The following is a 67,396-nucleotide window of genomic DNA, read 5'->3' as shown; positions in this document are numbered from 1 at the left end:
TGCCAGGGTCACCTCCCACAGCCCAGCGTGCTCCAGTGACATTCGCGTTAATTCCCCTGGAGGTTTCTGACAGAGAAAAGACGCAGAAAAGCCGAGTTAAATCATCCTCCTGTCACAAACCTGCCCGGGGGGAGCAGGAACATCCTGTTTGCACTGCTGTGAGATAATCATGGCATTAAACAGGACATCGTTATGGCCTCGTTAATTACGGCCCTACACGTTTATTTGGGGGAATTAAATCTCTCTGTGCAGACCACAGACTCGGCCTGGCCTAGAAAAAACCCACTGAAATGAAAAAGTTTTCCCTTTAGGTAATGTCTAAGAGTGAATAAAAGCCCCTGGTAACCAAATAAACACAATTCCTGCCGGGATTTCAGGATTCCTGCGGCCCCGTGGGCACGGCTGGGACGAGGTGACACTTTTGCTCGTGTGACACAAACTCGGGGGGTGGTTTGGGTGGCAGGGACATCTCACAGGTCCCCCTGCAGTCCCTCCCTTGCCTTGGCATCTCTCAAAGGTATTTATGTCCTGCTCTGGCTTTTTTTTTGTAATAAAAGAGGAAAACTTCCCTCCCTTCCTCCTCATTTATTACAGGCATTAAGTTAAACATGGTTTCCTCTTAAACTCGACCTAATCCAATTAATATTAATGTTGCCCCGAGCCAGGCTGATCTCATTAGTGCCCACAGTTAATCTCTTTTCTGCGAGTTGGGCTGAAAATGAGATTTTTGCTTTTCAGTGAGAAGGAGAGAAGGAAGAGAAGAGTTTTCATCAAAATGGACCCAAAATGGTCACAAAATGGACCCAAAATGTTCACAAAATGGGCACAAAATGGACACAAAATGGTCACAAAATGGGCACAAAATGGACCCAAAATGGGCACAAAATGGACACAAAATGGGCACAAAATGGACCCAAAATGGGCACAAAATGGACACAAAATGGGCACAAAATGGACCCAAAATGGGCACAAAATGGACCCAAAATGGACACAAAATGGACAACTGGTCACCAGGTCTCACACTTTGATAAGTTTTGGTCCATTTGCACCTTGGGGTTGAATTGTCCAGTCCCAGCTCCAGGCTGTGAGGTCCCATCCTTCGTGTCCCTCCCTCCAGCCCACCCTTGTTTGTGCTGTTGGGGCTGAGAGTTGTCCTCGGTGTGCAGCAGGAGAAGGATTTGTTTTGTGTCCCTGCTGTGTGCAGAGCTGAGTGACACTGACTGTGAGCTCGGAGCTGCACCCCTGGGCACCACACAACCTGAGATACAGGAGAGATAAAACTGGAGGCACCAGATCCAGCGGCTCCTCCGCACCCAGAGCTCCGGGGCAGGAACATTTCTTGGAAAGTACCGGCGCCCCGGGGGCTCAGCCAGGGAGGGAACTGGGAGGGACCGCCGGGATAAAGAGAATCCTCCCGGGGGCATTCCCAAGCCTCCATCCCGCGGCGGGAGGAGCCGGCTGAGGACACCATCCAAACCGGCCCATAACTCACAGAGAATCTCCTCTCATGCGCGGAGCCCGCGGGGACGAGGCACTGGAAACCAGCCCGGCTCCGGCCCCAGCGCTGCGTGTAAAGCGTGTTGTTCCTCCCCCCAAACCACAGGACGAACCTTTCCTCGCCGTGACCTCCCGCTCCGAGGCCAGGCTGCTCTCGTTCCCCTCTGCTCGCCCCCACCACATCCTGCCGGGGGCCCTGCGGCTCCTCAGGCCGGCAGCGGCTCCCCCCTTGGCCCTGGTGCCTACAAACGCATTTCTAGGTAATTAATTGGTGTCCCAGCCCCCCACAACAGTCACCAGTGGGGGAATAATCGGGGTCTGTTTGTGGTTTCTCATAAAATGGTTTGGGTTGGATTGGGAGGGAGCTTAAATCCCACCCAGCGCCACCCGTGACCTGGCAGGGACACCTTCCACTGTCCCAGGCTGCTCCGAGCCCCATCCAGCCTGGCCTTGGGCACTGCCAGGGATCCAGGGGCAGCCACAGCTGCTCTGGGAATTCCATTCCAGGGCCTGCCCACCCTGCCAGGGAACAATTCCTGCCCAAAACCCCAAAGGCCATCCCGACGGGCTCGGATGGATCCCTGCCCTGCCGCAGGGGCAGCCCCACCCCTGATCGCGTCCTGACATTCCCGGGAGATCTCCCAGGTCCCGGAGGCGCTAAAACAGAGCTGGCAGCGGTGGGATTCGAACCCACGCCCCCGCAGGGACTGGAGCCTTAATCCAGCGCCTTAGACCGCTCGGCCACACTACCCTGCCTTAGGCACCCCGGGAATGGGATTGGGGCCGGGATCCCGACCCGGACACGGCGGGGGGCAGATCCTTTGGGATTTGTGTCCCTCAGGCACCCGGAGCCACCGGTCCCTGCAGAGCCAGCGGGACACAGTGCCAGCCAGGGGAGGTGTCCCTGCCTGGGCCACCCCTGGGCCACCCCCTGTGCCACCTCCAGGGACACCCCCGTGTCACCCCAGTGCCACCCCTGTGCCACCCCCAGGGCCACCCCTGGGCCACCCCAGTGTCACCCCCTGTGTCACCCCTGTGCCACCCCCAGGGCCACCCCTGTGCCACCCCTGTGTCACCCCCTGTGTCACCCCTGTGCCACCCCCAGGGCCACCCCTGTGCCACCCCTGTGTCACCCCCTGTGTCACCCCTGTGCCACCCCCAGGGCCACCCCTGTGCCACCCCTGTGCCACCCCTGTGTCACCCCTGTGCCACCCCCAGGGCCACCCCTGTGCCACCCCTGTGTTACCCCTGTGCCACCCCCAGGGCCACCCCTGTGCCACCCCTGTGTTACCCCTGTGCCACCCCCAGGGCCACCCCTGTGCCACCCGCAGTGCCACGCCGGTGTCACCCCTGTGTCACCCCTGTGTCATCCCTGTGCCACCCCCTGTGCCACCCCCGTGTCACCCCTGTGCCACCCCCAAGGCCACCCCTGTGCCACCCCTGTGTCACCCCTGTGCCACCCCTGTGTCACCCTGTGTCACCCCTGTGTCACCCCCTGTGCCACCCCCTGTGCCATCCCTGTGTCACCCCTGTGTCACCCCTGTGCCACCCCAGTGCCACCCCAGTGCCACCCCCAGGGCCACCCCGGTGTCACCCCCAGGGCCACCCGTGTGTCACCCCCTGTGCCACCCCCTGTGCCATCCCTGTGTCACCCCTGTGTCACCCCTGTGCCACCCCTGTGTCACCCTGTGTCACCCCTGTGTCACCCCCTGTGCCACCCCCTGTGTCACCCCTGTGTCACCCCTGTGCCACCCCAGTGCCACCCCAGTGCCACCCCCAGGGCCACCCGTGTGTCACCCCTGTGCCACCCCCAGGGTCACCCCTGTGTCACCCCCTGTGTCACCCCTGTGCCACCTCCAGGGACACCCCTGTGTCACCCCTGTGTCACTCCTGTGCCACCCCAGGTGTTTCTCAGGAAAGCTCCTTCCCAAAGCAATCCCGGCACACAGCTCTCCTTTCTCAGAGCGGTACTCGGAGTCTGCCACCTTCCATTCGCGTCCCGCCAGGACACAGAGGGACCGGGGGCCGAGGCGACAGCGCCAGGCCGCTGGGAGCGCGCAGAGATCCCGCTCTGGGATCAGGGAAGGCGCCAGAATTCCCAGGAGAGCTCCTGCCAGGCGCTGGGAGCCAGAGCCAGGGCCGTTCTGTAAATATTTTCCTTCCCCGCTTAAACAAAAGCACTTTCTCCTTCCTCGGCACGGCGATAAAAGCTCCTTTCACTAAACAAGGCTCCAAAGGGATGTTTGCTTCTGGCTCCTCTTCCAGCCGGTTTCATTCACCGGGACAGCTCCAGCTCCCGGCTGCAGGGACCCCCCAGCTCCCTCTGGGAGCCCGGCACCTTCTCCCAAACCCTTCCCAGCCTGTTCTGACTCCAGCTGTAAAAATAACCATTGAGAAAAAAAAGGAGGTGTCTGTCTGTAATTAAAAAAAAAAAAAAAAAAAAAAAAAAAAAAAAAGGAGATATCCATCTGTAATTTAAAAAAAAAAAAAAAAAAGGAGATTTCCGCCTGTAATTCCTTGCTCCGTGGGGTTTTTTTTTTCCATCCACGTTGCTCCAATCCTAGAAGTCCCCAGACCCAAACCCTGGGCTGGATCGCTGTCAGGGATCCCCTGCAGAGACCGTGAGATTCCAGGAGTAAAGGGGGTGATTTGAGGGCAACAACTGGATTTTTCATTACTGAAAGTCGGTTTTTTTCCAGCCAGCAGCTGCCAAAATTGAATTCATTCCCAAATCCATCCCGGCCCCACGGAAGTTTCGCAGCTGCCTTTGGGATCCCGTGGGTCTGGGGACCCTGATGTGCTCCAGGAGGGCTGGGAAAGTGCAGGATTTCAGGAATTTCTCACCCCAGTGTGCGGAAACCTTCCCAGTGAACATCCTGCGGGGCCGGGGAGGTTTGGAATTAAACCCCAAACCACTTCAACAAATCCATTGGGATTATTTCAATTAAAAAGAACTGATTACAACAGCCCTCATTTTCTTATTAGGGCATTTAAGCAATCCCTATTAAAAGATTAGAAGATAGTGAGCCTTTGTGGGGCTCTCCAAAACACAGTTTAGGATATTCCCGGTTGAAATTATCGCTGTTTAAATACTTCTGCATTAACAAAAGTGGACATCCCTGTCCAAATCTGGGACTGCAGCTTTGACAAGGCCCGAGGCCTCCCCAGGGATCACCCACGGCCACAAAAAAACCCCACCTGGGTTTGTAGAAAATGTTTTTATTCCCCTGAAACAGGAGAAAAAAAATCCCTTCAGTGTTCCCTGCTCTGCTCATTCTCGTGTTCTCCAGCTCCAGGGCCAGGAGCTGCCAAGAGCAAATAATTCCCATTTCCATGGCTCAGGAGATGAATCATTCCCGGTATTTTTAGCAGGTCATTAAGGGCTGCCGGGGGATGTTTGCAAACTGACTCGTGAGGGTTGGTGTGAGCGCAGCCTCGGGGAGAAAACATCAACAGAGGGAACGGGAGGAAACTGGGAACTGCACCTCCAAGTCTGGGAGGGACGGGGATAAATGGGGTTTGTGGGAGCCTGGGCCTCACTCCATGGAAACGTGGGAGTAAAGATGATGGATAAGGGTTTGGGGATGTTTCCACACCCTGGGGAGGGATGCTGCAGGCGCGGGGAACAGCGGGACCCCTGGGGTTGGGTGGGAAGGGAGTTTTCCTGCGGGTTTGTGAGCAGGGAAGTTCCTGGGGAGTTCAGAGGAGCCATGGAATGGGCTGGGAGGGACCTCAAATCCCCCCCAGTGCCACCCCTGCCATGGCAGGGACACCTCCCACTGTCCCAGGGACACCTGCCACCGTCCCAGGCTGCTCCAGCCTGGCCTGGGACATTCCAGGGATCCAGGGGCAGCCACAGCTGCTCTGGGAATTCCATCCCAGGGCCTGCCCACCCTCCCAGCCAGGAATTCCTTCCCAGTCTCCCATCTCGATCTCTCCTCTTTAGCTCAAAGCCGCATCCCCATCTGCCCGTGTAGAATTCCCTCTGCTGGCACAGGGGAGGAGCTGCTCACCCAGGGCAGAGCTCCCCAAAATGGGAATTTAATAAAGAAAAAATAGGCGCCATTATTAATAGTAAAATCCACGGAAGGATCCCAGGGAGCCTCTGGCCAGTTCACAAGGTTAGACAGGCATTAGCAGCACTGTGTGGCAAAAGCTGATAGGGAAAAGCATTTGTAAGGTACTGTAAACAAGAACTAGCTTGGCTTCTGACAGAATGGCGTGCAGCTTTCCATCTCTTGTGTCTCAGCCTTCTGTGAGATTGATAATGGAATAAAATCTTTAAAACACCCCTCAGCTGCCCCGTCTCTGGAGAGCTGGGGTTTTCCAACAGGCACGCAGGGCTTCTCACCGTGGAGGGGAACAATGGATCACAGCGGACAGCAAAGGCCAGCCTGGGGTGTGAGCAGCTCCAAGGAGAAGGACCCTCAGTCGCAGCCCGGGCTGGGCTCTGGCAGCAGCCCTGCAAGGGGAAATCTGGCTCCGTCTTCATCAGCTCCCTCAGCACCTGTCGAATTACGGGCTCTGGTCGGAGCCTCAAAGGCAGAGAGGCTCTGCAGCAGGCAGGGAAGGGAGCACAGGGAATTGCAGGAGCTGGGATTGAGTTAACGTCTCCCGGGAGAGGGAAACTCGGCCTCAGAGAGGAACAAGGGGACAAAACACGACTCGGGGCGCCTGAACCCCTGAGAGGGCAGAGCCGGAGCCTCCTCATCTGCCACTGAGCACAATCCCCAGGGCCTTCATCCCCAGAAAACAGAGCTCAGTCCTCACCAGGGGCTGAAACAGCCACCCACTGAGAGAAAACCAGGGCACGGTGGGATCAGCTCCTGGCCCTCCGCACGCCCCTGCAGAGCCCAGAGCTTTGGTTTGGAGTTTGCTTTGAGGATTGGATTTAACGTGGAGTAAATTGAGTGGAACCTTTGCTGCAAGTGCAGGCATCTGTTTCTTGGAGCCTCAGGGGAGATTCCATGAATTTCCATTAATTATCCTGAGCTCATTTGTATCCAAGGGAAGAGGAGCAGGTCACAGGGAGACGCAGGGTGGGTTCCAGACACAACAGCAGGAAGGGCCTTGATGGAGGATTTGGGATGAGAAGGGGTCAGGGCTTTGCCAGCTGGAAAGCGTCTCTGAACCCTTCAGGCCGCCCGGGCAGGCTGGGCCGGGCCAGGCTGCTCCTGCAGGACGGCAGCGCCCGCCCTGGGCTCATCATCCCAAACCCACCGTGGCCCCTCCTGCTGCTGCCAGGTGTCCTGGAGCTCCCCTGCAGCCCGGCCCAGAGCCTGCGCCACCAAAACTCCTGGTCCTCTTTTCTCCCGAGCAGTGCTGAGCTGGAGCTGAGCCCCACCAGTGCTCCGTGCTCCCTCACCTTCTGCTTTGCTCCAGCAGGGGCTGGAGGTGGAAGGAGGGCTCTGCTGGCCCTGGACTGCTGCCAGAGGGTGCCTGGAGCTCCTGGGAGCAGCTCCCAGAGAATCCCGGCTGCATGCAGCTCTGGGAAGGCAGAGCTCTGGCTGCTGGCAAAGGCACGGCTCCAGCTGAAGCTCCTGGGAACTGCTGCCTGTGCCTCACGTGAGATTCGGCGTCAGGAACCAGAGCGAGTCCAAAATAAACCTCTGGAGAAGGCAACAGCGTGGATGGAAAGCTGGAAAAGCAGGAGAGCAGCACAGTTCTCCTGGCTCAGATGTTTCTGGGAGAAAGGCAGGGAGCAGAGGCTGGGGGAGCTGTGGCTGCCCCTGGACCCCTGGCAGTGCCCAAGGCCAGGCTGGACGGGGCTTGGAGCAGCCTGGGACAGCGGGAGGTGTCCCTGGCCACGGCAGGGGTGGCACTGGGTGGGATTTCAGGTCCCCTGTTATTCCTGTTCCCTCAGGGAAGGGGGGAAGGACAAGGGCAGCTCTCCCCCACCACTGGCAGGACACGGCCCCGAGGGAAACACACCCCGAGCCCAAAAGCAACCACAGAAACGCGAGGCCAAGGAGCCAAAGGCCTGGGAAGGAGCAGGAGCAGCTCCATGTGACACCCTGGGGCACTTCCCTCTCCACACGAGTGTTCCTTGTGCAATCCCAAACGGGGGCCTCCCAAAATTCCAAATCCAAACTTATTCCCCTTCCCTGGTCCAAGATGCCGCAGAAATGAGCTGAGAGCGGCCTGCTGGGATGAAATCCCTCCCCAAAAGCTGCCCGTGGCTCTGCCAGGGGGCCTGGGAACAGAGCACACGGCCTGTGCCTGGAATGGCTCTGGCTCTGCTCTTCCCTGCACGTCCAAGTGAGAAAACTCCTTTTACGTTCATCTGTCCTCGCGGAAGCCTGGAAGAGGAGAAGAGATAAATGATTATAAATGATGAGCATCATCTAAATATAATCCCTTGACTCTCAGAGCCTTGGTGACACGCTCCCTTGGGAAACACTCCCGGCTGAAATGGAATTCTGCCCCGTTCCTCACAGATCTCCCATTGCTCTGGTGAAACGCACCAGGCATTCAAAGGCAGCAGTGACAGTGTTGGTGTCCCGGTGGGAACACAACAGGCAGACGGGGAAACACTGGGAAAAACCCAGCCTAAGGGTTGAACTGTCCTCCCCAAGCCCTGCAGCTGCCCTGGATCAAGATCCATCAGGGTGGGATGTGTGGGAAATACGGGCTTTGCAAGAGAAGGAAAAGGAATTTTCAGGGGTGTTTAAAGAGTCAGAAATGATGGCTGAAAACTCGGGAGGGAAAACCTTTCAATTCCTGCCCTGAAAACTCGGAGGGAACACCTTTGAATCCCTGCCCTGAAAACTCGGGAGGGAACACCTTTCAATCCCTGCCCTCCTCCAGCATTCCAGCTGGTGGGACACAGGGTGGGATTGCTGGGGTGCACTGGATGATCCCCGTGGGTCCCTCCAACTCTGGATATTCCAGGATTCTCTCAGGCTGCTAGGGTGGGAGCCACGGCTCCAACTCCGCTTCCCAACATCCTTTAGAGCAAGACCGGAGAAAAATCAATATTTTCCTACTGATTAGACAATAAGAGGGAGGAATAAAACCTCCATTTGTCAGTCAGCTCCTGCACAGGGCAGCAGATAAAATAATTACAGAGCACTTCTGGGGCTCAGGCTCATCCCAGTGGTTCGTGGGGATGTTGGGAAGCTGTGCCGGGACCGAAAGGCATCTGGAGTTTGTGCCTTGGAGCCCACTCAAGCCATAAAAATGTGGGGTGGAGCTGTGGCTCCCGGCCCTGCAGCAGCCCCACATTCCCGCGGGGTGGGACGGCGAGGGGCAGTGCCAGAGCTCCCAGGGTTTGCCCCGGAGTGGGAACGGGGAGCTTGGCATTCCTGGGTGTTCCTGTCCCGGTGACAAGGCGAGTGCAGTGACAGACCTTTCCTGTAAATGCAAGCCCGAGTTTCTAAGAACTCCTCTGACTAATGTGGCTCAGCCTTGGCTGGAGGACACAAGCCCTTCATCAAACGCAGCGAGGAATGCCAGAGAAAGCTCAAATCCAGGGAATGTGAGGCTGGCAGGGAGCAGGCTGACCCCAGCACTCGGAGCGCTGGGGCGCGCAGCCAGGCCCTGCCTCGGGCTTAGCTGGGCCGGACTCAAGGCTTAGTGCTGGTTCTTTGTTTCCCAGGGAATCCTCGGCCAACACGAGGGATCCGGGCCTCAGCATGGAAAAGGAGCTCCCCTGGAGGTGCAGTGGATCTGAATCCAAGCTGCAGCATCAAATCCAAGGAAAACCGCACCCTCTGGGCTTCAGAGCCACGGAATGTGGGAAATACAGCCCAGAGCAGGGGCACAGGGCTGGCTCCGGGGAAGTCATGAGCCAGGAGATACTGAAAGACCGCCCAAGATTGCTGCCTGCTCCGAGGGATGGAATCATGGAATAGCCTGAGCTGGATCCCACAGACACCCCAAGGGTGCCACCCTGTGCCTGAGCATTGTCCAAGCAGTCCCTGAGCTCGGGCAGGGCTGGGAGTGTTGAGATAAACTTTGGACAATCAGTGTCTGAGGAGCTCACCGTGTTCTCCCACAACCTCCCTGAAGAGAGACAGGTCCAAGCTCAGAGCCGGCCCCAGGCTGAGATTCCACACATCAAGAAAATCATGGAAGAGTTCACTGAGAAGTTCCCTGCTGGCAGAGCTCTCTGTCCTTCCCCCAGATAGAGGGGAGAAGGGGAATCCAGGGCAGCGGGAGGCTGAGGAAGCACAGCAGCTTTTCAGCCCATGGGAGATGTTCCTGTGACAGCCAGCAGACCCTGCACGGGCTGGGCTCCCTGGAAAATCCCCTGGATCTGAGGGACTTCCCATGGAGGGGCTTGAGGAGCTGCCCTGGTGTCACCAGGAACAGGGGGAAAGGGGGAATGGATCCCAGTGCCACAGGGCAGGGCTGGATGGGATTTTGGGAAGGAAGTGTTCCCTGGGAGGGTGGGGATGTGCTGGGATGGAATTCCCAGAGCAGCTGTGGCTGCCCCTGGATCCCTGGAAGTGTCCAAGGCCAGGCTGGACACTGGGCCTGGGACAGTGGGAGGTGTCCCTGCCAGGGCAGGGGTGGCACTGGAGGGGATTTACGGTCCTTTCCCACCCAAACCAGTCTGGGATGCTGTGGAATGAGGAGGGTTGGGTGGGACACCTTCACTTCGGTTTTGTCAGGATTTAATCCCTCTCCGCAATGAAGGTTATTCTGGGTGTGGCCAGTACAGAATTGTCCTCAGCTCCATCCCCTCTCCTCAGCTCCAGCTCTCCTGCCTTCCCACAGGAAGATTCCAACAGCTCCACGGTCACTCCATGCCCCGATTCAGAACGATTTTGAACACAAGGAGCACGTGCACATGGGGATATAAGCAAGGAAAGGAAAAGTGTGTTTTAATTAAAATTATTCCAATTGTTCCCACAGCCCACGGTTGTTTTGTTGTTTTTTTTTTTTTTCTTGAAAGAGACAAAGATTCCCCTTTAGAAAGTTACTAGTTCCCAGGTGTTGGATTTTCACTTCGTCTTCAATGTTGGATAAAACATCAAGAGAAGAAAAGCTTTTTTTTTAAAAAAAAAGAAAAAGCTCTTAAGCAAATCTCCAACCTAACTAAAATAAAGCTGAGCTCAGTCAAGATTCTGAGCTGAGCTGATGGGTGAGAAGAGAAAGAAAGACAGACCTGAGAGCAGTGCCAGGAACCAGCCCTCGTGCCCGATCCCTGCAGCAGCAGCAGCACAAACACTGAGCTGTGCTGGGAGAACCGGGATCCCGTTCCCGGGGTGCCCAGGGCTGCTCCCACACAGCTCCCGGCTCCAGGGAGAGCCCGGGCCGTGCCCAGCACACCCTGCACAGCCAGCGACGCTCCCAGGAGCCCAGGCTGCAATTCCCAAAGGCAAAGCAAGAGTGGTTTGGTTCTCCATGTCCTCGTCCGCAGCCACGTCCAGTTCCGAGGTCCTTTTTCACCCTCAAGGTTCATGCAAACTGCGGGGAGGAAAGGGAGGGGTCATTGTGCTCTGCCCCTCTAACAGCCGCACGTTTTTGTTTTCCTTTTCATAAATAAAAGCCACCTTTTAGCATTTGATCGGCTTCATGCTGGCAAAGAGAAATATGTGGAGTTGCTGATGACAATTTTCCTTCTCATTAAAAAAAAAACCAAAAACCAACATTCCCCTCAATAAAAAACAACCACACACAGAGAAAAACACAGGAACAAACCTCTCCTGCCCTCTCTGAAAATCTGCCCTGACAAACATGAAGGTTTGTCAAACCCTCAGCCTGACCTGAGCAGGGCCATTCCCATCCCTGCAACCCCAGGGACATCCCAACTGCTCCTGAATCCATGGGGAGCTGTGCCTGGGACGTCCCAACTGTGCCTGGGACATCCCAGCTGCTCCTGAATCCATGGGGAGCTGTGCCTGGGACGTCCCAACTGTGCCTGGGACATCCCAGCTGCTCCTGAATCCATGGGGAGCTGTGCCTGGGACGTCCCAACTGTGCCTGGGACATCCCAGCTGCTCCTGAATCCATGGGGAGCTGTGCCTGGGACATCCCAACTGTGCCTGGGATATCCCAGCTGCTCCTGAATCCATGGGGAACTGTGCCTGGGACATCCCAACTGTGCCTGGGACATCCCAACTGTGCCTGGGACATCCCAACTGTGCCTGGGACGTCCCAACTGTGCCTGGGACGTCCCAACTGCTCCTGAATCCACATGGAACAGCCTGGGACAACCCAACTGCTCCTGAATCCACAGGGAACAGCCTGGGACATCCCAACTGCTCCTGAATCCACAGGGAACTGTGCCTGGGACATCCCAACTGTGCCTGGGACATCCCAACTGTGCCTGGGACATCCCAGCTGCTCCTGAATCCACATGGAACAGCCCGGGACATCCCAACTGCTCCTGAATCCACAGGGAACAGCCTGGGACATCCCAGCTGCTCCTGAATCCACAGGGAACAGCCTGGGACATCCCAGCTGCTCCTGAATCCACAGGGAACAGCCTGGGACATCCCAACTGCTCCTGAATCCACAGGGAACAGCCTGGGACATCCCAACTGCTCCTGAATCCACAGGGAACAGCCTGGGACATCCCAGCTGCTCCTGAATCCATGGGGAACTGTGCCTGAGCGGGGCTGCAAACAGGGAAACCCTAAATCCACACCCAGGGTCCGTCTGGGAGCTGAGGGCTCAGTCCACGGGAAAGCCTGGGATTATTTTTGGGGGGAACACCCCACTACTCACCGCAGCCTCCAGGGCCTGTTTCAGGTCTGCCAGCAGATCCACCTCATCCTCCAGCCCCACCGAGAGGCGGATCAAGGTGTCAGTGATTCCCAGTTTTTCCCTCACGTCCACAGGCACCGACTTGTGGGTCATGGTGGCCCTGCAGGGATACAAAATGTCCTTTATCTCAAGAGTTTGGGACTTTCCTGGCTCCCTGCCAGCAGCCCCGAAATGGCAGCAGCATCTGACCCCTCCCCTGTGCCACCCCTGCGACCCCGCAGAGGCAAAGAGCTCCTGGCAGCAGTTCCTGGAAATGATGGGAATGCTGACAAGGCAGGGAATTGCAGCTCCAGGTTGTATTTCCAAGATACAAAATGATGAATAAGAAGTGGATACTTCAAACTCTGGACCTGGAAAAGGAGAGAATTCTTTTCCTATTTTTTTATTCTACAGAAGCGCTGCAAGCTCTGCATGTGGGGAACGTGCAACCTCCAGTATCAAATCCCTGGTTTCATTGCTGGTTTCTCAGATCCCTTCTCAAACTGTCCCACGTCACTCTGGAGGGTTTATTCTCTCCAGCTAGAGAGGAGATAGGCAAGAAGGGATTTCCCTTGTGCTCAGTCACTCAGCAGCTCCTTTCAGCTGCTGCAGGGGTTCAAGACTTGTGTTAATCTGAAATCAGCAAGTGCAATTGTTCAAAAAGGAAACTGGCTTTGAGTAAAAGCATGCAATTCCATGAAAACCCTGTTCTGAGCAGTTTAAAACACCCCAGGAGCTCCTGCCAGGGAGGCAGTGGCAGCTGGGTGCACAGTGACCCCGTGTGAGCAGGGAGCAGGGCACTCCTCACTCCAAGCTGCTCCTTGTCCCAACGCTCAGCAGCTTCTGGGATTGTCCTCACGGACAGGAGCTGTGCCTCAGCCCTCCAGGCAAACTCCCTCCATCTCTGCCCCCCCACTGAATTCCCTCCCTCTGGAATCTCCCCTGGCCTCCTGCTACACAGCAGTCCCTGAGTTTTGCCGAAGAGAAACCAGCTTTGGGGGCTGGAAAACTGTGGGGATTGTGAGGTGCTCTGCAGGTTCTGAGGCTCTGAAGATGGAAGGATGAACTTACGGGTGCTCTGCCAGGCTCTCGTAGCCACCCAGACTCAGACCCACAGTGAACACCTGTGGGAGAGAGGGAAGGAGGTTATGGATGCATGGAAAGAGAGCTGATGGAATCAGGGAATGTCCTGAGCTGGAATTGCCCCCAGGGATCATTGATCCAGCCCCTGGCCCTGCTCAGACACCCCAAAAATCCCCCTGAGCCCCCTGGCAGTGCTGCCCAAACCCTCCTGGAGCTCTGGCAGCCTCGGGGCTGGGACCTCCTCAAGGACATTCAGGAAAAGGGAAAGTTCAGGGACTTTTCTCGCCCGAGCTTTTCTTGGTCCTTGGCGGGACCCAACCAAGCATTCCCAGAGCCAGGGGCTCCCTCTGAGGAGCCTTTCCCTGCTGAGGACACTTTGCAGCACCCGGCAGAGCTCAGCCCCAGCTCCCCAGCCCTGCAGAAACCCTTTGTTAGCAGCAGCTCTGGGCTGAGCCTCACCCTGGGAGCAAACAAACACTTCCAGGGGGCTGAGGAGTCCCTTTGTTCCCTCTCCTTAACCTCAGGGACAAATTATCCAGTTTAGAGTGGGGCACACCCAAAGGACTGCCAAGAGAAGCCACTTCCACCCTCCCCTGAGCAGGGCAGTTTCTGCTCCCTCTGAGCGTGATTTTATTGCCCTTTACCTTCAGGTTCTTGAGGAAGGCCAGGGCATTTTTTTTCCCCCCTTTGATGTAGAAGCTCAGGACCCCTGAAACACCCGAATTCTGCCTCTTTGTCACCTCGTACTGCGGGTGGGAGGGCAGCCCTGGAATGGGAAGAGTTGGGAGAATTCCCGGTGAATTCCAGCGCAGAGCTGGGGCAGCTCAGCCTCACCTGAGTGACCCCAATCCCTCCCTGGGATGTTCCCAGTCCCTGCCCACTCACCTGGGTAAATGACTCTCTCCACCCGGGGATGGGATTCCAGGAACTTGGCCACAGCCAGGCCGTTCTGGAAGTGCAGCTTCATCCGGACGTGCAGAGTCTTCAGCCCCCGGTTGCACATGTAACAGTCAAAGGGGGAGGGAACAGCTCCCAGGGCTGTGGGAACAGAATTCCACAGATTTCCACAGAATTCCCCAGCAGTGCTGGTGTTTTGCATTCAGCAAAGGCAAACACGCTCCTCATCTCCAGCATCTCTGAGGTCACAACAAGTGGGAAGACACCGCAGGCAATCTCTGCTCCTCATCTCCCACACCGGGGAGCCAATTAACGAGGCCAATTACATTTCCTGGGATTACATTTACTGGGCACAAGGCACCTTCACTGCTGTAGGCAGAGGGCACAGCCCTGGACAGGGATTTATTCCTGACAGTGAAGAGGCTGGAAAATCGTTGGAATCATCAGAGACAGGAAGATTCTGCACTGGGCACGTCCTGATGGGGAGTGAGTTTCAAAGTGCAGGTGCTGGGCACCTCAGTGGATTCAGGATGTGCCCCAGCACCTGCTGAAGTGCCGGGGGAGTGCAGACCAATGTCTCTCGTTTCATTGGAGTTTTTATTGGAGATTTTATTGGAGTAGTTATTGGAAGATTTTGTAATTGAACTTTACTCAGTTCTGCCCATTAAAGTCACATTCCCAGGCAGATTTCCCACTTGTGTGCATGCCCAGCAGGAGCTGTGGATATGAGCAGGATTCCTGCCAGGAATTCCCTGCCTGGACTTACCAGACTGCAGGAATTTGAGTTGATTGTAGAGCTCTTCATTGTTTACAGAGATCACACCCATGAGAACATCACTGTGCCCTACGGACGACAGGGGACAAGAATGGGATCAGCCACTCCAGGGTCCTGCCACAACCCCCCAGTGTTAATAAAACCCCTGGGACACCTCCCACCACCCCAGGCTGCTCCAAGCCCCAGTGTCCAACCTGCCCTTGGGCCCTGCCAGGGATCCGGGGCCTCCCCACCCTCCCAGCCAGGAATTCCTTCCCGATCTCCCATCCAACCCTGCCCGAAGGATGTGCTGAGCCCTCACACCCACCATTGATGTATTTGGTTGCAGAAGTCATACAAATATCAGCCCCCAGGGACAAAGGACGCTGAAACAAAAGGAAAACAACATCACAAATCAAGTTTGGGTTCATTCCCAGCCCTTCCAAAGGGCTGTGAGCTTACACAGGAAAAAAGAGTGGAGAAGCAAACACAGAACCCTGAGGATGACAAGAGCACAAGTGCTAACAGCAGCAGGGCAGGGAGGCACTCTGGATTCAAGGTAAGCACAAGAGGAAGGGATTTAAAAGCACTGCTCCAACTCCCACAGGCTCCAGGGAGAGGAGATTGAGCACACCCAACACCCAGAGCACAGCTGGGGCAGGGACACATCATGGCACTGACCCCAAAGAGGGCGTTTCCATGGCAAATGAAGGACCCAAACTGCCAAGGAAAAGAATTGCTCTGTTTGCCAGGCGCTGGAGATCCTGCCCTGCAGGAGCTGAGGGCAGGAGGAAAGGAGGTTCCTTTCCATGGGCAAGAGGTGGTGAGCAGTGCCAGATTTTTAATCAGCCACTAATTAAGGGACTTTGCACGTGCTATCAACATTCTAAAGAGTGAGAGGCACCACTGTTAAAAATGGAACAAAGCAGGCAGATTCTAGCCCATGGAGAGATCAACAGCGCTCGGAAGTTCATTGTTCTGAAGTATTTGCAAAACTTCAATCTCTTCTCTTCATGTCTTCCAGTCATCAATGCAGCAGAGTTCTGGCAGTTGTTATAAATGAAGTTTTAGATTTCTAAGCCAGATATTCACCAGAATACTGAAGAAAAACGGCAGAAACCCCTTAAACTGGATGTCTCAAAGACAGATTGGACAAGGGTTGCTTGTATTGTTTTTCTTCCACTGCCTCCTGGATTTTACCTTTGTGGCTCAGAACAGCTCAGGAACGGCATCTACAGAAGAACTGCTACAAAAAGGCCAAAGTCAGGGAACATTTCAACGGTTCTGATTTCCATCAGGAAGAACAGAATTCCGTGATTTCTGAGGGACAGACACTGGTGCACCAGCAGCAGCACCGGGGCTGGGGCTGGAACCAGAGCGGGTGATTCCACAACGCAGAGACCAAAACTGCAATTCTTTGGTGGTGGTCTCCTATCCAAGAGGGGTCTCCAGCTCCACTGAGACAGGTGACAGTCCTGTCCTTTTTCCACACACCTGGAAATATGGAGACATCAAGCTGTTGTCCACTGCCACCAGCACCCCTGGGTGATTGTGCGCCACGTCTGCGCAGGCTTCGATGTCAATCACCTTCAGCGTGGGGTTCGTGGGGGTCTCCAGCCAAACCAGCTGCACAAACCCAAAAAAACTCCAGGTCAGAGAGTTCCCAGGACTGGGCTGAGCCCCGGGGCTCTGGGTGCTCAGGGGGGCAGCTCCCCGTGGGGTTGGTGCACTGGGCACGGGCAGGGGCCCTGCCACAGCCAGGGGAGGCTTCAGCGGCTCCCTCCAGGCTCAGGGAGGCTTCCCTTCAGCTGGGCTGGTGCCATCCAGAGCATCCCAGCTGGAGAAGGGCTCACACAGCCAGGACACAGCCTCTTCCCAAAGCCTTCCCAGCTGAGCTGCCTTCCCCTGAGCAGGGATCACCCACGCAGTGCCCCGGAGCAGCCCCGAGCCCGGCGTTCCCTCTGCTCCTTCTCCCCCTCTCCCTTTGCCCTCCTCTCTCTCCCGGGGTTTTGGCCCTTCTGAGGATGGATCCAGCTGTGCCCCAAGCTTCCCCCCTCACCCCAACACATCCCCTGAACCCAACAGGAGCAAGGATCAAACAGTTTAACATCCCTTTAAACTCCATTTCCCCCTCCCCTACCTTGGTCTTTGGTGTAATTGCAGCTTCCAGGCACTTTGGTTTTGTGCAGTCAACATATTCCACTTCCCAGTTATAATCCTTTTTTAGTTTCTCAAATAATTCTCTCGTGCCTAAAACAAAAACAAAAATCACAAAATGAAACAACTTCCTTAACTTTCATTCCCTGCTCTCCAGCCTCTTGCCTCATGCAGGCACAGTCAGGAGGGCACAGCTTTGTGCTGCACACCACAAATGGCACTTCTATATTTCCTTTATTCACAAAGTTTCAAGATTGCTGCAGTTTTAATGCTCATTGAATAGTTATAATGTGAATATGGGATCAGAGTGATTTAGGAAGCACTTGAGATCAATGTGGGGTTTATGATCAGGAAATGAATCAGAGAAGAATCATTCCATTAGAAAGGATTCCTTCCTGTCTTTGAAGCCTTTCCCTGGAAGACCAGAAGAATCCAGCAGCAACAGCTGATCCCTGGATGAGCAGCACTCACTGCCAGGAAACTCAGCCTGGATCAAACATTCATTGCTCCCCAGGGACTCAGTTTTCCACCTGAGCACGGATGGAACACGGAGCTGGGTTCTGTGAGCTGAAGGAAACATCTGAGTGATGTTTGGGTGGTTCTTTGGGAGAAGCCCTTTCTTTGTAACAAACCAAAGCAGACGAGGAGCAATGAAATTCCCCCCTGCAGAAACCAGCCCAGGCTGAGGCTTCAATGGGAACGGGCTCTGCCCGCCAGAGCCACCCCGAGCCCCCTGAATGAGGAGCTGAGCCCCTGCCCTGCCTTCATGACTCTGATAATTCACTGAGTGCTGCGGGAGGGCTGGGAGGGAGAGCAGCAGAGGTTCCTGCTGTCCCCAGGGTGCAGCCGCGCTCTGGAGAAGGTCACCCGGCAGGGCAGAGCTGAGAGAGGAAAAGCAAATGTGTTTGTGTTGGATGTGCCCAAGCCCAGGGACTCACTGGCCCACAGTCACCGTTCCCAGGGAGGGCAAACGGGATTCCTTCCATTTCCCAGCTATTGCTGGGAAAAGCCACCAGCGGCTCTGTGACCTGCCCTGGACAACAGCCAGGCTGGGGCTGTGCCAGGCCCTGAGCAGGGACAGCTCTGCTGCCCAGGTCACCCAGGCAGGACACCAGTGTCACCCCAGGGACAGCCAGGCTGGCCTGGGGCTGCAGTGAGCTCACCCGACTGAGGACTCGGGCACAGCTGGGGGCACTCTGCCACTGAGGAGTGACAAAAACAGCCTCAGAGAACAGCGAGGTCCTGGCTGGGAAATTCAGAGTTCCCGAGAGACACAGACAGGTTGGATCCCCTGCACAGTGCAGACTGAAAGCACAGGGTGCTGTACTCACCTGAATAGACATCATCTGTGCAGACAATTTTATCCCCTGCCTTCAGCAGATGACAGACATTCATAATTGCTCCCATGCCAGAGGAATAAGCCAAGCCTGGAAGAGAGAGGACTCAATGTTTGCTGTGACACAACGAGTCAGGTTTGCCTTGGCCTCCCTCACTTTGTCTCGGAAGAGAACCTGATCTGTCACTGCCTCACTGGGAACGTGGAGCCAGCGAAAGCAGGAGCTTGATGTGCACAGCACAGAACCAGCACGGACACTGGGACAGACTGGGAAGGGACTGGGAACAGGGGCTGCCTGCTCCCACTGCCTCCAGGGCTGCTGCACAAGGCCGGATCCAGCTCAGCCCAGGATCCATCAGCCACAGAGAGGAAGCAGGAGAGAAACCCTGGGATGGAGCTGGACTTTCCTGCACAGGAAATGTTGGGCTCTTCCCCACCTTGGAGCTGCTCCTGCCCACAACAGCCAACAGCCAGAGCCGTGGTCACAAAACCATGGGATGGACCCCAAAGCCCACCCAGTGCCACCCCCTGCCATGGGCAGGGACACCTCCCACTGTCCCAGGCTGCTCCAAGCCCTGCCCAGCCCATGAGGTGCTCACAGAACTTGGCTCCATCAGCAGCAGCCAGGCTTGACCAATCCATGAGCTGCCCTTGGCTTTTGGCTCCATCCAGGGTGCCCACGACCTCCTCCAGGATGTGCCTGCTGGGGTTCCCAAAGCGGGTGTACACATAATGCTGGCGTGGGAATAAGAAACAAACATCAGAGAGAGCACTGGGAAAGGCTGGGATAATAACAGCAGCTCTGGGTTCCTCCGAGAGCCCCGGCTGAGGGCATCCAGCTCCTCCCAGAGCAGCAGGAGGGTGTCCTGGCACAACGTCCAGCTGGGCATCCCCAGCGGAGAAAGGGGCCTGGGGAGCACTGGGGCAAGGAGCCACATCTCCTGCCCCTCCCCAGACATCCCTCTGTGGGCTCCGGGGGAGGAAGGACCTGGGCTGCACAGCGCAGCCACCCCCAGGACGCCGGGCTGGCTCAGGCTGGAGGGGACCATGAGGGTGCCCTGGTCCCACTCCCCGCTCAGCAGGGCCAGCCCAGAGCACCGGGCACGGGGTCGTGTCCAGGCAGTTCTGGGCATCTCCAGCGAGGGAGACGCCACGCTCTGTTTGGAGGGAATTCTCAGGAAAAACGCGTGTCCATCTCCACCACACCGCGTTTGACAGGCGCCACAGGGCACTGGACAACTCCTCCCCATCAGTCCTTGAAAGCCCAAACCCTCCTCTGGCAATAGCTCATTAAACCACAGCTTTAATGCAAATTCTGGGAACATTGTGATGAGGAAAAACAAAGTCACGCATGTGTCCCATTCTCCCGGGGGACAGAAGGACGGGGAGAGCCTCCCAGATCGCCGAGCAGCCCCTGGAGCAGCGGGAACATCGGCACGGGCAGCCGCCTCCCGTTCCCCCTGCCGGGCCACGCTCCGTGTCCCCCCGGGTCACTCGGTGTCCCCGTGCTGGCCGCACTCACCTGCTTCTTCCAGCGTTCCTCCTGCTTGTTCCTCCAGCGATCCTCCTGCTTTTTCTCCCCGAGATCCTCCTGCTTGAAGCTGACGGTGAGCGTGACGGGCGGCACCACGGCCCTGGAGTTCCACTGCTCGGGCTCCTGAGCGAAGTGGATGGCGTTGGTGGCGAAGTGAGGGAAGGGCTGCAGGAAGCCGCTCTCGCACGGGCAGCGGCACTCGCCGGCCATGGTGACGGCTCTGCGGGCGGCCCTCAGCGCGCCGGCATTTACACACCGCGCGGGCTCGGCGGGGCGGGGCTTTCGCGCCTCCTCATTGGCTGCGCCGCCGGTGGGGCGGGGCATCCGCGCCCTCCCATTGGCTGCCGCAGGGGGCGGGACCCCCGCGCCCTCCCATTGGCTGCCGGCGGGGCGGGGCGGGGCGGGGCCCGCCCGCTGAGGGGCGCTGTGCGCTGAGGGGTCGCTGCCGGCGCCCCTTTCCCTGGGAATTACCGGGAATAAACCGGGAATAACCGGGAATAATCCCGCAGCGCGCCGCTGATCCACTAGCGAATGGGCAAGGGGCCAGCGTGTTCTGAGCTCCTGGTGTCATTTTATCTCCCCTACCCCCAGGGGATTGCCACTCGGTAAGCAGCCGGGGTGGCGCCCTGGGCTGGTGGAGCAGGGCTGAGGGGGAGAGGAGAGCCCCTGCCCACAGCCATTAAAGCTGGGAACGCGCTCTTCCTGCCGTTCATCACTGCCGGGCGATGATCTGCCATCACAGCTCCTGTAAACACGCCGAAGGCACCAATTAGTGGCGCACCGCCGTACCCAAACCCGGCCTCTTCACGGAGGTGATGCCACCAGCGATGCCCTCAGCGCACCTGAGTCAGAGCTTGGGCAGCAGCCTCAAACCCCGAGGAACCCCCCTAATGCACAGCCCCAGAAATCATACCCGAGGCATGAGCGTCAGCCTGTTAGTGCTCTTCAGAGCCCAATTGATGCGGCTTTCAGAGACAACAGCAATCAGGGAGAAATTCCTCCAAACGCACAAACAACAACAACAACAACAACAACAACAAGCTCGCAGGAGGAACAGCAACCCCTTTTCCTTCCCAAAAGCAGGAGTCGAAAAGTGAATAAAATCCAGGTGGTGTGTTGGCCTGCCAGTGCAGCAGGTAGAAGCTCACCAGCCTTGTGCCGCACTCGCGGGGGAAGCTGCTGCCAGGGTGGGATAAAACACAAAATCAGTGCCCAGTGGGTTTGTCCTTCCTTTCAGCGGGGTAACCTGTGCAGGCAATCCTCCCCCCAGATGGGTTTTGTTTCTCCTTTTCAGAAACTAATGCTGGGGACAATGCCAGCACATCTCCACTGTAGGTGAAGGTCTTCTCCTCAGCAGCAGCACGAACCAGACTGGACACGAGCATCGCCAAGCCTGACCCACGGGAGGGAGACCCTCCCTTCTCCTGTCTGTTTCCCTTCCTTTTCATTCTGCTAACAGCTGTGCACTATAAATTCCTTAGGGAAAAAAAACCCAACCCTTCACATTCATGCTAAACCACCACATCTTTCCACCTCTCCACTCTGGAGGGCACAGGCTGAAAATCATGGTCAAAATTGCATTCAACATACAACACACAACTCTTATCTACTTAAACAATAAACTATTCCACCCCTGGATATTTTGCTGCCATTATACTTATTACTGATACTTGCTTTGCCTTTAAACTCTCCTACCTTATCTCATTCTACAGTTCGCATAAAATTTCATTTGTTTCCTGGCCAATGCACCAATTAATGTTGTGGCTTTGGTTTGTTCATCCCGGGTTTCAGCACTATTTATGTGGTGGTTTCACATTTACCGAATTTTGTTTGCTCACTGAGAGATAGGATTTTGGGAGAAAAAGGCAAAACAGGCCTCTACTTAAGATAAACAGATTGATATTATTAACACACACTAAGAGAAGCAAAGGAAAAGGGAAAAAAACCCCACAAATGGATCTTTAAATTAACCTCTTCTCTCACTACAAATCTGTTTCTTTTTTACAAACAACGTAAAGAGGCAAAACTCAGAACCTTAAGTCAGTATTACTTATAAAATTTCCATTGAGCCTTTGAGAGAGAGAGGTCTCTTTTGTTGTTTGGTAACTTTCCACGAGAGAAATAGTCTACTTGTGGTTTCCAGCTTACACAAATGCAGCCTGCCCGGGGAACTTTTGCAATTGTGGAACTTCTTCTATCATGTAGCTTTTCTTATGAAAAGCTTTTCATGTGAAAAATGTCACATTCATGCTAAACCACCACACTAACGAAGGCAGCAATAATTGTACGAATTTAGGAATCCCACCCAATGAGGAGAATTTGGCAGAGAATTTGGAACGTTCACTGCAATATGTGAAATAACCTCCAAGCCCTGAGTTCACTCCCTCGGGTTCCAGCAGACCTCCTTGGAGGAACAGGGCAGGTGCTGGGAGAAGCTGCTCTGTGAGCATCACACTGAAACCACTGCCAGGACATGAAATGAAGGACACACACCCAGTCAGTCGTCAGGGCAAAAAGAGGGAAGTTCATTTTCCTGCTTTGATTTATACAGATTTTGGACTAGGACCGTGGGTTGGATGATGAGGTTGCCACCTCTCCAGCCACACGGGTCAAACTAGAAGTCCATCAACTGTCCCTCCTCCAGAGAGGAACGATAAACAGGAAGAACAGTTTATGATCACATCACTTTTGTTCACATGAAAACCTGTGAGAAACTCCACCTCAAAAACACAAACGTCGGAAGGCTGAAAAAGACCAGAGCAACAAGGGGATGCTCTGGGTGCAGCCCAAGCCAGCACCTCTCACTCCCAGCTGCGGATACACCCCAGTGCAGCAGCAGTTCTAGGGGAGGGCTGTGAAGGTGCACTGCCCACTGAAATCCCAGGGGAAATCCAGCATGAGCGGCAAACTGTTTCTGCGTGCATCGTGTGGGAATAACTGGGATTTGTTGGTGAAAGCAGCACTATCGAGGCCCAAAACGTTTGCCTCGACACCGAGCAGAACGTTGATCATTTTGAAATCCGTCTGCTGAAACTCCTGAAACTGTGCTTATATATGGCGGAAAGGGCCGTGTTTGTACGAGGACTCTTCGTGATCCCACACTCATGGAATAGGCAATCACTCAAAAAGCTGTGTTTGTAATAAATAGGGGATACAACTTGAACAATTCCACTCCTGTCACAGCCCCGGGATTACTGCAATCTACGTACACATCCCATCAAGGCTTACTCCTCGCTCCCGTTGGAATAAACAATTTTATTATTAAATAAATAATTTTCCTTGGCAATGCGGAAAAAATTCCTGCAGCATGACCAGTGTCAACTACTGGAATGTGTCTGAAGCAATGGAAACAGAGCTCTAATCATTGTTCATCAGGAAGCAGGAGAAACACACCCTGTCTTGCAAAATGAGAGGAGATGGAGAGCATCAGTGGTGGGACCTTTTGTTCAGGTGGTCACCAACCACGAGAGGAATTCCACATCTGACACTGCATCCCCTTTTAACTTTGTCTTATTCTTCTCTGTGTTAAATGTTGCCCTGACTGTTGGAGGGTGGGTGTCAGCAGACCTGATATCCACCTATCACGTTGTTCCATCACATGTAACATTGCACACGAAACATTGTTCCATCGCAACGGAACCTGATCAAAAATGTCCCTCCCTTTATAACGGGATCATAATCAAATCTCCACCTGTAGGCAGAGAGGCCAGAGGTGACCCCACAGCCACTCAGTGGGGCAGGGGAAGTTGGCTTTAGTCACCGGGTGGGTTGTGGGGCGGCATCCCCCTTTTCCAGGCAGCACCACCACCTCAGAAATGCTCGTTGGGCCTCGCTGAGCAGCCCCTGGGCCCAGCCCCTCTGGAGCTGGTCACAAGCCCGGTCCAACGAGCTCCTGGTTTCTTTAGGAGCAGCCCTGGGAACTGATTTTCTTGCCCACACAGCACGACATCCCTGTTCTCACCCTGTCAATGGAAGTGTGGCCAGGAGGAAACATTGGTGTGACCAAAGCCCCTCTCTTGGGGCCCCACAAACAGAGCTCCAAAAGGAGCCCCTGGAGCTCTCCTGGGCCCTCTCCCAGCCAGGAACTCTCCTGTTTGCTGCCCTCAGGGGAGCCCCAAAAAAACAACGAGTCCTGGGCTGAGCCCCTCCCTGCTGGAGGGCTGAGCCGCCGGGGAGACACCGAAGCATCCCAAAGCGAGCATTTCCCTGCCTTGCAGGGGAATTCCTCACGGGCTTCTCCCACGGCCTGCCTGTGCCCACATGGAGCCTGTGCCGGGGCCAGGCTGGCAGAAGCGCTGCTCTCGGAGGGGTTTGGGCAGCTCAGGCACCTCGCCGAGTTCAGCCCGTGAGTGAGGTTTCGTGGTGAGTTATCAGCTGAGTGAAAAGCTGCCACGTGTTGCTCTCTGCACAGTTGCTCAGTTCGACTTTGATTTCCCAAGTTGCGTCGAGAGCTGTTGAGTGTCACTCTTCCGTTCCATTATTAAGCTGTTAAGTTAAGTGAGCTGTAAGTCAAGTGTGGTTCCTTTGTTAAATTGTTGGGTTTAAGGTAGAACTTAAGCACTATTAAGTGTGAGTGCTATGAAGCTTCCGGGCCTTCCTTGTTATCTTCCCGGTTATCTTCTCTCTGCCCTCACTGCCCCTTTTGCCACAGACAAACACATCACCATTAATTCTATCCAGGCTCTTCCTGCTAGTCCAGATTTGTGGCCAAGCCCTGCAGGAGCCACCAGCCTGGCAATGTTCCCGTCGCAGCTCCTGTAAAACACGTCACAGCACCAATTACTGCCAAAGCCACCAACTGGGACAGTGCCATACCCAAACCAGACCTGTTCACAGAGTGAGCTGAAGCCACCGGAGATGTGGCCTCAATCAAGATTTTGAGCTGAGCTGATGGGTGAGGAAAGAGATGGAAAGAGATGGAAGGAAAGGAAAGAGATGGAAAGAGATGGAAAGAGATGGAAAGAGATGGAAAGAGATGGAAAGAGATGGAAAGAAAGGAAGGAAAGAAAGGAAGGAAAGAAAGGAAGGAAAGAAAGGAAGGAAAGAAAGGAAGGAAAGAAAGGAAGGAAAGAAAGGAAGGAAAGAAAGGAAGGAAAGAAAGGAAGGAAAGAAAGGAAGGAAAGAAAGGAAGGAAAGAAAGGAAGGAAAGAAAGGAAGGAAAGAAAGGAAGGAAAGAAAGGAAGGAAAGAAAGGAAGGAAAGAAAGGAAGGAAAGAAAGGAAGGAAAGAAAGGAAGGAAAGAAAGGAAGGAAAGAAAGGAAGGAAAGAAAGGAAGGAAAGAAAAGAAGGAAAGAAAGGAAGGAAAGAAAGGAAGGAAAGAAAAGAAGGAAAGAAAAGAAGGAAAGAAAAGAAGGAAAGAGAGAAAGGAAAGAGAGAAAGGAAAGAGAGAAAGGAAAGAGAGAAAGAAAGGAAAGACCTGAGAGTAGTGACAGGAACCAGCCCTTGTGCCCAAACCCTGCAGCAGCAGCACAAACACTGAGCTGTGCTGGGAGAACTGGGATCCCATTCCCAGGGTGCCCAGGGCTGCTCCCACACAGATCCTGGCTCCAAAAATGCTTTATTTCACCTTAATTCAGCCATCCACAGCTCAGACACTTCAGCCACACCACTGACACTTCCTTCATAGCCAATAAAGTCACTCAAATATGTCAAGCTTGGTCCTAAGGAAAGCCAAGCCCTTCCTGCAGGGAGAAAATACAACAGCATCATCACAGGGGAAGTGGAGCAATGGGTGGCTGCAGCCAGGGAAAAAAAAATAGAAATAAAAAGCCAAAATCAGCAAAATGCACAAACCTGGCTTGAGAGCAGCTTCCTCAGTAAATAACCAACGTTTGGGAGGGATGGCTCTGCTGCTTTTATGTCTTTGCAAAAAGTATTTGTAGGTGCCAAGCAGAGCTGGCCCTGGTAACTCCTCTCAGGTGTGGGAGCTGCAGCACCTGCTGGGAACAAGTCACGATTCCAGAATTAATGATTAGAATAAGAACAATGTATATCAGATTAAAAACTTGAGGCTTTAATTTAGATTGAAATCCTTCCCATCACTGAGACTTTACAGCATCTCCCCTCCTGTTTTCCTTTCTAACCACACTGAGTTGAAAGTGGGATTGATTTTTTTTTTTTCCCCCCTGACCCAGACTGTGCACCTGGGCAGGAGTTTGGATCGATTTGTTGATTATCCCAGGGAAACCTCTCCGGGTAAAGCCTGCAGAAAGTGATGACTGCGACTGTTTCACTCTGGAGCAGTTCCCAGACTCCTCTCCGGTCGTTCAAAAACGTGACTCTGGGTGTGCTTCCATCCAACCTGCTGCTCCCAAAGGATGTCACCCAACTCCTTCTGCTGGAACAAGTGAGGAGGTGGCAGGGACAGGGAGAACTGCAGGGCTCTGGGGGATGTCACCAGGGAGGTTTGGCTTGGATATTGGGGAAATTTCCTCATGGGAACAGCAGTACAGGAGTCCCCAACCCCGGAGGATTTAAAAGCCACGTGGATGTGGTGCTTGGGGACACGGGGCAGTGCTGGGAATGGTTGGGCTCCGTGGGCTCAGAGGGTTTTTCCAACCCAAACATTCCTTCTCCTCGGTCTCCGGTAAGCAGCATCGTCCCAGTGCAGCCTCGAGTGTTTCCATGTCCTTCCTGGAGGGCAAGAACTGGAATTCTCGAATTTCAACTCTCCTCCTGCTCTTTCCCTGCTTTAAGGAAATAACTCCACAGGGACAGGAGCTGTGGATTTTTATCCCAGTACAGCCATGAGGAGATGCAGCCAACTGGAAGCACAGGCAGCCTTAAAAATGATTGAGAGCACCCTCAGGTCCCCAAAAATACTCTTCGATCCAGTTTATCTGGCTGTACAATGAGTTTTCCTTGTGCTCCGGGCTTGCTTTCCTTTGCTCCCGACGTACAAACAGCAGCCCAGGCATCCACCCACGGTGGGGCACTGTTCACAAAGTTCCTTCGCGCTCACCTCTTTAAATTTTGATTTTTTTTTTGGGCAACAGCTTCTCCACTCGCAGGTAAAGCCCGGTTGGGAGTGAAATGAAACGAGCCAAACAACAAATCAAAAGTGTGCAGCAGCTGAAGGATGAGAGTCCTCAACTCCCGGCTCTCCTCGTGGCGCTGAGGGAAGGAGGGAAGAGCTCAGCTGTGCATTTCAATCCCTTCTCCCCCCCAAAAAAACATTGTGCGTCGTTTTTTCAGAGTGCCGAAGAGCGAGGGCTGGATTTTAATTTTGTTGTTTTTTTTTTTTTTTTTAAATGCGTGGTACAGACTTCAGAAGTGCAACATCCTGTAGACAAGGAGCCCGGTCCGGGCTGGATGCGCCTGGGGGGAAACGCACACTGGAGCCAAACCGCGGCAGTCACCAGCGTTTCTTTACAAGAAAGAGCGGGGGGGTTTTATCTCTTAGAAAAACAGTTCTGTGGAATTTACCAGCTCCCAGCATTTCAGCTGATTTGGTGCTTTTTTCGAGCCGTGCTTGGACAGTGACGGAGTTTCAGGAGGGTCGGTGTGGGAGGGACAGCTGAGGACACCTCCCAGGCTGAGGAATTCCGCACTCCTGTCCCCTCTCCAGCTGAGCACGGCGTTATTCCCTTTCCCCGGAGTGGGGATGGATCAGCTCCTTGTCCCACCTGACTCCTTTTCCCACTGAATTTTCCTGTGAAGGGCATTCCCAGCCCCTCCTGCTGCGCCGATGGGATGAGGAGAGACCCCTGAGCTGCCCCTCCATCCCCACCCTCTGCTCGGTGTTTATCCACCTGCCCCGGGCTGCTGGGGCATAGAAACAACCCCCGAGGAGAAAAAGGGAATTGTCTGTCCCAGCTCCCTGTGGGTGCTCCTGGCAGAGCCCTCCAAGGAGTGACCCCCACGCTGCAAATCCGCTGTGATTCCCGGCAGGAAAATATTCTTTAATTCGCTCACTGCTCTTGGTTCTGTTCCTCTCATACGAATTTCTGAGTAGCTCTTCTAGGGTGCTTTGTAAAACCACACAAATGTGCAGCTGGTTCGTAAAATCATAAAGAAAAACCTTGAAGTCGTGAATAATACGACAATTTTTACCACTGTAAATCCCTTAACCTTGTGGGCGTTGGATTTATCTGCCTTTTCCGACTCGAAGGGTGTAAATACCCATTAGAGTGTGAATTTTGGGCTGAATAAATACGTCGAGGAGGAACGTTGGGGACATTCAGTGTGGAAATAACAATCAGCTCACAGCCTGCTATTTATTGTTGTTATTATTATTATTATTGTTATTATTATTGTTATTATTAATGTTATTATTATTATTATTATCGAAGATAAGAGACAAACAATCCTGTCAAGGGGACGAGAGGATTGTGTGTAACAACATGTGGAGCTGCTGTAGTGTGACACAAACATTAATTTATTATAGGGTGATGTGCACAAAGAGCATTTTTTGCAAGAGAAAGTTCACGAGGTGTTCGGTCCATCCCAACAATTCAAGCGTGTGTGATCTTTGGGTGCTCAGGAATCCTGAGCTTGGTTTGCTCGGGCTGGTTTCAAAGCCTTGCAGGAACGTCTAATCTATAATTAACAACCCCCTGCTTTGCAGCCATCCTGCTGGCCGGAGGTTTGATGGAAACCTGGCTGGTTTTTCGTGGGGTTCAAAGGCGCTGAGCACAAAAAAAATGTCAGAAAAATATGGATTTGAGCTGCTCCACCTGAGGTTAATATTGATCTGGGCTAAGTGTCTGCATCCCTGGCTGGAGGGATGTGAGCAGCCCTGGCTTCAGACACTCCTAATTAATCCAGGTCCTTGAGCCAGTCCTAAACCCTTCTGCTTCGCCTTTGGTTTATTATTGATGCCCCTGTGCCAGGGTTTTTATGTTTTGTGTCATGATGTGTTAATTAACTTGTGCTTCCCCCCCCCAGTCATTTGGCTTAAGATTTAATTAAACAGTGGCTCTTCAGTGTGGTGAAGAGATTCAGCTGAGGTTTGCTTTTTGCCGGCTTGGAGGGATGTTAAAGCTGAATATTCCCCGTACCGGGAGCACTTCCTTCTGTGCTGTGGGATCCTAAACCCTCGGATCTGCCTGGACCAAACAGGAGGAAATTCCGTGGATATTCATTTACATTTATGGATCGTCTTTGTTGCAAGTTTTAGATTTTGAAAGCTGTTGTTTGGATATTTTATGGACTTCTCAGTGCCTCTGCTGAGGTTGGTTTTGTTTTGTTTTTTTTGTTTGTTTTTTTTTTTTGCCTTGGAAAGTTCAGGATGGAATGAAAAGCTGGAAATGCCTCCGTTATCCATCCGGGAAGTCTGAGGCATCTTTTGACTTTCCAAGGAAAAAGAAATAGAGGGAGACCAGCCAACTCCATGGGGATTAATCAGATTTTTTTTTTTTTCCTGGGAGCTGGGATAAATAGGGTGCGACTCTCTTGGAGTGACAACCACTCTAGAGATAATTTTTAGAAGGGAAGGTGCAAATTGTGGTAACAACAAGTGAATTTTGCTCTGATTATTTGATAGCTAGACTTTGGACGCAGAGAGTTTTGATCTCTGGCACTTCTTTAGAAAATTTGCCTTTAAGGTGCCGGTTTGACATGGTTTTATGGGATTCAATGGGATTACTCCTGTATTTTTAGGAAAAAAAATGGGGTTTTTTTAGGAAAAAAAAAAAAAAAAAAAAAAAAGGCAGTTCCTTCAGATGGAGAAGTTTCCTCCCTGTCCCCCAAAGTAAGTTAATGAAAAATAAAACCCCAAAAGACCCCCCCCCCCAAGGCCAGCTCTGAGCAATTTAGGGCTCTGGGCTGGAGAAGGAGCCTTTTGTGCCTTTGTTTTCCCCGGGAGCTGCAGCTGTGCCCGGTTCCCTCACAAAGGAGTTCATCAGCTCCATTATTCCCCAAAAGTGGAGCAGCTGCTGCTCCGCTCCAGCCTCATTTCCCCTCGCCCTCCTCTCAATCGGTTCACTCCAAACAGTTTTTGTCACTAAATCGTCGGTTTGTGGCGCCCACGTGGCCAGAATCCATAGAAAAATTCCAGAGGGCAGCGATGGGGAGCCCCTCGCTCGAAGGATGGGATCGCGTTGGAATGCGGAGCTGTGCGCTCTCAATTCCCGCTCTCAGGACGGGCCAGGAAAAATGGGAATGCTGCGAGGGCTCGGATTGTGCCGCTGTTTGGGAGGAAATGGGAATATCGTCCCTCTTTCCCGGCCTTTTACCTCCGTGGCTTCCCTTGTTCCCTGGGATGCAGGTGTTCCTGGGGTGGGAGGAATGTTGAACGCCAGGAATGCTGGCAGGGAGAGGACGCCTGGCTCAGATTTTACTGAAGTTACTGAGATTTGTTTTTTGTTTTTCCTAGGATTTTCCTAGATTTCCTGCAGTGCCTAAAGGAGTCCAGCTGGGGTGAGCAGGTTTTGCAGTCACACAACCTCTTTGCTGGCTCGGAGGGATATTAAAGCTGGACATTTCCTGTACCGGGGCACTTCCTTCTGTGCTGTGGGATCCTAAACCCCTGGGATCTACCTGGACCAAACAGGAGGAAATTCCATGGATGTTTGTTTACGTTCACGAATCGTTTTAGTTGCAAATTTTAGATTTCAAAAGCTGTTATTTGGATATTTTATGGATTTCTCAGTGCCTGTTGCTGTCCTTGCCCGTGCTGAGGTTTTTGGCCTTAGACAGTTCAGGATGGAAGGAACTGCTGCTGTTTCCGCGGCTGTTCCGTGGCTGAGGCTGCACTGTTGGGGGAAAAAATGGAAATCCAGTTTTCTCTTGAGCTACTCGAAAGGAAGATCCAAAGAACTTGGAAAAGCAGGAGGAGAATGCAGACACGAAGCACTTTGTCCTTGGGAATAGTCTGTGGTCTTTTCAAATGCTGCAGATCCCTGCAGGTGTCTGGGAAGTTTGATTTTCTAACCGCTTCCCTTCTTGCTGTGCATCCCATCCCGTCCATGGGACGCAATTTGAGGGAAAGCTTTGGAAATATTCTGGATTTTACCTGGAAAAGGGGGACCAAAATCCAAACCAGCTGAGGCTTTAAAAAGGAGGGAGAGGGCAGAGAGTGCCAGGACGCTGGAATGTGTCCCAGGAATGGCTGCCCAGTGCCAGAGGGCAGGGATGGATGGGATGTGGGGAAGGAATTCCTGGCTGTGAGGGTGGAGAGGGGCTGGGATGGAATTCCCGGAGCAGCTGTAGCTTCTGGAACTTCCCTGGAAGTGTCCAAGGCCAGGTTGGGCATTGGGGTTGGAGCAGCCTGGGACAGCGGGGGGTGTCCCTGCCAGGGCCGGGGTGGCACTGGGTGGGATTTAAGTTCCCTCTGAACCAATTCCAAGGTTCCATGATCTTCCTGGCACACTCGTGGTTCTTGTGTAGCTGCAGCCTGGATGGAGTTGGAGCATCCTGGGATGGTGGGAGGTGTCCCTGCCCATGGAATGGGATTTCAGGTCCCTCCCAACCCAACCCAGTCTGGAATTCTGCATCCCCGGGGGCACAGCCCATCCCTGCTGCCGCCTCACAGCCCCCCTGGGGTTTGTTTAGGAGCGTAGGGGTTTGTTTTCCCCCTTTTCCCCAAAGCCGCAGGCGGACTCTGCGGGTGTGTGTCCCGTTAAAAAACCAGCAGGTTCCTGCAGGCTGAAATCCTTGAGGAGTGACCTCTGCCAGCTTGAAGCTGTCCGTGTCACCGCGTTAAAATCCCATTGCTTACAGGTTAATGCTAAAAAAAAATAGGGGAAAAAAAGAAAAGAGAGAGAAGAATGCTGTGCGGATCAATTGCCGGCAGTTGTAGCTGCAAATCCCTGCAACCGACACCTTCGTTATCTATTCCACCATCTCAAAATGAGGAAAAGAGCAATGCAGCTTTCCACGTTAGGAGCTTTTGTGGTTATTAGATGATATTCTTTACACGACGCACATTTACTTTATTAATGCTAAAACCCTCTGGTGAGAAAAAAAATAAGCTTAAAAATGACCAAGCCAGAATCCACCTTGCTTTTAGTGCTCTGGGAATACAAACACCAGCTAATGGAAGCTCAGATTCCGCATAATTCTTGGAAAAAAAGTTCAGCCCGTTTGAACTCGTATCTGTCCTGAAGTCCACAGGTTTTCATCCTTTGGAGGATTTATTCCCAGCAACCTCGGCAATTCTGAGGGTTCAAGATTCGCCTTTGCAGGATATCCATGGGTTTGAATCCAGCTGGAAAAGGAGGGTTGGGAACAGCTCCAGGGCAACCCAGAGAGCGAGAGCAGAATCCATGGCCCCGGGTTTGGGGTGGGACGGGAGCGAAGGGCGGCCCTCGGCATTTATCCTCGCGTTCCACAGGTGGATTCGGGAATCCGCAGCAGGATTTGTGACTGAGGGATGGGATGCAGCGCTCCTTCCCTGCCTTCTGTCCTCGGGATTTATCCTGTTTCCACAAGCGGATTCGGGAATCCGCAGCAGGATTTGTGACTGAGGGAAGGGATCCAGCGCTCCTTCCCTGCCTTCTGTCCTCGGTGCCGGCCGCACGGTGGTGGTGTTGTTTCCCTAATCCCCAGAAGTTCGTTCCCGGGAGCAGCTGGAGGAGTGGGCAGGGCTGTGTCTGTGGGATGCGGCTGACTGACAGCGGGATGATGGTGGGGAGCGTTCGCGCAGTTTTCCTGTCAGGGCATCAGCACCGCGGCATCCAGATTTGCGTGGAGCAGCAGCGCTGCTTCTCCAGCTTCCCAGGCTTTGGGAATCTAAAATTTCCCAGGATTTGGTGCTTTAGTGCTGCTTTGTCCCCATGGGGTAATGTGAGGTGAGGCCCTTTTTTTTTCCCCAGGAGAACTTAGGAACTCTCTGAGTCCTCGGGTGTCATTTCAGAAAATTAAAGCTGCTGTTTGTGAAAAGGTGGTTTGGGCTCTGCTGTGAGGAATGGATCATCCCAGATTCCCCTCGGCAGAGGTTTGAATCCCAAAAATATCTCGCCTGGGGAGGCTGCCTGCTCAGGGAGAGGGCTGGTGCAGTGGTGCTCAGGAGCAGACAGAGGCTGGAGCTGCTGTGTGTGACCCCTGGCCAAACGCCCTGCAGGCTCTGGAGTGCTGTGGAATCCTTCCTGGAAGTCTGGGAAGAAGCCAGAGGCTGTGGGGAAAGGTAATTGAAACGTCCTTGAGATCCAGGAGTCCTGGGCAGGCTGGGATTGGAGCAGGAGCTCGAGTAGGAACGAAACAAAAACCAACCCCAAACTGAACCGAAACCCTAGAGAAAACCCAGCCGGGCTCAGAACAAACAGGATGAGGGCTGTGGGAGGGGCTCCTCCATCCCTGTTTTTCTGCCTCTGGAAGCTGAGCTGTGCCCTGGACGAGTTTTAGGGCAGGTGCCACTTCCACGGGTAAAGGCTGACCTTGGAATGGCCTGGGCTCTGTCCTGAGCTCACCTGGGGCAGCAGGGATGGCAGAGGAGGTGAAGCCACCCTGGGGTCCCTCCTTGGTCCCCAGCAAGGAGAAGGGTGAGGGAGGCCGGGGCCAGGAGGGAACGAGGGGTTTGGTGCTTCCTCTTCCTCACCCCGTGGCCCCGGGGAAGGAAATCGCGAACTCTTTAATTACATTTAATTAACGTTGCCTGATGATTCTGCTCCCCGGCACAGGAAGGATGTGGAGCTGCTTGGTCAGAGGGATGGAGAGGCTGGGAGAGAGAGCTGGGGGCGCTCACCTGGAGAGGAGAAGCTCCAGGGAGAGCTCCGAGCCCCTGGCAGGGCCTGAAGGGGCTCCAGGAGAGCTGCACAGGGACTGGGGACAAGGGAGGGAGGGACAGGACACGGGGAATGGCTTTAAGCTGAAAGTGGGGAGATTCAGACGGGATTTTGGGCCGGAATTGTTCCCTGGGAGGGGCTGGGCTGGAATCCCCAGAGCAGCTGTGGCTGCCCCTGGATCCCTGGCGGTGCCCAAGGCCAGGCTGGACATTGGGGCTGGAGCAGCCTGGGACAGTGGGAGATGTCCCTGGACAGTGGGAGGTGTCCCTGCCATGGCAGGGCTGGCACAGGGTGGGATTTAAGTTCCCTCCGAACCCGTTCCAAGGTTCCACGACCTTCCTGGCACATTCCTGGTCCTTGTGCAGCTGCAGTGGGGCCCTGTGCACTTGGAGCTACGTAATCTCTTCGATCCTCTGGAATTTCATTTCGAAACGAGCTGCGTTTTAAATGCATTAAAAATTAAATGGCATTTTTAAGAAGGAGGGGTTCTGGGGAGGTGTTCAGTGTTTTGGGGGCAGAGCAGGCTCGGAGAGCTCCTCTCCACCAGCCACCTCAGTGCAGCTCCAGCACCCTCAGTGCCCTTTACTCCGAGCAGCCCTCGAATCCATTGTGTGCGCTTCAACTTGGGCAAGGTTTTGTACTTCATCTGCTTGTGGACAAAAATGGCAGTAATTTGAATTTTTTTTTTCTAGGTCACTGTACACCATTATCAGCTGGTCTCCGTCCTACCAATTTCAGCCAGTCAGTTTTTAGCCAACGGATTTTTTAAAATAAAGATTCCCTGGCTAGAAAAGGAGGAGATGCTGTTCTAAAATCGTCGGAGCTCGTTGTTAAAAATGACCTTCGTGCCAGAGGAGGTTATTTGATTTAAATAGACTCGGAAAAAAAAAGTTCTTCATTTCAGCAGAGCAGATCTGGATAGACTGGGAGAGACTTGCCTGACCCTTCAGTGAGAACAGGAAGGAGTTCCAGCTTTAGTGGCAGCTGATGAGGGGGAGAAAGGGCTGATGGGAGGGAAAAGAGAATTTTCCCCTTTGTGTGAAAAATTGGGATGGGGAGAGTGTTGGAATAATGAGAGGGCCTTGGGAGGAGGAGAAACCATCATCCGTGGTGTGGTGAAGATGGCCCAGAGGACAGCGCCGGCTCATGTATTTTCCAATAAATTTGGAAAAAAAAATTATTGGAAAAATAATTTTTTAATTTTTTTTTTCAAAATAAATTTCTTTTCCTCAATAAATTTATGCTTCCAATAAATCGGTGTCACCCCTGGAGCCTGGCTGCTCTCCCCTCTCCCACATCCATAATTCTGCCGCCGCAGCCTGTGCTCAGCCAGGCTGAGAGATCCGTGCCCTGGCTCTTCTTCAGCTCCGGAATGAATATTTACGAGCAGGAAAAGCTCCTGTCCACGCCGGTGAGAGGCACGGGGATCGTGCTGGGTGGAGGTCGCGTCCTGGGGTTAAACGCTGCTGCAGGAGGGCCCGGGAGGCCTTTCCTGCTGGGCTGCTGGTGAAGGATCCGAGGCAATCTCTGCTCCACCTGAGGTGGAACAGGAAGAGAAATGAAAACACCAAATGTTTTCTCAGGAGAGGCTCCTCCAGCAGAGCCAGTGCTCGGTGCTGAGCAATCTCCCTGACAGGAAACACAACCAGCCCCAGCCAGAATTAGCTCAGATCCATTCTTTTCAGCCAATTTCTTTCTTTCCCCCTCCCCGATAACGCACTCGCAACACCTCTAATTTTAGCCTGGCTCCACGTTCTGGGAGCGAGCGGTGCCAGGAGGGTGGGGAAACGCTCCGATGGGAACGTGACTGAGCTGAGGGAAACGTGCCCAGCTCCCAGGGGACGGGGCCCTGCTGTGCATTTGGGGAACACGTCCCTGCCCACCACCCCCAGCAGGGTTTGCCCGAGGTCTGGGTCAGAGGGTGGATCTGGCCAGGTGGCGTCCAGGGGTCAACAGCGGCTCCTGCATTTGGGTGACGACAACCCCTGGGATGCTCCAGGCTGGGAAAGATGAGCTGGAAAGCTGGGAAAGGTCCTGGGGGTGCTGGGGACAGCAGCTGGACATGAGTCCAGGTGGGCAAGACCCCATCCATGGTGGACCCTGGATTGGGTCACCCTTCATGGTGAGACCCTGAGGGGCTGGAGTGAGACCAGGGCAGGGAATGGAGCTGGGAAGGGGCTGGAGAATCCCTGAGGGAGCTGGGAAGGGGCTGGAGCCCCGGGAGAGGCTGAGGGGGCTGGGAAAGGGGCTGAGCCTGGAGAAAAGGAGGCTCAGGGGGGACCTGGTGGCTCTGCACAACTCCCTGCCAGGAGGGGACAGCCAGGGGGATTTGGGATCTGCTCCCAGGGAACAGGGACAGGAGGACAGGGAACGGCCCCAGGCTGGGCCAGGGGAGGCTTAGGGTGGGCAGCAGCAGGAATTTCCCCATGGAAAGGGGGCTCAGGGATAGGAAGTGCCCAGGGGGGTTTGGATCCCCGTCCCTGGAGGTGGCACTCAGAGCTCTGGGGACAAGGTGGGCATCGGGCACGGCTGGGACTCCGCGGTCTGGGAAGGTTTCCCAAGCTCAGAATTCCCGGGATTCTGTGACGTTTGCAGGGCGTGGCTACTGCTGCGAACGGGGCTGTGCGAAGCTGAGAAATTCTCCGGGAATCCCGGCTGGACGAGGCTGCCCGGGGGTTAAACTGCTCCCCTACTTAGGGCTGGGCTGATCTTCGCTTCGTCTTGATCCCAGCGCCAGTGACACGCTGGGCAAAGCTCTGAACTTTCCTTCCTCGCAGAAATTCCGGCCGTTCAGGTTCTGAAGCCTTTGGATCAGGACTCCGTGTCCTGCTAGGGAGGGAACGGGTCCCCAGGGATGGACTCCCCGTGCCCCTGGCGCTGCCCAGGGCCACCTTGGAGCTCAAACCTGCATTTTGAACCCTGGAAGTTTCAGCTCCTGAGCAGGTCCGGGCCTTACTGCTGTGTGTTATAAAACGGGCTCAGAGACGGTTCAGTCCAGGCTCAGAACTGGAATTTTTCAGGATTTCAGCAATGCTTCGGTTCAAACTTGGCGTTGGGCTCAAATCCAGCCCGTTTAAACGCATTAAAAACAAACTAAAACAAATGCCACCGGGAGCTTCTGATGGCGCAGCAACGATGATAATGATAAATGCAATTAATATCATTTGCTTTCTTAAATAAGGGCTCCTTGAGAGTTCTGGCAGGGGCTGAGACAAGCGGGCCCGTGACCAATGATGTCCCAGCTCTCCAACCTCCCCTTTATCATCTGTGCTGCTGAAAATCATCAGGGACTTGCTTTGATAAGAGTTTGGAGCTTGTGAGGTTTAAATTGCCAAGGAAACTTTAGAGGAGCACGCGGTCCTTTAACAGCAAACGGGGCTGAGATCTGATTGAAAGTGAGATTTTAATTAGGGGCTGAGCCTCAGCCACAGCTTTGGGGGTGTCACAGTCAAAGCTCTGCTTTTACAAAACGGCAAAAAAACTTTGTGCAGTTCAGTGAAATTCCTGCTGTGGTGATCCCTGCTGCCTTTGGGGTAATCTGCATCCCCAGGGTGGGGAACCGTCACACAGCACGAACTCTGCTCACAGAAACCTGCCTCGTTGTGTGATGATGCTCAGGGGCTGCCAGGGCTCTGTCCTGCAAGACACGGGACAGTTTTAGCCTGGGAAATACCAGAAGCTGATTCGGAGCGAGCTGCCTGGCTTTGCTGAGGCCGGGTTTGGAGGACGGTGCTCGGCCACTCTTCCCTCGACTGCTCTGAAGCCATGGGGTGGTTGTTTGTGGAATTAAACCTGCCACAGAAGTACGAATTAAAAGGGAAAAGAACATTTCGTTAGGTTTTGATCGCTTTAAATAAGTTATTTCTTTTTCTTTCCTGGCTGAAATCCTCCCTGGGTTCCAAGGGCTCACCTGTGTGAGTTGTAGCTCCGGTGATCGCACAGATTTGTTACCTGATCCCACTAAAGCCCTCACAAATTCTCCCGGACCAGCACAGATGTTGCCAGGTTTAAAAATAAAATTAAGCCACCAGCAGCAGCAGCAGCAGCAGCTCTTGAGAATTCCTCAGCCATCGGGGCTTAATTCCATGGCGCTGTGCTGTTGTCTGTCAACCATTCGCGCAATTAAGAGGGAAAAAAAAAAAATCTCTCCCAACGTTTCCATGGTGCCGGAGCACTCCAGGAGAGCAGGCAGCCCACACAGGAGGCAGCAGCGATGAAATATTAATTGAGCACCAGCACATGGCCGATAATCCCCACAGTTAATCCAGGCCCGGCGGATGAGGAGCGCAGCCGGGCTCTTCCCTCCGTGCGAGGGGGGAAAGCGGCAGGTTGTGGGGTGGGATGTGGGGTCCTGTGGGGCCGGGGGCTGGCCCAGGTGGGTGTGGGAAGCTCGGGGCGCAGGGTGTGCATCCAGAGAAGCCCGGGGGGGAAGGGATTTGGGAAAGGTGCATCGAGCAGGGGGTGAGGAGTTTACTGCGGGGCGCTGTGATGGTGGAATCCTGGAATGGTTTGGGTGGGAAGGGACCTTAAATCCCAATCCCCATCCCAATCCCATTCCATCCCACCTCCCACCATCCCAGGCTGCTCCAGCCTGGCCTTGGGCACTGCCAGGGATCCAGGGGCAGCCACAGCTGCTCTGGGAATTCCATTCCAGGCCCTCCCACCCTCCCAGGGCACAATTCCTGCCCCAATCCCCCATCCAGCCCTGCCCTGGGGCAGTGGGATCCATTCCCTGTGTCCTGTCCCTCCAGCTGAAGGAGGGCGGGCGGATCCCTGTTGGAATTCTGGAAACTTAGATTTGAGGTTTTAGTAGATAGTAATGTATGGGGCAAGATGGGGGACCTGGGGAGTTCTCCAAGTCTTCCTTCTTCACCTTCTTCTTCCTTCTTCACCTTCTTCTTCCCTCTTCACCTTCTTCTTCCTTCTTCTTCATGGGTTTGGGTGGCTTTCTGTGACTGGTTGATAAAGTCCACATTGAGGACTTCAGGTGGTTCATTATTGGGTTTAAAGTAAAACTGATTTAGGTGGCATTTCACAGCTGGACTGACTGTCCTTGAAAAGACCTTGTGGAGAGACACAGACTCCGTTCTGCACCGTGTTAACTCCGGGTACTGCAGAGCTCATGCTTTGTGAGGCTGTGATAGAAATATATGTTAAAAGATTAATATAAATATTGATTATAAAGGATGAATAAACATCTGAGTCCATAAATGTGAAATTCGTCTCTCGTGCTGTCAATCCCGACCTTGGCAGAAAAAGAAGGCAGAACGTCACAGATCCCAAATGGAATTGTTCTCCTGCAGCAGCACCGGCGCTCGTGCACACATCCCAACCCTCTCCTCACGGCTATTCCACCTCTGGAACGTGCTCAAGCCGTGCCTGCAGCCCAAAGAGACATTCCCAGACTCCGGGAGTGCCCAGTGGGTGGGGAGAACACCTTGGAAGTGCGGATTGAGCGCTCCCGTAGGCCTGGGGAGTCATCAGCTGTTCCCACGTGGACAGGGATCCCCAGAGGCCCCTCCAGCCCCGGGGACGACCCAAAATCAAATTCCAAACCCCCGGTGTGGTGTGATCCGTGCGGGAGTGAATCCTGGTCCAGCCACGCCTGTGCTGCTCCTTCCTGCCCAGCTGGCTCTCTGCCATTCCCTGGGAGCTGGGATGAGTCGGGATAAGCTGGAATTAATCACACCAGAGCAACCTCATCATCCCTGGAAAAGAAATCCTGTCCTGATGGAGCTTTCCAGGAGAAAACTTTCCCTGGGAAAGCTCCAAGGGGGGGAGGCAGCACCTTCCCAGCTCCGGGTCTCTGCTGCTGCTCTTGTTTCCAACCTGGAGCTGCTCAGGGATTTCGGGGAGGAGCCAGAATTTTTTTTGCCCTGCAGATATTTTGGGGTCGTGCAGATGAAAAGGGCCCTGTCAGCCTTTCCTTTGGGACACAATCCTGGTTCCTCTTGTTCCCGTTGCTGCTGGGAAGCCCCACGGTGAGGTTTTAGGTTGAATAAGGTTGTTAAGTTGTTAAGTTGTCCTGTCCCCAAAAAGGGCGGATCACAGCCTGGAAAGGCCAGAATTCCAAGGTGAGTTTCCCAAGAATTGACGGTGCCGTTCCAAGCAAGAGGCCGGGACAGTGGACGGCCACGGAGGGAAAACCATGGGAAAACTGAGGATTGTGTTCCCTGGCTGATTTAATTTCTAAATATCTCCAGAAAAGGGTCCGGTCAGCTCCCTCAAATGAGAGCAGATAACGGGGGAGATGCTGATATCTGAAAAGAGACTTGCAGGGGCTGAACTGTATTTATTTTAAACCTCTGAGGTGTTTGATCTACAAAGAAAAACCCGGAGAAGAACGTGTGCAGATAAAGTTTCAAGAAGAAAAGGAGCGAAAACTCTGAGCTTGAAAGGGAAGTTGGGAGGGAAATATCAAGGTTTGCTGCTTTTTTTTGCCTTTTTTCCCCTAATTTCTCCACTTCAGATGCTAATTAACATTTCAGAGGAAGGAGGGCTTTGCTAAAAACCCAGCATCCCTCCTTAAGGCTCGGCTTAAAAAGAATTCAAGGCTTGTGTTGAAAAACCGGGCTAATATTGGCATTCCTGATATTTTAAGGATAAAAGGAGGAACAAATGCAGCAAAGCCATCCTAGACAGTCTCTCAAGCCCACATAAAGAAACCAGCTCAGGCAAAAAGAGGGTTTTAAACACTTGGCAGCTCCTCTTTCACGTGAATTCCAGTTCTTTTTGCCTTGGTTTGCCGAGTGATGCATCCCAGGTAATCGTTCCCTTCAGTGAATTCCCTGTTCCTGCTCGGATAAATTACCGGGGACAGCGGTGGCACCTCAAAATTCTGATTTTTTTTTTTTTTTAATGCTCCAATTCTGGCAGTTGGGAGCCATTCCCTGTGTCCTGTCCCTCCATGCCTTGGAATGAGATTTCCTGGAGCCCCTTTAGGCCCTGGAGAGGCTCTGAGCTCTCCCTGGAGCTTCTCCTCTCTCAGCTCTCCCAGCCCCAGGAACGTCTCCGTGGCCCTAAAATGCTTTTCAGCAGAAAAATCAGCTCCTCTGTTGTCCAAATCTCCTTTTTTTCCTCGATTTAATCATTTTAGGTAAGAAAATCTTATTAGACAATATATCAGTCACGAGGAAGAAGCAGAAGTAATTCTGGACATGAAGAACGAGAGGAATTGTCTCCAGTCGGATAAGCCAATCCAGGGTTCCCATTTTCCTGGCTGCGGTGGGATAACTTGGTTGGGTTGGGCATTGCAATCCTTCCAAGAGGGAATTTGCCAACCCAAATCCCAGCTGGAAACCCTCCAGAAGGTAAATCCCACCTCCACGGGCGTTCCCTGGTGTGGGGCTGGCAGAGCTGCTGGAAGATGCACCCTGGAGCCTTCTGGCTGTGGGAATTTCGGGATCTCTTCGTCACCTCTTATCTGTGGGATTTTTTTTTTTTCCCGGGATGGAAAAGAATTCTACCCCTTTATAGGAAATAATAAATAAATTCCATGTATTTCCAATAAATGTTTCGACCCCTCAGACCTTCAGGCCTGTGTTTCTGTGGCAGCTGAAGCCCTGAGGAGACAGGGGTGAAACACGAATTGACAAAATCGTAACAAGAATTAAAAAATAAAATTATTTTGAAATAATTTTATTATAAATAAATGATAAAAAATTTCTTTTATTATAAATAAATAATTATAGAAAATTCTTTTGAATTATTATAAATAAATAATTAAATTGTTATTAAAATCTGTGATGCAAATGAAATAATTAAACGAAATAGAAATTAACTTTGCTTGTTAGAGGGATCCATAAATGATGTCCTGGTTTTCCATCTTCTCCTCAGAACTTCATCCCTTATCGTAGCCCCTGATTTTTATTTTCTTTTTTTCCCCCCTCAGATAAAAAATGTTCTGCTGACGAAAAAAACTGGATTTTCCCAGTACAATATATAATATACGACATATAATCTATTATATACTATATCATATAGTATCTATATTTGTATATTAATATAATATAATATAATATAATATAATATAATATAATATAATATAATATAATATAATATAATATAATATAATATAATATAATATAATATAATATAATATAATATATCACATTATATTACATTATATTATATTATATCACATCCTATTATATCATATTAATAATGTGTTAATAAAATATAGAATAATAAATAATTATACACTTATATAAATATAATGTGTATATACATGTATGATATAAAACATATATATAATAGTATATAATTATATATATTAATACCACGCAATTAGAATATATAATCATAGTATAGAATTACGTTGATCTATAATTGATATCTATTATTAATGGGGACTATTGCCACTGGTTGGGCCGCTGAAATCCCTGATCCGTGCAGGAATTTTGGGATGAAGCCGGGTGTGCTCGTGGCACCTCACCCGTGGGAGTGAATTTTGGTTTTCTCCTTCCTGAGGCAAACTGCTGCCCCAGTTCCCCCAGGCTCAGAGTTGTGTTTTTCACTCCCAAGGCAGAGGAGGAGCAAAATCTCGATTTTCCTGCCTCTCCTGGCCCCCTTAATTCCACAATTAGCGCTGGGCCTCGGTCACCTCGCTAACGAGGAAAGCCCAGTGGGAGACACCAATAATGGTTCTTACAGCCCAGCTTTAGCTAAAGCTCTTTTGTGCTGGGATTTAAACAACAACCGCCAAGAATAATAATAAAAAAAAGCTGCTTTTATCATTTTTTGCGAGTTTTATCTCCTCAGCTGGTCTGGAGACGGCGTATTAGTCAGATGTGTGGGTAGTGCATCACCCAGGATGTCAAACTCGCTGTTTTAATTAAGAACACACGGCTTTGACATATTAAGCATCCATTAAAAAGCCCCACTGCTTGTCTGGGGATGGCTCCGAGGGCACAACCGAGCCGATTAAATGGAAAGAGTGGAAGTGTTGCTTTGGATTATTGTTATTATTTCGCTTGTCTCCCATGGAGGAGATCTGGAGGGGTTTATCTGGCTGGGGGACAACCAGCAGGTGAAAAACACATAAAAATAAAATACCCCAAAACAGCAACAACAACAACAACAACAACAAAATCTTTTTTTCCCCCTGTTGAAGCTGAGTGTTTTTATTTGCTGAGCACGGAGCAGAGCGGCGGGAGCTGGGTGCTGTGGCCTGGGGGCTGCTGGGCTTTGCAGGGAGAGGAGAAATTGCGGGTTTTTTAACTCCCTGTGACACTTTGAACAAGGAGGATTTCTTCCCCCCACGGGCTCTGTGTTCAGGTGAGATTGGATAAAGACGTGCGGGGCTCCGGGCTTTCCTCACGATGGAAAGGTTCCGTCCTCTCAGGAGCGGGTATTAAGTGTAATCACGCCCAATAGATCAATTAATGTCATTAATTATCACAAAAAAAGTGATCCCATCCCTGGTTCGGGCCACCCTGCACGCCTCAAAGCCTCTCCCGGCTCTGGTGGGTGCCTGGGCATGAGGAATTTGCATCCTGGCAGTGCTGGCTCAGCCTCCCAAGCTGGATTTGGGGATATTTTGGGCTCCCCCAGCAGGGATCCTGTCCCCAGGATTCACTGCTGACCGGGGGGGGCTTCGTTTCCTTCGTGTTCACACAAAATTCAGGAGATAAAGAGGAAAATTTAAGATTAAACCGCAACCCATGAAGGACTGAATTGTTCCTTTTGTCCCCCGTGAAACCTGTGATGCCTTGGGAAGGCTGAGCTGGAACAGAGACTGGGCAGAGCTGGAGAATAAAGCAGAGATTTATTGAAAGGCCTTTAGGGTACACCTTGGGCAGGACAAGAGCCTGGCCAGGGCTGCACCCGAGGTGGACCCAAAATGGGCACAGAATGGACACGAAATGGGCAAAAAATGGGAACAAAATGGGAACAAAATGGTCACAAAATGGTCACAAAATGGTCACAAAATGGGCACAAAATGGGCACAAAATGGACAGACGGTCACGAGGTCTCACACTTTTCTAAATTTTGGTCCATTTGCAGGTTGGGGTTGCATTGTCCAGTCCCAGCTCCAGGCTGGGAGGTCCCATCCTTCCTGTCCCTCCCTCCAGCCCACCCTTGTTTGTGCTGTTGGGGCTGAGAGTTGTCCTCGGTGTGCAGCAGGAGAAGGATTTGTTTTGTGTCCCTGCTGTGTGCAGAGCTGAGTGACACTGACTGTGAGCTCGGAGCTGCACCCCTGGGCACCGCAGAATGTGAAATATATGACAGCTCAAACTTAAGGCATCACCTGAGCCCTGATTACAGGGGCTTCTCAATGCCCAGCAGGAATTGTTCTCTGGAGGAGCTGGAGTTGAATTCCCAGATTTGCTGTGGCTGCCCCTGGATCCCTGGCAGTGTCCCAGGCCGGGTTTTGAGCCCCCTGGGACAGTGGAAGGTGTCCCTGCCCCTGACAGGATGGAATAAATGAGCTTTAAGCTCCTTCCTAACCCCAAACCAATCTGGGACCCCGTGATGGCACCAAGAAAATCGGGCAAACGAGAGGCTGCTGCACAGCTGCCTTTTCCGGGGTTATTTTAGGCAACCACGGTTTCCTTTAATTTCGAAACAGAGAACTGAGCGAAGAATTTGATTAATCTGGGTGAATTTGAGTGGGTTGTGGCAGTTTGGTTGAAATCTGATTTCGGCTGAATGGGAAGGGGAAGGTGCCGAGCCCCGAGGGGGTGCAGAGCCCTGCATTGGTATTCAGGAGCTGCGGGGCTGCGTTCCTGCCAGGCTATTTAAAAACCCGCACAAAAAAAGGGAAAAAAACAAAAAACCCTCCTGAAACAAGGTTGTGCTCTTCATTTGCCGTTCCAGGGCTGAGAAACTGCCACCTCCGGAGAGGCAACACGAACCTCAACACATTCGGAGCTCGTCCAGAGCGATCCTGAACCAAAATCGGGGTCCTTTCAATGGGTTGTGTGGATGAATTGGGGAGGTTTAATGACCGTGAGTGATTCGATTCCAAATGGAAGATGGCTCTGCACCGGAACTCTGCCGTGTTGGAGGGATGTGGCCGCTCCTGGAGGGGTTTGGGAAGGAATTTTGGGAAGGGATGGGGTTTTGAATTGCACAACTTTGTCTCACTTGAACAGACACCCTTGTCCGTGGGAGCTCTGGGAATTTAGTCGCAGCTCTCCCTGAATATGTTGAAATTAGGGGTTTGTGGGGGGGTTTTTTGTAGTTTTAAAGCAAAATAACTGGGGGTCAGCAGTGGTGACATCCTGGGTGTGGGGAAGCCTCAGGGATCGTGCCATAGTCACAGATTTTAGGGAATGCTCCCAAAAATAGCATTAAAGTGGGGCAGCTTGGTTCCCTGCTCTGCCCCCACTGCAGGCGCTGCTGGAGCGGGGTGAGGAGCGGCCCTGGAGGGGTTTGGGATCACCCTGGTGATCCCAGGGATGCCCCCACAGCCCTGGAGCCTGGGACAGGAGCAGCCAGGCCCCTGCTGGGTGCTCCCTCCTGGGACCAGACCAGGAAATCCGGGTTTCTGGAAAGAATTCCGTGACTTTGGCTGCTCTCCTGGGAATCACCTGGGCTGAAACAGTTCTGGGCTGGGCGTCGAGGCAGGATTTCAGCTTCGGGTGAAAGGCAGGGAGGGGGAGCAGCGCCCAGGGGCTCTCCCAGCCCTGCAGGGACGTGGAGCTCTCTGGGAAGAGCTGGAACACTGAGGGTGTTTGCCACGGCTGGGGCGTGCTTGGAGTTCCCTAAAACCACAGGGAATTCGGGATCCTAAAAGGGTCACGTGGGGCCTGGCCTGGCCTTGGGGCACTCCTGGCCCTTCCCTGCTCGTCCATGTGCGTCCCTGGCCCCAAACCCAGCGACAGCAGATGGATCCAGCTCCACAAAAACACCCAGCCACCCCCCGAGGGAGCCAAAAATGCCAGGAGGACACCAGGTGGTGCTGGAAGGAGAAGCTGTGGAGGTTTGGTGCAGTGGGAAGGCAAACAGGGGGTTGGAGGGAGCCTGGAGAATCCCAGGGGATGGAGCAGGAATTGTTGGACAGAGCCTGCAGATCCCAGCGATGGAGGAGGTTCAGGACAGAGCCTGCAGATCCCAGGGATGGAGGAAATGTTGGACAGAGCCTGCAGATCCCAGGGATGGAGGAGGTTCAGGACAGAGCCTGCAGATCCCAGGGATGGAGGAAATGTTGGACAGAGCCTGCAGATCCCAGCGATGGAGGAATTGTTGGACAGAACCTACAGATCCCAGGGATGGAGGAATTGTTGGACAGAACCTGCAGATCCCAGGGATGGAGGAATTGTTGGACAGAGCCTGCAGATCCCAGGGATGGAGGAAATGTTGGACAGAGCCTGCAGATCCCAGGGATGGAGGAAATGTTGGACAGAGCCTGCAGATCCCAGGGATGGAGCAGGGAGGAGCTGCTGAGTAAGTCTCAGCCATCATCAGCCCATTTGAAGCGTCCTTTGGTTATTTGTGGGGTGGAAGGCAGGAGCTGTGGAGCGTCTGAACCTGGGGCCGTTTAGAAACGCCCAAATCCGTGTTTGACATCCCACTCCTCCGGCGTTCCGTGGATTGTGGGGAAGGGGAATTGCTGTTTGGAGCTCCTCTGTTCTCACTGTGGAACGATGTCACGATCTCGTGTCACGGCAGAGACTGGAATGGGCCCCCCAGCGTCCCTGGAGCTGCGGAAAATCTAATTAAAGCAAAAACCACTTCGCCGTGCCTGTACAAGATCCCCAAGTTTTCTGCCGTGGTGTTTGGGTTTTCCTTTCCTGCTGTCTGGCGGAGCTGTGGGAGGTCCTTTTCCCCATCCCGAGGGCAGGGTGGGCTGAGAGGCAGAGCCCCAGTTCCTGCCCCTGAATTTCCCTGCCAGCGCCTCTCCCTGCCTGCGGAACGGGAATTTTTAGGAAAACGTAATTAAAAACCTCCAGTGCTGCTGATGTGCCTGAATCCCGGCGGTGACGAGGGGTTATCAGAGCTGCCCCGCGCTCCCAGGTGTTATAAATGATAAGCCGAATCAGTGAATTAAAAATATTAACAACAAAATTCATCGGTACGAACCAAAACTCAAGAATTTGAGAAAAGCCCCGGTAAAACCACAGCCGAAGCGCAGCTCCGATCCCGGGAATCGGCGCTGGGAGAACCGCAGATCCTGCCCCCTGTGGCACAGAATCCCCCTCTGGGTCACAAATTCGGAGTGTGCAGGGTCTGTTTTTATGCAGCTTTTGGGCTTGTGCGACCGATTACTTCATCGGTTCTTTGTGTAATATGGTGCTTGTGATAAATATTGTGGGGTTAATTCGTGTTTTCTTTTTTATAACTTGCTATAAAACCCATATGACTGTAGTCTGAGAGTTAGTTTGTGCGTTACTGTACAACGGTTTACGCCTGAGGAATCCGGGAAGACGTTCCTCTGCCGAGAAGCAAAGAATCACCCACCACCAAAAGAAAGGAGGGTGCCACCCATGGGAGACGGAGCTGAGCACCGACGAACACTCAGCACCCCGTATCCATCATCCCGATCCCATCAGGGACATTCATCTCAATGCCTGGTCCCTGCAAACCCAGACACAGCTTTATGTCTCCCCGGAAAAACCGTTCACCAAAATCACATCCAGAAAAGAAACCAGACGAATACGAATCCAAGACCATACACACAAAAGGATCAATGAAGTAATCGGTCGCACAAGGAACTGCATAAAAACAGACCCTGCACTCCCCGAATTGGTGACCCAGAGGGGGATTCTGTGCCACAGGGGGCAGGGTCTGCGGCTCACCCAGCGCCGATTCCCGGGATCGGAGCTGCGCTTCGGCTGTGGTTTTACCGGAGCTTTTCTATATCTGAAATTCTTGATTTTTTTGTTTATGTTAATAAATTTATTATTAATATTTTTAATTCACGGATTCGGCTTATCATTTATAACACTCCTCGACTCGTATTCGTCTGGTTTCCTTTTTGGATGTGAGTTCGGTGAAGAGTTTTTTCCGGGGAGACATAAAGCTGTGTCTGGGTTTGCAGGAACCAGGCATTGAGATGAATGTCCCTGATGGGATTGGGATGATGGATACGGGGTGCTGAGTGTTCGTCGGTGCTCAGCTCCATCTCCCATGGGTGGCACCCTCCTTTCTTTTGGTGGTGGGTGATTCTCTGCTTCTCAGCAGAGGAACATCTTCCCGGAACCCCGCAGTCCTCAGGCTTAAAACGTTGTACAGTAACACACGAGCTAACTCTATATGAAACATTAATTTTGAGGAAATAAAGACTTCAGTTAAACCAGATATTGCTGAAGTAAGACAGATAGACTTCCCTTTCGATAAGCAGAAGCCGGATTTAAGGAACTGATAAATCACGAGGCCTGTCAACTTATGTTTTTGTATTCTGACTAATCAATAGGCTTCAAGAAGGACAATGAGTTCATAAATCAAATACTCCTGGGAAAACAGGATTCAGTCGTCACGCAACACTAAAAGGTTAAAAAGTCAAAGCGAAGAAGACTCACTTACTTCATCATTTTGAGACCCCGCCCCATAAAAAAGACCCCCGACCCATTTCAAAGAACAAACCACGCATGCTTAATAGCTTTTGGCTAATTACCATAGGGAGCGGGGAATGGGAGGTACTAAAGTCATGAATATACATTTGTGTTTTGGGTATTCGATCCTTCTGTACATAAAAAGACCCTGTGATCTTCTGTAGGGGCGCGTGTGTTCGGGAGCTATCCCGCACGCTGCCCGGCGTCGTCATTAAACATACACTGTCTAAACTGTTGGAGAGTCTTTGTCCGTCATAGTTGGATATCGGCATTGGATCGATATCCATGTTTTCTTTAATAATTCATATATAGGTTTATTAAGCACCATAAAAAGAAAGCGCGAATTAATCCCGCAATATCTATCACACACAGGGGAGCCCCCGGAACCCTCCAACCTGTGGGAAAACCCCAGGGAAAGGCCCGAGCTGGCCGAGGAGGGGCTGAGAGCGAGGCAAGGGAAGTTTTTGGCCGCCTGTGGGTGATGAGCGAGCTGATAAAAAAAGGTGAAGCGGCGATAACAAACCCTCCAGGCCGGGGCAGCACCTTCCCGTCTCCCAGACGAGCAGATTTTGGGGGGGACAAATCCATCCCGAGGGTCTGATCAGTGAAATCTGAACACGCATCACATCCCCCGCTGCGCTCAGCCTGCCCTTGGCTGCGGGTCGTGCCTGGAATATTCTCCTGGAATATTCTCCTCTCCCAGCCAGGAGCGGAGCCTGGGGCCACTGGGACAAGGGATCGCCGGGAACTCAGTCCTCGCTGGGCTCAGGGCACCAAAACCAGCCTGAATTGGGGAACGGGGAGTTAAAATTCCAGCTGGGCAGCGAAAAGCACACGGCCCATTTTGGAGTCACCTTTTTGGGGGCTTCTTTCGCCAGGGAATCCAACAGCAAAATCGGATCCGTGAGAAATGAACAGGTTGAAGGGTCGCAGCGAGCACACTCCAATTTTTTACCTCTTTATTTCCCTTTTGTAGCGGGTGAAAAGGAAATCGGGGTTGAATTCCAGTTCCTAAATTTCCCAAAAAATTGTTTTGGTTCGGGTCAGTACCTGAGTGTTCCTTTCCTTTGGAAAAGGAAATCAGGGTCGAATTCCAGTTCCTAAATTCCCAAAAAGAAACGTTTTGGTTCGGGTCAGTACCTGAGTGTTCGGTTCATCCCACTCTGGCTGCTCCATGGGTTTATCAGGAAGTTCCTGTTTCCCTCCCACACGTTTGGTGCCTCGTATCCAAACGAATCCCGGGTGTTTCATCCCGATCCCCCGGGATCCCGGGCAGCTGTTGCCATGCCAACAGAGCTGCTGCCATCCCATCGTCAACACGGCTTCACCTCGGAGCTGCTGCTGAGTTTGCTCCGGGTGGGAGTTCTCGGGAGCTGAGGAAATCCAAGGATTTCCTTTCTGGCGCAGGGATGGGGATGAGCTGCCCCGGGCCGCGGCTTTGGGGTCGGTGACAGGGGGCTCCGGGCGCCACCGGCCTGCCCGCCACTCCCACACCCCGGGATGCAGCAATTCCATGGATTTCTCCCCGAGTCAGGGATGCCTTTGGGAGGCGGAGCTGCAAAGCGACCCTGACGGGGAGAGGTGGGAGCGGGACCGGCTCCTGCCCTACCCAGTCCGCCGGGAAATCCGGGATTTATTCCCACCTGGGACGGCTTCCCGTGGCTCTGAGAGATCTCAGCCTGCTGGCAGCTGCTCACCTTTTCCCAAGGAAAAAAATTTCTCAGGAAAGCTCCTTCTCCAAACAACCTTGGCCAACAACTCTCCTTTCTCAGAACAATCTTTCTCCAGGTGGTGACACAGGGATGACAGGATACAGGGATGGCAGGATTGAGGGGATAGCAGGATTGAGGGGATGGCAGGCTCAGGGATGGCAGGATTGAGGGGATGGAAGCACTCAGGGATGGCAGGATTGAGGGGATGGCAGGATTGAGGGGATGGCAGGCTCAGGGATGGCAGGATTGAGGGGATGGCAGGCTCAGGGATGGCAGGATTGAGGGGATGGCAGGAATTGAGGGGATGGCAGCACTCAGGGATGGCAGGATTGAGGGGATGGCAGGAATTGAGGGGATGTCAGGATTGAGGGGATGGCAGGATTGAGGGGATGGCAGCACTCAGGGATGGCAGGATTGAGGGGATGGCAGGCTCAGGGATGGCAGGATTGAGGGGATGGCAGGATTGAGGGGATGGCAGGATTGAGGGGATGGCAGGAATTGAGGGGATGGCAGGATTGAGGGGATGGCAGGATTGAGGGGATGGCAGGATTGAGGGGATGGCAGGATTGAGGGGATGGCAGGAATTGAGGGGATGGCAGGATTGAGGGGATGGCAGGAATTGAGGGGATGGCAGGCTCAGGGATGGCAGGATTGAGGGGATGGCAGGATTGAGGGGATGGCAGGCTCAGGGATGGCAGCACTCAGGGATGGCAGGATTGAGGGGATGGCAGGATTGAGGGGATGGCAGGATTGAGGGGATGGCAGGATTGAGGGGATGGCAGGATTGAGGGGATGGCAGGATTGAGGGGATGGCAGGATTGAGGGGATGGCAGGATTGAGGGGATGGCAGCACTCAGGGATGGCAGGATTGAGGGGATGGCAGGATTGAGGGGATGGCAGGCTCAGGGATGGCAGCACTCAGGGATGGCAGGATTGAGGGGATGGCAGCACTCAGGGATGGCAGGATAAGCTTTCCTCCACACATGGCTGGCTCGGAGGTGCAGCTTTCCCTCCACGCCTGGCTGGCTCCAGGCTCAGGGAGGGAGCAGAGGACAATCATTTTCTCCCCGGGCTGCTGTGACACCCAGGGCTCTGCTTTCCAGGAACGCAATTTAATCCACGGCAAGGCGAGTGTGACGGATTAATGGGGCGAGCGCGGGGCTCGGATCCAATCTCTTTCCCATCAGCCGTAATTCCATTTTTGGAGGCAGGAGCCGTCCCGGGTGAAGGATTCTCATCCATTTCATTCCCGCAGGCTGGGAGGGGCGATTCCAGGTGTTTATGGGGGTGGGATTGATGGCCCAGCCTGGATCTGCCTCCGCAGTCCAGGAGCTCCCAGAGGAAAAGGAAGAGGCTGCTGGGAGAGGTGCCCTGCCAGAGAGGGAGACTCTGTTGCTCTTTATTAATCATCCCTTCCTGGAAATCAATTAGCAGCCCAGCAATCTCCTGGTAGCCATGGAGACGGCCCGGGGAGCCGGGGGAGAAAAGTACAGTTTAGTCAGGGAAAAGTCCAAATTTTGTGCTCCAGCGTTTTTTTAACCTTTCGGAGACAATTATAAACTATTTTAATTAGCAACGTTTATCACCTGCTGCAGAGCAGGAGGAGCTGCACAGGCCCCCACAGGCCTCACTCATCCCGCTTTGGTGCAGGAGCAATCTGGGATTTATGCTCGGAATGCGCTGGGCACCTCCAGCTCCCGTTAAAACGACGATTCCTCTGGGAGCCAAATGAGCAAAGCTGACGATTAGAGCGTGGAGGACGATAATTGGTGCCAGGCTGGCGCTGGACTCCGCGCATTCCCCAAGCCTGGAAGCCGCCCTGGGGATCTGTGGGGTTTGCAGGAGGCGCTGCCTTTATCCCAGGCTGAAGGATTCTTCCCGTTTTCCGTCTGCTGGGCTGGGAATAAAACCTGCCCTGTGCCTTGGCCCAGGGCCAGCTGGGGCTGCTTTGGTGGGATTATCCATGAGAAAAACGGAGGGGACATTCCCCAGGGTGGTGCTGGGACACTTTTGGGGTGGGGAAGTGGCACAAAGCCCCAAATCTGTCCCAAATGTGTCCCAAATGTGGGCACAGGCTTGGGATTATTAGAGAGGAGCCTGAATTTGCTTCCCAAGGTGGAGTTCCTCAAGGAAAACGTGGTTCCTTCGCTGGATCCAGCACTGAGGGTTCCATGTCTGCTCTCCTGGGAGTTCTCCTGGAGCATCCTGGCCGGAACAGACCTCACCTCCCGCAGCCAAGGCTCTGCCTTGAACGCGGACAGTTTTTTCTAGGACTTCCCCAAAAGGAAACTGGTCCAAAATCTGGGACAACATTTTGTTTGGATGGCAAAAAAAGAAAAAAAAAAAAAAAAAAGAAAAAGAAAGAATGAAATCTTTGCAAAATTTTCCGCACAAAAGGGATTTGAAGGGAAGCGGCTTCGCTTTGAAAACTCCCCTGTAGAGAACTTCAGAATTTTGCCGTCAGAGGCCTGGGGTTTGTTCTCTTAGATAATTTCACTGGAGCACATCCCATGGGAACAGGGTTTGGCAGAGCTGTGAACCTCAGCCGCAGCATCCCTGAGGGCAGGGGGTGCCAGGAAAAGGAGGGAAGGGGTGGCCGGCCCTGGCCATTTTGGGCCCATTTTGGGTCCGTTTTGGGTCCGTTTTGGGTCCGTTTTGGGTCCGTTTTGGGTCCGTTTTGGGTCCGTTTTGGGTCCATTTTGGGTCCTTTTTGTGGCCATTTTGTGAACATTTTGTGACCATTTTGGATCCTTTTTTTGACCATTTGGTGACCACTTTGTGACCATTTGGTGACCATTTTGGATCTATTTTGTGACCCATTTTGTGACTATTTGATGACCATTTTGGGTCTATTTGGGGTCCATTTTGGGTCCGTTTTGTGACCATTTTGTGCCCATTTTGTGCCCATTTTGTGCCCATTTTGGGTCCACCTTGGGTGCAGCCCTGGCCAGGCTCCTGTCCTGCCCAAGGTGGATCCCAAAGACCTTTCAATAAATCTCTGCTTTATTCTCCAGCCCTGCCCAGTCTCTGTTCCAGCCCAGCCTTCCCAAGGCACCCGTCCTTTATCCAGACACAAATCTGCTCTTCATGGAGGACCTGGCTTTGTGGGTCTCCTTTGTGCCTTAAGCCGGGGCTTTGGTGGCCTCCTCCTCCACCAAAGAGGCCCCGAGGTGATCAGGGAGATTAAAAGGATGATTAAAACCCAAGAGCAGAAGCAGACCCGCCAATCTTTTAAAAGGGGATTTGTTTGTAATCAAGGAAAGAGGAAAATGAGCTCCCGGCCTGCCTCGCTTCGGCTCCTGCCCACCTGTAATTAAATGTGAAAAAACGAGGTTTTACTTTTTTGGTAAAATTTGAAAAGTTTAATAAAAGGATAATAGGAGATAAAGTAAAAGGTTAAAAATGGCCCCCGTCATCTTTAGAGGTTCCCTTTAAATACTTTTTTTTATTACACTAGCTTGTTGCATATTTATAGACTATTAGGCATATTTATTTTTTTTAGGAATTAGTGTGGCCTTTCTTTGGGCTTTTTTTTTTAGAGCACACATGTTTCTTGGCTGTGGTTTTCTTATTACTTTGAGTTTGTCTGTGGTCTGTACTTTTTTTAGATGGCAGATGCTGACAGTTGGCATAATTACTGCAGGGTCTTTTTCACATGTTCACTGGATGTTATCCTGACTAAACAGTTCACTCATAACTATTTTAGCTACTGTTGCTACTGTGTTTAAGTTTTTCTGTTCACGATAGAAATAAAACCAGTTATTTTAACGTTACGCACGTGGCATTTGTTTCAATATTTGCGAAAAGCCAACTTTATAATACGTATTTATGACAATTTACGTGGGCAGGGGGGAATTTCTGCCGCCTATTCCGCGCTCCTGGGCTTTGTTATTCCCGGTGTTTGTGGCATTCCCAGCTCCAGGCACACCAGGCACACCAGGAACGGGCACTGAGCTCCCTGCACGGGGTCGAGCTTTGGGATGAACCTTACACAACAGCTCTAATGTGAAAAACTTGCTTTTTCTTTAAAAAAAAATAAAAATTCTCCATTAGAATTTTGACCCGTTTTAATAAAAGAGTCGAAAAGAACAGAAAACTTGCATTAGGAACATGGAAATGTCTTTTTCTCTCCGTACCAGGCTGGTTCAGGTTGTCTTTGAACAAGAGAAACGCCTTTAAAATCTATTCCTGATGTTTTGGCTGGAAAATTACTTTTGAAGGGAATAACCATGTTCTCCTCACAAATCTCTGAAGCAAATGAGGGCAGAATATTTTTTTTTCTTCTGAATGTCCTGGTCCTAACTGAAGCCTGAGCCCATCCCCTGTCCCTGAGGGGAGACCTTCACTTGTGATTAATTTTATACAGAATATTTACGTTAAACAGGTGGAATTTCAGCAGCCAAGTCCACACCTTTGGGTCAGGTCCTTGCAGCCCTTCCCGGTCCCAAGTGTTTGTCCCAAACTGGGATTTACCGGGCTGCAGCCTCCGTGCTGGTCACGCTCAGGAATCCCGCTCACTCTGTGAAATAATTTCTCGTTTGGAATCATTTATTGGTGGGTGTTGGAGAACCCGTCAGGCGTGAAGGGAACGAGGCAGGGATGGGGGGGGTTTGTGTGTGCGGGGACAGGGGGTTTGTGTCCCCTCTGCAGGGACAAGGGAATTTGTGTGTCCCCTCTATAGGGACAGGGGGAATTTTGTCCCCTCTGCAGGGACAGGGGGATCTGTGTGTCCCCTCTGCAGGGACAGGGGTTTGTGTGTCCCCTCTATAGGGACAGGGGGAATTTTGTCCCCTCTGCAGGGACAAGGGGATTTGTGTGTCCCCTCTATAGGGACAGGGGGAATTTTGTCCCCTCTGCAGGGACAGGGGGATCTGTGTGTCCCCTCTGCAGGGCCGCGGCTCCCTCCCCCTTGGTGCTCCCTCCCCGGCACCACAGGGATCCCTTTGCCAATGCAGAGCTGGAACGAGCAGCCAAGGATGTAATTCCCAATTATTTCACGTGCCAACAATCATACCCAGTGCATTGTCAAGGCAGTTGCAGTCTCTAATTGGAGTGGGGGTTTTTTTGGAAAACCACTTGGAATATTCCAAACTGCCTCCGTTTGGTGACTCTGGCACGTTGTCCTTTTCTCTTTCCTGCTCACATTCCTGCACAAAGGTGTTCAGGGCTCTTGTGAACCCAGAGTTACTTTGGGGTTGATTTCTTTTGTGTTGGGAGTGCCGGAGTTGGGCTCTGGTGATCCCTGTGGATCCTTTCCCGTTTGGGATATTCTGTGACTGCTGTGGGGATTGGGGGAGCAGCCTTTTCCCTGGAAAACTGCTCATTGATCCTTGTGGATCCTTTCCCGTTTGGGATATTCTGTGACTGTGCTGTGGGGATGGAGGGAGCAGCCTTTTCCCTGGAAAACAACTCTTGATCCTTAGGGATCCTTTCCCGTTTGGGATATTCTGTGACTCTGTGAATGTGCTGTGGGGATGGAGTTTTCCCTGGAAAACAGCTCATTGATCCTTGTGGATCCTTTCCCACTCGGGATATTCTGTGACTCTGGGCTGGAGGGGGGATGAAGGGAGAAATCTTTTCCCTGGAAAACAGCTCATTGATCCCTGTGGATCCTTTCCCGTTTGGGATATTCTGTGGCTGTGCCGGGGCGGGGGGGATGGAGGGAGAAATCTTTTCCCTGGAAAACAGCTCGCTAGGGCTGAGCTCTGAGCAGCAGGTTGGACGAGAGCAAACCACTTAAGAGAGCCTTGCTAATATCCATAAATCATGTGGAGAGTCCCGGAATTTCACTGATCTCATCCATCGTGGCTTGTCACAGACGCTGTAATACATCCCTGAACAGCAGAAAATAACTCAAGGAACCAGGGGCAGGACACATCTGGCACGTCTAGACTCAAAAATAGGTTAGGCTGGGAGATGTCAGCCCTTCCCCAGAGTCGCTCACCAGCAGCTGAACAGATTTCTGAAAGGATTTGATTTCATTTGCACCAGGAGCAAGGTCACGTTTAAATTGCTCTTAACTAAGTGTGGCCTATTTTTTGCTCCTCCAGAAGTGGCTGCTCTGAGCTGAGCTGTCACCAGCAGGAGGGGGCACGTGGGACGTGTGGAGAGGGAGGAAAAGTTAAAGGAGGATTTTTGTTTTCTTTTGTCTTTTTCTCCTTATCCCCAGGAGATGGTTGAGGGCTTGTTGCAACTTTTGGCTTCTGGCCCCTGCAGCTCGTTTTTCTGAAAGCAAAATGTCCGAGGAGCATCCCCTCGTTAGGGCGGGATCCCAATATTGCTGAAGGAAGCCCTGAGGAAGGAATCTCTGGGTGTGTTTGTTATAAAAATAAAATATAAATTATTCTATTCTATTCATAATATAATATAATGTAATATAATATAATATAATATAATATATTAAATGTTACATATTATATTATATATTATATATTACATACAATATATATTATATACTATATTATATATTATATATCATATTTTATATATCGTATTTTATATTTTATATTTTATATATTAATCATTATCTGTTATATATTAATTATTAGGTTATATATGACTATATTATTTGTTACACATACATATTATATTGTTGGCTTTTCGCAAGCATTAAGATAAATTCTACATGTAGAACGGTCAAATACCTTCACTGTATAAATAGAATTTTTTCTTTCTGCTATTAGAAAAAATCCAGGGTTTTCTGTCCAGCTCCGCTCCACAGCCGGGGCTGGCACTTGGGATCTGCTGGGTGTGCAGGACACGGCTCCTGGGGACACCAGGGGAAGCCTTCGCTCGGGGTTTTGTCACAAACATCACCAAATCCAGCTGGAGTGGATGGTCCTGGAGCTCTTTTCCGACCTCAAGGCCGCTGTGGTTCCATGGGATGTTGTCCCGGTTTGGGGTAAATTTGGGAGGAAACCTCGGAATGGGGTCTCCCTCCGGAAAGCAAATCCACGCAGCCCCTCCTCCAGCTGGTCCGGGAAAAAAAAATCTCCTTAGAGAAAAGTGGGCAAAGCTGTTTATTTAACAAACAAAGTGCTCACTGGCATAAAAAAAAATGAATAATACGAAACAGAAATCCTCTCGCTGCTCTGAGGAGAGATGGCAAACTCACAAAGTCCGTGCTGGGGGTGTAGCTCAGTCCCTTATCAGCCCCTCACAGTCCCCCTCAGTTTCTGGTGCTGGAAAATGCCGTCCTGGGCCCCGGTGGGCTGCAGGGGTGAGCTCCCGGTGCTCCTCTGGGTTTTCAGCCCAGAGCAGGTTTAAACAGCCCCAAGAAAAAGGGAAAAAAAAACCCCAAAAACAATCCAGGGAACTTCCCTGCCTTAGCTAAAACTAACTAAAGGCAAAGAGTTCTCTCTCGCTGTCCATCCACAGACTGCTCAGTCCAGGAGAGGAATTTGGAGGAGTGAGAGCAGTTCCTGAAAACAAACCCCACGCTTCTCCTTCTCCCTGCTTGGCTCTCAGAACCGGTCTGAAAGGTGCGGAACACAACGCCCAGCACAGACAGAGCAGCTGCGGACAGGAGCATCACAAAGTCACCCCAGGACAGGTGGACACCTGGAATTCTGCGGCCCCCCAGGGCACGGCTGGGCGTCCTGGTGGAAAGCAGAGGGACGGATCCAGTGATCCCGGTGGTCCCCAGTCCTCACCCTGCTCCTTCAGGAAAAACAGCAGAAACGTCTCCCCGTGCCCAAATCCTCAACCTCCGAGCCTCCAGAATCCAATCCCCGTGGATTTCATCCCTCCTCCCCGAAATGCCACTTTCCTGGAGCCCGGGCAGCTGATTAATTGGGTTCGATCCTTTTCGCCATCGATTCCGTTCTTTCCCATCGATGGGCCGAGAAGGCAAACAAATATTCCTTTGCCACCTGAAAGTGAACTCGTGAGGCAAAATGCCAGCGAAGCCATCCCCGGCTCCCCTGGTTTCAGCTCCTTTATTCCCTGTCCCACGTTGTGGCAGCGCCGTTCCTTCCCTGGGCTCAGAATCGCCCCGAGTCCCCCAGGAGCAGCCTCAGCCCGGCCTGGGCTCCACGGGAAGGGCTCTGCGGGAGCGTGGGGTGGGGAAAAGCACCTCCGGCACCCTGGGCTTGTGCCTGAACTGCCCAGGAGGGGATTTCTGTCCTTTCTGCTGGAATAAAGGGGTGGAACGAGGGGATCAATTGAGGCTGAACCCCGGCGTTTTCCGTGCCTGCTGCAGAGATCTCTCGTAGCAGTCTGGGTGATTTTAAGGCAGGAATGGACGAGTGGTGTGCCCAGGGGAGCCCTCCTGGTGCTCCCTGCTCCCTGCAGGCTCCTGGGAGCAGAGGGGCAGCTGGAGGGGTCCCTGTCCCTGGATCCGGGGCTGCCTGCAGGCTGGAGCCTGTTTTACCGAGGAGAAGTCGGGGATTCACAGCACAGTCCAGAGCGGGTGGCATGGCTGGGGACATCTGTGCAGCACCCCAGGCACAGAATCCCAGGATCTCTGAGGTTGGAAAAGAACTCCAGGCTGTGCCTGAGCCCCAGCTTGTCCCCAGCCCAGGGCACTGAGCGCCACCTCCGGACCTTCCTCGGACCTCCCCGGGGATGGGGACTCCACCCCTCCTCCCCTTCCCGTACCTGAGCACCCTTCCCACGCAGAAATCCTTCCCGAGTCGTGTCCCAGACCTGGAGACTGAGGCACACCTTGCCCCAGGTGGGAGCTGAGTCCCCGGGGAGGTGTCCCACCGCCCAAACCACGCCGGTTCCCACCTCTGTGTTGGACTCTGGAGCTCACCCCTGGATTTGGGACGCAGGGAGTAGCTCCTGTCCCCGTGACCCCAGACAACCCCAGGCCAGGCCAGAAAATTCCTCTTTTCCTTTTACCTGCATCCAGCCCTCCCCTGGGCGAGGATTTGCACTTCTTGTCTCCTCCTGAGGGCTTTGCCACCGTCAGCAGCACCTCCACCTCACACATTCCTTGGAGTTTGGAAAAGCCTTTTTCTTTTTTTCCAGGAAATTCGAGTCCTCCTTGACACGACCACTCTGCTGATGAGCTGCAATGGTTTTTTTGCAGGAGTGTGGTGGCAGCGAATGGCGCCTCACCCCAGAGAGGTTATAATCACGGCGTGGGTTCGTCCCCAGCACTTTATTTTGGATGGAATTCGCCAAGGTGCTCCCACCAGCCCTGCACTTCACCACGGAGCTCTCCAGTGGGGAATTAATCAACCCTGAGTGCCCAGCCGTGGGAAACAACGGAGAGCAGCAGCTCCAAACCCGGCTTTATGCCTCTGTGAGTGTTTGTGAGCCAAAGTGTGCAGAAAAGTCCCTCGTACCAATTTTCTGCCAGCTTTTCGAGCTTAGAATTATTTAGAATTATCTCATTAAGCGCTGAAGGAGAGATGAACTCGCAGTGAGAAACCTCAGCTCTAAACCTGCAAATAATTGCTGAGAGCAAGGTGAATATCCCTGATGTTTTCCAAGGGCTGAATGTGCCTGACTTGGTTCCAAAGGCATTTTCCCCCTGAGCTGTTTTTATGGCAGCTTGTCCTGGCTCAGGTTTTTGTTCCCTTTTTTGTCCTTTTTTTTTTTTTTTTTTTTTTTTTTTTTAGAATGTCAGTTTTTCTTTCAAGTCTTTACATTTTAATAATTGGGTTTTGTGCCTTTGAATGTCTTTTTGCTCCTGGGCCCCTGCTGCCAGTGCTCCTCCAGCTGCCTGGCTCCATGCTGGGATGCACCCACCTGTACCACACACCCTGGTGATGCCTGGAGTTTTATCTCTCCTGTATCTCAGGTTGTGCGGTGCCCAGGGGAGCAGCTCTGAGCTCACAGTCAGTGTCACTGCGCTCTGCACACAGCAGGGACACAAAACAAACCCTTCTCCTGCTGCACACCGAGGACAACTCTCAGCCCCAACAGCACAAACAAGGGTGGGCTGGAGGGAGGGACACGAAGGATGGGACCTCACAGCCTGGAGCTGGGACTGGACAATTCAACCCCAATGTGCAAATGGACCCAAACTTATCAAAGTGTGAGACCTGGTGACCGTTTGAAAATTTTGTGTCCATTTTGTGCCCATTTTGTGCCCATTTTGTGCCCATTTTGGGTCCACCTTGGGTGCAGCCCTGGCCAGGCTCTTGTCCTGCCCAAGGTGAACCCTAAAGGCCTTTCAATAAATCTCTACTTTATTCTCCAGCCCTGCCCAGTCTCTGTTCCAGCTCAGCCCTCCCAAGGCACCCCTGGCATTCCCGTGTCCCTGTGCTAACTGTCAGGAGGAATTTTAATCCTTCCCATTCCTTCCCATTCCACCAGGAGCTGCAGCTCTTCTGTGAGGAGCTCATTCTGCTGCTCCACGATCCCTCCTTAAATCCGGGAGCACTTGGCATAATTGATCCCAGTCCAGAGCTGGAGCTCGGAGCGCCGCGGCAGCACAAATAAACATCTTCACCGCAGCTGTGGGGATAAAAATGTGCTCAGCTCCTGAGAAATAAAACCCACAAAGTCGCGGAATCATTAGTTTGGAAAAGCCCTGGAAGGCCATCCAGCCGTTCCCATGGCGCTGCCAGGTCCTCCAGGAGCTCACCAAGGGTTGGAGTGGGTGGTGCTGGAGATCTTGCCCAACCCAGGTTATTCCAGGGGTCTGCGGAGGTAAAACGTCCACAGAAGGAAAGCTGGGATGTGTTGATGAGCCCCGGAAAGCTCGGGTTTTGGGGATGCTCCCATCCATCCTGACACAGCTGCCTGAAGGTTATCGGGAGCGGGGGATCCGTGATTCTCCTGAAATCAGCTTTTGTGCTTCCTCCTTCCTTCAGAGTCTGTCAGTGCAATTACCGTTTACCTAATGAACTCTTCCAATTTAATTAGCGTAAGCGGGGCCGGTCTTGTGCCATGGCATCCATCCTGCTGCAAGGGACGTTCCTCTGGAATTCACCTGTCCCTGCACAGGCCCGGGTTGGAAAATCCTCCTGGGAATGCTCCCCAGAGCCAGGGCATGCTTCCGAGTTTCCCCTTCCCATCTCCAGGGGTTTGCTGCGACAGCAATCCTGGACTGGGGCTGCTCCAGCCAACCTGGACACGGGGTCCAGCCCAGCTGAGTCCCAGCTAAGGGAAAGAAAAAGGGAAAGAGAAAGAAAAAGAGAAAGAAAAAAGGAAAGAGGGAAGAGGGAAGAGGAAGAGGAAGGAAAAGGAAAAGGAAAAGGAAAAGGAAAAGAAAAAGAAAAAGAAAAAGAAAAAGAAAAAGAAAAAGAAAAAGAAAAAGAAAAAGAAAAAGAAAAAGAAAAAGAAAAAGAAAAAGAAAAAGAAAAAGAAAAAGAAAAAGAAAAAGAAAAAGAAAAAGAAAAAAAGAAAAAAGAAAAAGAAAAAAGAAAAAAGAAAAAAGAAAAAAGAAAAAAGAAAAAAGAAAAAAGAAAAGGAACGATTCCTATCCCAGACCATTCCCTGGTAGTTTTTTTCAATGGAAATGTTTGCAGAGGGTTCGGTATTTCAGAGTATTTCCAGCCCAGCCAAGCCCAGGCCTAAGCGTTGTGTTGGTGTGGTCAGTGGCACTGCAGATCCAGGTGGGAACAGGTTGGGAACAGAAATATCCGTGTGGGGAGAGGCCTGGATGGGCCAAGAGCTCACATCCGTCATCCCTGTCTGACGGATGGGAAAGGGGTGGGATCTGATCCTGCTCAGGGTCAGCCTGGAATGCAAAATCTCTTCCTTCCATCCCTGTGCTGCCTGCAGGACTCATCCTCCATTCGGCCACTGGGAAGATTTGCGGTAATTTGGGATTTAAGCCCACAGAATCATTAGGGTTGGGGAATTTCTCCGAGATAACCGAGTGCAACCTTAACCAAACCCCCCACACCCACTGGAAAATCTCCCAAAGTGCCACATCCAGCTGGCTTTTGGACACCTCCAGGGACCGGGACTCCGGCTCCTCTTCCCAGGCTGAACCACTCAGGGAAGGAATTAATCCCAATATCCCGTCCAATTCTGCTCATAAAAACCTGGAGGTTCTGGCCAACATCCAGGGGGAGGAAAGTGCTGAGTGACAAACATCCTTTACATCTGGCTCGGGAGAGGGGACAAGGATTTCCAGCTGGATTGGACAGGAAAGAGGGAAAAGCTGCTGGGGGAGGGCTGAGGGGCTGCTGAGCAGGAGCAGTGGCAGCAGCAAGGTCGGGTTTTGGAGAATCCCAGAATCCCAGGCATTGGGGTGGGAAGGACCTTAGAGCCCGTTTCATTCCATGGGCAGGGATATCTTCCATAGGCCAGATCTTTTCCAGCAGGAGTCTGGGATTCAAAGCTGCCTCCTTGGAGTCCTCCCCAGGCCCCAAAAGGGATTTATCCATGTTTTCTCCCCTCAGGAATTTCTCCCAGCTGTAGTACCCAGAGCTGGGGCAGTTCTGCTGGAGCAGATTCCCGCCCACAGCGATCCCATTTTGATGGGATCAAATCCTGGGGACAAAGCGCCAGAATTCCTGATTATTCCTCCTAACCGAACCTGACTTTGCTAATTCCCGGATACTAGAGATGCAGGGGAACGTGTGTTCTGCTCTGTCCCTCAGGGCTCCGTGTTCCACCACGGCGCAGTAGCACTTCTCCTTGGATAAATCCCGACTGGAATCTGCTCCAGCAGTCACGGCTGTGCCGAAGAAATCTTTGGGATTGGGCTGGAGGGACTCCTGGCTGTGGAACCTGGGGGAGATGTGGGAGAGCCAGGCCAAGAGTTATTCCATGTGGGAATAGCGAGGATCTCTTGGGGCTGGGGCTGGTTGTCCGTTCCCTTCCCAGCTGAAGTGGTGGCTGGAGTCTGGTTTAAAAGTTGGAATTGAATTTAGAATTGGGATTTATCGGCTGTAATTCCACATCTTCTGTCCTTCCAGTGGGCCCTCCTGCGCTGCTTGGCCTCGTCTCTGCACGAGGGCTTTGATTTCTGTGAAGCAAAGCGGGAAAACGGGAGATCCCAGGCTGGTCCCAGTCCTGTTCATCCTCACACTGCTCCAGGGAATAATCGGGAATTCATCAGCCTCTCCCCTGGGAGCCACCACTCCAGAAGTGCCTTTCCTGAAGGAATGGATGCCCGGGGGCTCGTCCCTCCCCTGCAGTGCCAGCCCTTGTCTCCCTCCCATCCCGGCACTTCCAGGCTCCTGTGGGATCCATCCCCTCTCCTGGGTGACCACAGCAGCCTGCTTTTCCAGGGAAAAGAGCTCCTTCCCGCTGATCCGTGTGGTTTCCCCAAATTCTCCAGCATCCCACGTGGCTCCAGGAGGAGGGAAAGCAGCTGGGAATGTCCTTGGAGCTGGACAGATCTTGGTCTGCCCAATCCCAGCCCCGGAGCTGCTGCTGCTGCTCAACGTCCCGGGACTGGGATGTGCGGAAATAATCGTGGAAGGCAGAAGAGCCGGAGTGTTAAACGTGCAGGGAGCCAGCTGCTGACACAGGTGGCAGCCTTAGCCTGGAGCTGCAATCCCTGTGCTCAATCACTCAGGAAGAACATTCCAGACATTTTTTTTTTCTCCATGGAATTCCGCCCTCTTCGCCTCCCTGGTGGGGCTGACGAGGCTCTGTTGTGTTTACGGATATCAGGGGTGAGGGAGGGCTGCTCTGGGGGCAGCAGCAGCCCCGAGGTCGTGCCAGTGCCGGGAGAATCCCACCTCCGGCGCCTCCAGTTTCTGTGGAAACAGCACGTCTCCACTCACGGCTCCCACTTCCACATGCTCCAGGAGTTATTAATAATGTCGGGATTGCCTCCCTGGGAGCTCTCAGTGCCGGAGCCAGTGCCCAGGTGTGGCCCTGGCTCCGTGCCTGAGGTGTTTTGGTTTTCCGAAATTCTTTTCCCAGGGAATTTTCTGTCAACAGGAGAAATGTTTTTGTAGCTGTAACTTTGTTATTCATTCCTTTCCCTAGGAGGGATTTCTCCTTGCTGTCCCTCTGCTCTGACCAATGTGAGTGAAGAGGTTTGTCTTTGTGTCACCAATCAAACTGGTCTGTGTGAAACAGCGTAAAAGGGAGACACATCCCAAAAACCCAGGAGTCATTTCAGCCTTCAGAACCTCAGAGTCCGTGTCCCTGTGGTGTAAGGCAGCGTCACCCAGGTGTGTGGCCGGCCCTGGATCCGAGCTGGAGCTCGGCTTGGGTGAGGTTGGGAATGGGAAGAGCTCCTGGAGCAGCTCCCAGGCTCTGCAGCCGGACCCTTCCCGTGGGACCCTTCCCTTGCTCTGATTCCCAGCATTGGGAATTGCAGCCATGGATCCGTGTCTCAGGCTGCCCAGAGGGGGTTTGGTGGGAATATTGGTGAGTCTGGGGGCTTGTGGCAGTTTTGGCTTCATTTTTTGTTTTCCCAAGGTCGGCATAAAGACACGCGAAACGCCAAGCTGGAGTTTGGGCTTGGAATGTTTATTGTTCCTTATCTACGTAGAGACTCACGTGCCGTGAGCCCCGACTAGCATGCCAGGAAAACGAGGTAAAATGGAGAGCCTCTAACTCTTCCCAAGGCTATTTCAGTGCTAATTACCCAATAACGAGGTGACACCTCTATTATTTCTATTTCTGATCCAATGATGACCACCCAAGGCCCGCAATGCAGACCTTTTCCACCCAATTACCGAAACCCACCCAACCCATGAAGAAGAAGATGAAGAAGAAGAAGAAGAAGAAGAAGAAGAAGAAGAAGAAGAAGAAGAAGAAGAAGAAGGACTTGGACAATGCCCAAAGTCCTCCATGTTGTCTCACATGTATTACTGTGTACTAAAATATTAAATCCTAAATTTTTCCCCCTGTGATATCACACGTTTCTACTCAAAGTCTCACACACATTACTGTACACCAAAATCCCAAATCTAAGTTCTTCCCCCGGTGAGATCACACAGTTCCATTCAAACCACACACCCACAACCCCAGTGCCCTCACTCAATTTCGGGAGCCTGTCCCAAGGTCTCAGTCAAATCCTTGCCTGAGGCTCAGCACCTTTCAGCACAGAAACCTGAAGTTTTCAGCCCCCAGGGTTCCCACAGGGCCTCTCCTGGATTTCTGTCCCTGCAGAGCCAGGGCTGTCTGTGCCAACCTCAGATCCTGCTCTCCGCCTCCCCAAGGTGGAAAGAAAAACAATAAAATTATTCATCCCTCCCAATACCCTCAATTGTGCGGCCCCGGATACAGCCAGGGAAGCGGAATTTTCCTTCTGTGATCTGATTTTTCCACGATTCATTTAATTTTGAACTGGTTAATGAGCAGCTTTGCTTTGCCCAGCACGTGTGGATGGAGAGTTTTGGGGGGCGTTTGCCGCTCCACTCTCTCCCCTTGACCCGCGTTAAGGAGAAAATCCATCCCTGGAGCAGGGAATTCCCGTGGGCCGGGAATTCCAGCGGTCACACTCCAGCAGCTCCTGCTCTGGAGCAGCCCCAGCTCTGCTCAGCCACTCGTCCCACGGAGATGTTTTATTGGGCTTGCAGGGAAAACCCTGAGAGGCTTGGCTGCCCAAGCAGGTGATGGAATGTCGGCAGCAGGAGCCTGGGGAAGGGGAGGATGGAGCTGGAGCTCACCAGCAGCTGCTGCTGCCCAGGAAATGGGGTACAGGAAACAGGATTTTTTTCCCCTGCAGCAGTAATTTAAGATTCCTTCAATATTTCTTGGAGTGCCTGTGTCCCACCGGCAGCCGGCTCCCATTCCTGGGAGCTTTTTGTGGATTTTCTCCTTTGTTCCTGATCTCAGGGGATGCAAACACCCCGAGCTCACCCTGAACATTCCGTGTCCATCAGCCTCAGGCTGGACCTGGATCCAGGTTGTCTCCTCCTTGGGATGCTCAGCTTCCAACAGGAATTCCAGATTTTTGGGATTCTGCTGGTTTTTCCAGTGGGAGAGCACAGGATGAGGCGTCCAGTTTAGGTCACCCTTGAATTTGGAGAGATCCCAGTATAATTTTTAGGAATACAGACCTTTCTTGGATGGATCCACAAAGGTTTTTGCCGCAGCCTCGTCTGTTCCAATTGATTTCGAGTGAAACTCGCATAATTTGGTTTCTGCTTAATGAAGTTACAAAGTCTCATGGCAAATTAGTTAAAAACCCACATTTATCCTGCTTTGGAGTCTGCCAGGGAAAAGCAGCTGCAGGGGAAGGGGCAGCAGGACGGAGGGACCAAGCAGAATTTCCAGGGAAAGAAGAAGAATTGTTTAAAAAGTGAAAATAACTTCGGATTTCCATTGTCACAGCCTTGTAGCTTGGAAGATCTCCTCCAAACTGCAAGAGTTTTAGGGAATAATATCCCCTTCTTCCTCTTCTCCTTCTTCTCCTTTTTCTCCTTCTTCTTCTTCTTCTCCTTCTTCTCCTTCTTCTCCTTCTTCTCCTTCTCCTTCTCCTTCTTCTTCTTCTTCTTCTTTTCTTCTTCTTCTTCCTCTTCTTCTTTTTTATTAAGGAAAAATACTGTTAGCTCAAAGTTTGTGTTTTCTGCTGTTCAAAAACGTGTTAAAAAGAAGGAGTGAACCTGCCAGTGGCCTTTGGAAGGTGCTAAATCTGCTGAGGAGAGACAGGCAGGGGTGTTTCCCACCTCCAGAGGTTTTTGGGACACTTCCATGTCCCGATTAAGGGAGAGAGGCCCAAGTCTGTCTCTATAAATGTCATCCAAAGGCTGCCTAATGGAATTAGCAGGGATGAGGCAGGGGAGCTCCACTGGAGTCAATTGAGTTGCTCCCACTTAATTGGTGAATTCGTCATCAAATTCTTCATCTGCTCTGGGAGGGATGGAAAGATGCCATCAATTCTGGATGCTGAAACGGCCCCCGCGTTGAATAAAACCCAAACGAGGAATCGTGTGCGGCAGGGAAGAGCCAGGAGAGCTAATGAGCGTTAATTGGTGACGAGGTTTGGTTCTGAGGGAGGCTGGGGACCTGCGGGGAAACCAGGTGTGCCTCATCCCCTCTGCCTGGAGAGTTTCTTCCTTTATTTACCTGGATTTGTGGCTTTACTCCTGGAATCACCGGTGATGGGAACCAACTGGGGCTGGTTTGATGCCGAGGCTGATTTTCCTCTTCGCAGATTCCAGAGAGTGGAGGGATCAGGAATGTTGAGGACAAGGTTGAGCTGAGGGGATCGAGGTGGTGTGGACACCTTGGAGACACCTGAGTGTTGTGTGAGGAGCTCCTTCTGTTCCCACATCCAGGGAAAAGGCTGGAGGCCGAGGGCAAGATCCAGAGGAGGAGCTGAAAGATCCTGGGGGCAGAGCTGACCCTGGAGCCCCAAACCTGCTGAGGCCACCCGGACACTCCCAGCGAGGAGGAAATCAGGGCAAAAAACCTGAGATAACATTCAAAACTGGGAGCTGGCCCTCAGCAAAGCAGATCGGGGAGTGAGGCTGAGGCCAAAGCCCCCGGGACTGCAGGCCAGGCTGAATTTCTTGTGCTGCTTCTTCCTCTTCCTCCCGTCCCTGCTACCAGCACAAAATACTTGGAGATTTGCTCTGTTGATCTGTCCCATGTCCCCAAGTCCTCTGCTCAGGGGCTGTTTCCAACCTTGTCTGGAGGTTTTAGAGCCAGATCCGGTGAGCAAAGTGTGGCTTTGTCTGGTTTGGGTTTATTTCTGAGCTTGGGAAGAGGGAACGGTTTGTCCTGAGGAAGCTGAGGGAGCTGGGGAA

General features: G+C 52.5%; 1 protein-coding gene, 2 long non-coding RNA genes and 1 other non-coding gene across 5 annotated transcripts; 1 reads left to right on the top strand and 3 right to left on the bottom strand.

Moving 5' to 3' along the window:
* Positions 1–2,166: 2,166 nt before the first annotated feature.
* Positions 2,167–2,248, bottom strand: TRNAL-AAG (transfer RNA leucine (anticodon AAG)). Its single transcript has one exon. It is a non-coding gene; the product is annotated as a tRNA-Leu (tRNA).
* A 7,523-nt stretch (positions 2,249–9,771) lies between these two features.
* LOC136294847 (cystathionine gamma-lyase-like) lies at positions 9,772–20,166 on the bottom strand. Its single transcript, XM_066193029.1, has 12 exons — positions 19,942–20,166; positions 19,019–19,154; positions 18,415–18,510; positions 17,067–17,176; positions 16,421–16,552; positions 15,255–15,312; positions 14,939–15,016; positions 14,161–14,313; positions 13,920–14,041; positions 13,264–13,316; positions 12,175–12,313; positions 9,772–10,911 (listed from the first exon to the last, which is right to left on the bottom strand). The coding sequence occupies exons 1-12, from the start codon at positions 20,161–20,163 to the stop codon at positions 10,903–10,905; spliced, it is 1,308 nt and encodes a 435-aa protein (XP_066049126.1). The 5' UTR covers positions 20,164–20,166; the 3' UTR covers positions 9,772–10,902.
* A 1,838-nt stretch (positions 20,167–22,004) lies between these two features.
* LOC136294848 (uncharacterized) lies at positions 22,005–25,793 on the bottom strand. The gene is made up of 3 exons (XR_010722496.1): positions 25,746–25,793; positions 25,519–25,633; positions 22,005–24,708 (listed from the first exon to the last, which is right to left on the bottom strand). It is a non-coding gene; the product is annotated as an uncharacterized lncRNA (long non-coding RNA).
* Positions 25,794–25,989: 196 nt separating this feature from the next.
* On the top strand, positions 25,990–34,847 carry LOC136294850 (uncharacterized). Of its 2 annotated transcripts, none has more exons than XR_010722497.1 (4): positions 25,990–26,298; positions 27,216–29,124; positions 30,268–30,311; positions 34,309–34,847. It is a non-coding gene; the product is annotated as an uncharacterized lncRNA (long non-coding RNA). The 2 variants fall into 2 exon arrangements; XR_010722498.1 differs by lacking the exon at positions 25,990–26,298 and adding an exon at positions 26,469–26,538.
* Positions 34,848–67,396: the final 32,549 nt, after the last annotated feature.

The sequence above is a fragment of the Chamaea fasciata genome, unplaced genomic scaffold (assembly GCF_029207755.1).
Source record: "Chamaea fasciata isolate MVZ Bird 193981 ecotype frontalis unplaced genomic scaffold, bChaFas1.0.hap1 SCAF_10, whole genome shotgun sequence".
Classification (NCBI taxonomy): domain Eukaryota; kingdom Metazoa; phylum Chordata; class Aves; order Passeriformes; family Sylviidae; genus Chamaea; species Chamaea fasciata.
The sequence above is the reverse complement of the archived record's forward strand: the minus strand, read 5'-3'. Positions and strand labels throughout refer to the sequence as shown.

Coding starts and splice junctions, on each gene's coding strand:
- LOC136294847 (XM_066193029.1), bottom strand. CDS start 20,163: ATGGCCGGCGAGTGCCGCTGCCCGTGCGAGAGCGGCTTCCTGCAGCCC. Junction 15,313..16,420: donor TGATGTCTCCATATTTCCAG/GTGTGTGGAAAA, acceptor CTTTTGTTTCAG/CGTCCTTTGTCCCTGGGGGC. Junction 12,314..13,263: donor GAGAGCCTGGCAGAGCACCC/GTAAGTTCATCC, acceptor GTATCCCTGCAG/GGCCACCATGACCCACAAGT.